General features: G+C 36.1%; 1 protein-coding gene across 4 annotated transcripts; it reads left to right on the top strand.

Moving 5' to 3' along the window:
- Nucleotides 1–22,964: 22,964 nt before the first annotated feature.
- On the top strand, nucleotides 22,965–58,000 carry HSF2 (heat shock transcription factor 2). 4 transcript variants are annotated; one of them, XM_047732366.1, is made up of 13 exons: nucleotides 22,965–23,176; nucleotides 36,619–36,727; nucleotides 36,862–36,989; nucleotides 37,849–37,973; nucleotides 39,940–40,015; nucleotides 43,463–43,524; nucleotides 44,434–44,521; nucleotides 46,080–46,228; nucleotides 46,619–46,858; nucleotides 47,440–47,545; nucleotides 51,766–51,819; nucleotides 54,581–54,665; nucleotides 57,531–58,000. In XM_047732366.1, the coding sequence occupies exons 1-13, from the start codon at nucleotides 23,084–23,086 to the stop codon at nucleotides 57,533–57,535; spliced, it is 1,320 nt and encodes a 439-aa protein (XP_047588322.1). In that variant the 5' UTR covers nucleotides 22,965–23,083; the 3' UTR covers nucleotides 57,536–58,000. The 4 variants fall into 4 exon arrangements, with proteins under 4 accessions (XP_047588322.1, XP_047588319.1, XP_047588323.1 ...); XM_047732363.1 differs by lacking the exon at nucleotides 57,531–58,000 and adding an exon at nucleotides 55,134–56,142; XM_047732367.1 differs by lacking the exon at nucleotides 51,766–51,819.
- Nucleotides 58,001–60,873: the final 2,873 nt, after the last annotated feature.

Raw genomic sequence — 60,873 nt, forward strand, 5'->3', positions numbered from 1 at the left:
AAACACAGCCAGAGATTGGCATGAAGCAGCACCAAGGAACTCCAGGAGACACCAGAATCTGGAGGCAAGGAAGGGTTCTCTCAGAGAGCCCCTTGCTCACTTACTAAATCTTTTAGTAAACTGCAGAAAATAAAAAAGGGCAATTTGTAGAATGGACATGTGGTTATATCTTAATGGTGTAAAATATATAAATACTTATGGATTAAAATATCCATATGTCCACCCCTAACTGCCTCTAGAGAATGTGTTAGAGCTGGAGACAGAGGGGGAATTTTGTTTTTTACACTATACATTTCTTAATTTTTTACTTTCTTTTATATTGGTATGCATTTCTTTTTATAATTTAAAATTGATTCAGAAGATAATGAAGAGGAAGTAACAGAAGGGGAAAAGAAAGTGAAATGAATTTCTTCCTCTGAGTCTTTGTTCATCCCATTTTTCAAGGCCCATGTTAAAACCTTTCTTCTTACATGAGGTCTCAACAGAACTCTGAACTCCAGAGGTATTTTACATATCGTCTACCCTACATATTTGGGATTTAGAAAAGTGTTGCTTGAAATAGTAGAACCTGAAATCACAGGGTCCTCAAGAAATGTTTATCATTCTATTAAGAATATCTTATATTTGCTAAAAATGCACTGCATTATCTACCATGATGAAGAGAAGAAAAAAGATAATATTTTGAGAAACATGGACTTTAATTAAATACCATAGTCTTAAAGTTCTGAGTTGATTAGTGATTTAGAAGAAAAAAATACAACCTTAAATAATTACTCAGTTTTAATAAAGGAAGACTTCAGGTTTTTTGAACATGTATATTTATTTTTAAAAAGCAATCTAAGTTTTAAAGACCATTAAAACTCATATGAATGTCTAATACATGATACTGTCCAACTGTACCAATCCAGTGTTCCTCAATCCATTGTCGTTACCATTTCCTACAAAAAGCCTGCCCTGCCCTCTTGTGGTGAAGTCTGTCCTATGCAACATGCATAGGGGAAAGCTAATCCAAAATGTATATGCCGCTGCAATCAGACCTCCTATTCCTTTCATAGATGTTACGGAAGAAACGGGAATTGTTTGATGTATATAAAGGCATGGCAGCAATACCTCCAAGAGCTAATCTTAAATACTTGGATGTAGACCTTTGTTTCTTTTTGCATTGCTAGTTGTATAGTTGATGATGGTTTTGATAGTTGGATATTTATCCTTCACTTGAAATAACTGAAAGAAATAAATATGATATGTCAAAGTTTTCATAATTAAGAACTAAAAAATAATTTTATTCCAATACCAAGAAAAAAATCACACCTGAGTTTATTATACTTCAAACAATATTATATACATGCCAGTATCTCAAAAATATGAAACAATATCATCTCAATTATTAGACTATAATGCACAGATAAAAGAGATTTGGTTTTATTCCAATGCAGAATTAAATATAGAAAGGCTTTATGTATTGTCTATTGATTTTTCAACATAACTGTGCCTTGTACACCACCCAGAGGAAATTTGTAAAATTTATCCTGAACCACTTGTACTGATTGAACACTCTCACCATGAATTATAAAATGAAAACTATTTTCACCTGCCTGACATGATTTTCAGTAGTCAATGATTTTCAATGATGAAGTCAGATGTCAGTTGGAATCTAACATGGATATTTACAGTTGAAATTACTTAAAATTTTTTTCATGAATATAATATAAACTCCAATTTCTCTTAGTAAATTAGAGAGCCTAAAGCTAGATCTTCTTTAACATTAAACCAACTCTATTTTTTTAAGTTAAATGTAACACTGTGTTACCAACAGATAGTTTAAACAAGTAAAAGCCTCTCTCCTTAGTTCTCCATAAAAAAGCAAAATCTGTATGACTGACCGGAAAACTGAAAGGTAGGTTATAAAAACTTTCAAACCTAAATGTTTTATTACCAAAAGAGAAGGGAAAAGAATTGAACTTCATTACCAAAAATGTTTGGCAAATATCCTTTTGGGTCTCATAGCATCATTGTGGTTAAGTGAGCTAAATTAATAGTTACCCTACCTCCTATGAGTAAATATTTTTAATATGTAACTCTGTCTTTATAGAAGACACTTATTTTCCACTTATATTCCACTTATTTTCTAATAATAATTATTACTATGACTTACAAACACATATTTTTAAATAGGAAGAAGCTTCTTACTCTTACTATCCTATATTGAAAGCACTTAATCAGAACTAAAATTCTATGCCTTCATTTCTTCTCACATTACAATCTTTCTTCCTAATTAGTCTCATTCTATAATAAAGTCTTAGATAAATGCCATCGACTTCAAGTTAATACCCGTAATAAAGCTCTCATATCTATATATTCAAAAGCCAACTTAGGGAAGGATGCTTGGGTGGCTCAGTTGGTTAAGTGTCTGCCTTCAGCCCAGGTCATAATCCAGGCGTCCTGGTATTGAGTCCCACATCAGGCTCTTTGCTCAGCAGTGAGCCTGCTTCTCCCTCTGCTTATCACTTCCCCTGCTTGTGTTTTCTCTCTCTCTCTGACAAATAAATAAATAAAATCTTTTATTTATTTTTTTTTTTTAAGCCAACTCAGAATGTCTACTTGCACCTCTCAGGGGCATTTCAACTCAACATTGTTCAGAACCATCATTAATCTTTGCCCCAAAACTTGCTTCTTCTGCAGTTCTCCTTGGTTTGGACTATGGTGCCATGAAACTTGAAAGTTATCCTTGAAAACAGCCTCTCTGTCTCATTGCAAATCTAATCCATTGTCCAGATCACTGATTTAGCTTCTAAATAACTTTTAAGTCTGTTTACTCCTGTCCACCTCCACTCCTGAAGTTCTACTTCAAACAGCCAACACTTCTGGCCAGGACAATTATCATACTTTCCAAACTCATCTCCCTTCATCACTACTGCCTATACTCAATTCAACACCTAACAGCTAGACTGTTGTTTTTGTTTTGTTTTGTTTTCACATTGTTCCCACCCCCACAAACCCTCTTAAAACCTTCAGCGGCTTCCCAGGGCTCCTGGGGATGGAGGTTTCAGCTCTGAAGCTACCTAAGAAAGCCCCGTTTCCCCAGCCTCATCTGGCCAGTACCTGTTTACCCCTCTCATGTCACCCAACTCTCCCATGCTGTAACCACACGAATTCTCTCAGTTCTAGGCACCATTCTCTTGGAATTTTGTAAAACAGATGCTTTTTGCCAAGAACATTCTTCCTCCCACTCTATTGTAATCTACCTCATTCTCAGTTATCCCTTGTTTCTCAATTCAAACTCACTTTCTCAGGAAACTGCCTCCTGAAATTAGGCCAGATGCCCTCTCTTACCTGCCCCCTTTGGTATCCCCAAGAGCATAGAAACACTCTGTGGTCTTGCTTTTCATTCTATTTTCAATACATGGCATAGAATTAATAAGTACTTAATAAATATTTATTGGGGGCGCCTGGGTGGCTCAGTGGGTTAAAGCCTTTGCCTTCAGCTCAGGTCATGATCCCGGGGTCCTGGGATCAAGCCCCGCATCGGGCTCTCTGCTCAGCAGGGAGCCTGCTTCCTCCTCTCTCTCTGCCTGCCTCTCTGCCTACTTGTGATCTCTATCTGTCAAATAAATAAATAAAATCTTTTAAATAAATAAATAAATATTTATTGTATGAGCAAATGAAGTCATGAATGTCAATGGACCTTTCTATCATTACAAGAAAAAAAAATCAGATGAAAGACAATGTAACTGTTTATCTCTTCTCTTTCTCAAGACTCAGTGGAAATAATAGTAGAGGTATATACAAAAGTGGTATAAACAGCAATGAAAAAGAGAATGAAAGCAGGACAGCCCGCAAATGATTTCAACAAATTTGGGGAAGACTGAAAGGAGATAATGAACCAATGACTGATAAAGTAAAGGAAATTGCTATAAGGTATATACACAGAAAGGGCTATATAGGAAGTTAATCTGCCCAGTGGAATCCAGAGGACTGAGAACTTTGAAGTGCCACCTACAGTGGAGAGCAGAAGTGAGGCACAGGCTAAAAATGTCGAGATTCACTGAAAGAGTTCAGACAAAAGGTGTTTTCTCCGTCCACACCCACCTCTGTCACCGAATATCTTTCTCAAAAGGTCTGTCACCTAGCATTTTCCCTCATCACAGCTCTTAGTGAAAGAAAGGAAAAGAGAAAGAAATAATGGGGGGGGGGGGGTAGATGGAAGAAGGGAGGAAGGGAGGGGTAAAAGCAGTCATTATCTTCTCTGTAACAATTAAAAACACTGCTTGGAGGAAGTAGGGCAGCTTGTGTGGGAGTTGGAACTCTGACATTTTAGAGTCCCAATGATAATGTTCAGTTCCCCACCCACACACCTTAAAACAAAGCTTGCCAGCACATTCACTGCCTTGGGCAGTCATTCACTCAGCTTTTCTGTTACCTCTGAAAAATAAATGGACAGGCAAGGACCATCGAAAATCTGAGGGGAAGAAACCTATAATATGAATGAAAAAGATCAAAATAAACAAAAATGACTCCAGGAAAAACAGATAACTCATCAATAGAGGGATCTTTAAAAAATACTTCTTATTATATCTTCAGAGATATTCAAGAAGATATTCAGAGATATTCAAGAAGACACCATATAATAAAAGGGGTCACCTGGGTGGCTCAGTGGGTTGAGCGACCCAGCTCCTGATTTTGGTGCAGGGTCATGACCTCAGGGTCGTAGGATGGAACCCTGCATCATCTAGCTCCTCACTCGGCAGGGAGTCTGCTTGAGCTTCTTTCCCTCTGCTGCTCCTCTGAACCAATCCCCCCACCGCTCTCTCTCTAAAATAAATAAATAAATCTTTTAAAAAACCAACATTATAAAAAAAGTTGTTTGTTTGTTTTTTTAAATGAGTGCTGTGAAGTGTGTAAACCTGGTGATTCACAGACCTGTATCCCTGGGGCTAATAATACATAATATGTTTATAAAAAAAATTTTTTTTATTAAAAAAAAAAGATTTAGATGTGGATCATGATGCGGTTCAGTTATTAACCTGTAAAGGATTGGTAGTTTTAGCACATTTCCTCTTCCGAGAATATTGCTCATTTCCTCTGGTCACAAGGGTAGAATTTAAACTGGGCTGGACCTGTTCTATGAAATCTGCCTTAGGTATAAATTTGTGTCAGGAATTTAGGAAATCCCAGGTCGAATAGAGATTTCCCAAATTTTCTAATAGACTTAGCAAAAAATAGTTTTTCTTCCCTCATCTATAAAATATGAAAAATAATACACCTCTTCATAACATTCTTTTGAGTAGGAATGGATGTTAAACAAGTTAAAAATGTCTTGGCATAAAGTAAATTTTCAGTAAATATAGCTGAATACCAGCTATTATTACTGTTACTACCATTGGTATCACCTTTATCCAGGATTGCAAAAATGGTAGGTTATGCATATTTGGCTTCAGAGACCATCTTGCTCATCACATAAGGAATGTCTGAACAAAAACGTAAAGCCAAGGAAAATAAATTCTTATGGATGAAGAAAGAGATAGTGGCCAAAGCTTACTGACTAAGTCCATAGATCCAACCATGCCTGAATGCCAGGATATTCTATTGGAATTCTGAAATAAATAAGCCAATAAATTTCCTTAAAAAAAAAAAAAACCAAGAACAAGAACAGGATGGCATTAAAAATTAAAAACCAGAAATCAAATGTGTTAAAATATGTTTCAAATTAAAATACGAAAGTTAAAAATTTTATAGAATAACAGAATAAGATAAGAAGTAGAAAATACCAGAGAAAATGAGACGTAGATGATTCCTCTAAGATGTCTGACATTAGAGGGAACAGAGATTACAGAAAGGAGGGGATAATAGTAATAAATAATAATCGCCATCGTAGAAGAAATCTCCTACAGCTGAAGTACTTCAGTGAAAGTCAGGTTGAAAGAACCCACAAAGTGTCTGGCTCAATAAATAAAACAAAGACATACACAGAGCCATATCATTGTAAAACCTGAAAACAACACATAAAAACAATATAGTTAAATTTTCCATTGTGGAAATTAAAAAAAAAATTCCTTAAAAGGGAATAAAACACAGACTATCATCAGAATTATCACAGTACTAGATGATAGAAAACAATGGAAGAATGCTTTCAAAATTCTAAGGGAAAATGATTTTCCCTTATATATTGTATAATTGGTTTTCCCTTATATATTATAAATATCTGTATAGTAAAACCATTCATCAAATGTGAGAGCAGAAAAAAAATATTTTCAGACATGTAAGCCATCAGAAAGTTTAGCTACCATGGAGGTATCTGAGGAAATTCCTTTAGGATATACTCCAACAAAAAGGAAGAAAATGCCAAGAAAGAAAAAAATGCTAGGACACAGTGAATCCTACTCAGAGGAGCAATGAAGGCGAGTTCCAGGATGACCAGAACAGCAAGTAATACGAGAAGAAGGAGAGCTCCAAGCAAAAGAATTCGGTGGTAAAGAGGTCCACAGTATCATAGACCATATGACAAGAAGTTTGAACAAAATTTAATTGTAATAATGACAAATAATGCAAGGAAAAAAAGACACCAATTAGAAATTCCACAAGAAACAACTTAAAAGAAATAAATAAATGTAGTGCTCAATTTGACTTTCAGAGATCACTATTTACACAATCACAATAACATTTTCAGTGTCTACTGAATTTTATATTGTAGAATCAACTTATGGACAATATATTAAAGTATCATGGTTACAGAGTAGAATGTAAGGGGTGTGCACTTCAATAAAAGCGAAAGTACAGTACAGAAGGGGACAGGTGGAAAGGAAAATAGGAGAATTGAAAGAATGAAGAGGGCCTGTGTTTTATAGAATAGAGACAAAAGCTACTCTCGTAGTTTGAGAAACAAGCAATAAAGGTAGTAAAAAAATTATACTACCTCAACTAAACTAAAGCTATAGCGTAGAAGATCAAATTTTTGATAGAAATATATTTGGAGATGGAGAAATTTTCAAATTTGGTAAAAATAAGCTAACTCCTCAACTATCATTGCAAGAAGTCAATAAATATTACTGTATACTGATTGTATACTGTAAATGTATACTGATATATTTAGGAATAAAGCACACTTTGGAGATATCTTAGAGATTTACTAGCTGTGTGAGAGCTGAGTTACTTAACCCCACAATGCCCATTTCCTCATCTGTAAAATGAGAATAATAATAGTATTTCATGGTGTTTATCATGAGGATTATGTGAGCTAATATATGTAAATCCCTTATAATACCTTGTGAGTGCCACATACAAATGGACAGATATGTATTTGATGCTTTTAATGACTAGTACTGGTGGAGATGAGGAAGGGAACTACGGGGCTCTTAATTTTCACTATTTATCCTTTATTTTACTTTTTTTGACAAGGATACTGCTTTGATAACAAAAGTCACTTGTCCAAATAACTTTAAAAAATCATGTTTTACCATTAAATAAGGTTACTTCCAAAGCTCAGAGATGCCAAATTTAAACGTACACAATGAATTTTTAAGCTTTGCTATAAACTAGTAAAAACCTAGGTAAGGTCAAATTGAATTAAAGGATTAATTTGAGTGCTACTACCAAATTCTCATTCTTCTGTGATTTTTTGGGCAAGAGTGTTTGGGTGCTCTACTCCTCTTTGCTAGGGTAGGTGATTGTTCTTTTCTTTTTCTTCTTCCCTTTCTTTCATTCCCACCCCTCCCCCACCTCTTTTTCTCTTTTATTGTCTTCTCTCCCTTTGTTCTAGTTGCCCTGCCTCTCAGCTTTAGAATGCTAGTGGCCTTACAGTGCTTGCTTATCCCCATTGGAGGTATTTAATTTTCAGTGGCTTGGTGACCATGAAAATAGATATTTCAGAAATTAAAATTTGTTGATTTCTGTAACATAGTCATTATCGTAATACATGTCCTAAATGCAATTTACTCAATATTATAAGTATAATGCTGAAATGACTTCCTAAGATCTCAGAAATGATCATACATTTTAAATTTAAGAAAATAATTTTTAAAAACTTTTAAATAAATGTGAACCATACTATAAGAGTATTCCAAAATTCTATTGTCCTAATGAATCATTGAAATAACTCAGAGAGGGGCGCCTGGGTGGCTCAGTGGGTTAAGCCACTGCCTTTGGCTCAGGTCATGATCCCAGGTCCTGGGTTCGAGCCCCACATCGGGCTTTCTGCTCAGCAGGGAGCCTGCTTCCTCCTCTCTCTCTGCCTGCCTCTCTGCCTACTTGTGATTTCTCTCTGTCAAATAAATAAATAAAATCTTTAAAAAAAAAAAAAAGAAAAAAAAGAAATAACTCAGAGAAATCATGTCTTTAACATCATCTAGACATTTTTTGAAAAAAAATCATACCTGCCAATAAAATCATTTCTTATCATTAATTTAAAGAAAACTGATATAATGTTAACTACACTTCATTTTTATAAAAAAAAAAAAAGGAAAGGAAAGAAAAAAGAAAAGGATAAAAAAAAAGAAAAGAAAGGAAAACTTATGTTAACCGAGGAGGAAAAAAAAATCTGATCCTCAGGAATACAACTCTGAAGTATACTCTGTGATGAAGTTTTGTTAAGAATAAGCAATTCTAGCGCTGGGAGAGTGGAAATTAGGAAATTAATCATATTAAACACCATTTGGGGGCTTCTTAAGATGAGATTCAAATTTCTTTGGTAGGTTTTTGGGGTTTTTTGTTTGTTTGGTTGGTTGGTTTTTGTTTTGTATTGTTTTGTTTATTTTCAGCGTAACAGTATACATTATTTTTGCACCACACCCAGTGCTCCATGCAATCCGTGCCCTCTCTAATACCTGGTTCCCCCAACCTCCCACCCCCCGCCGCTTCAAACCCCTCAGATTGTTTTTCAGAGTCCATATAGTCTCTCAGAGTTCACCTCCCCTTCCAATTTTTTAAGTGAGGTCTCTTTTTGTGGTTTTGTTTTTAGCTCAGCATAGTGCACACATCTGCAGGTCGCAGCAGTAACGCAGCGCGAACAGCAGAGGGAGCCGAAGGGGCAGGCCAGAAGGTTAACGTCAGAAAGCATTTCGCCGCAGCCTAACCCTGCTTGAACTTTTCTGGAGCGTGCATATGCAAAACTCGGCACCATGAGAATGTGCAAAGCATATACACGGAAATAACTGGGAGGTTTCTTTATTCTTAGAAGTGGTATTTAAAAAAAAGGCCAACTGTCCTTAATGGTCCCCACTATTGCCAAATATTATTTCTGAGACAAATACAATGTGGGAAACGTCTTATTGTCAATTTATTTTTTGAATACTCTGGAAGCATCATTTCAAATATTTCAGCACCTCTATAAGGATCCAAGGCTCCTTACCTGAAGATTTTCCACATGGGATTGGGAGGTAAACCAAAACAAATCCCTTGACTTCTCCAAAGAAGAGCTTTTAGGGTGGCCCTGTTACAGACTTACTCCCACAAATGAAGCATGTTTAAATTCCTTTTCACTATCTCTTTTCTATTGTCTCATGTTTCTCTCACTTATTTTCTTCATATATTTCTTTTCCTTTGAATTTTACTTACTCGTTTTTCTTTCATTTCCACAACTCCTTCTCTTCAAATGTCTCCCAATTATTCTTGCCTAGTTTTACTTTATTTCTTGTTCCAATCACATATTGTTTATTTATCTCTTGTTCTATCACATTTTATACTTCTGTTTTTGTTGCTCTTTCATTTCTAATATTTTTTCTCCTTCATCTGGTCTTTTTTCCATCAATAAAATTCCCTTTGTCTATAATCTTAGCCATCGTCTCAAGAAAATATCTCTTTTTTCACATTTATTACAAAGCTATCTCTTTTCCACTTCTCTGTCACGGGGATAACAATATCTGCGACTTTATTCACTCAATTAGTTATTTTATAAATGCCTGATAGATGCTTACACTGTATAAGACACTTAGTAGGCACCAGGGCTGGGGGCGGGGGGTAGCAAGAAGGAATGAATAAGGAAGACAAAAATGAACAAAACAGAATTCCTATCTTCTGTTGTCCATAACATAGTAACAGACACAAATAAACATAAAAGCAGTATAATCAGTACCATCAGAAAAATATATTTTTCTCTGGGGATATAGGATAACATGAAAACTCTTTATAAAGAGGCAATCTCTATGAGGAGTCTTGGGGAATGGAAGAGTATCAATGAGTATAGCGAACAATAATATGAGGTGAAAGGAATGATTGTGGAAGAAGAGCTGGGAATTTTGTTCGTTATTTGTCAGACAATAAAGGTGATCCTTCTGCAATATTCATAACAGGCTCTGCCTTTTGGTAAACGTCTACCACCTTTCTGTAATCTCAATGGGAAGGACTGAATATTGCAATTACCAATTCTCATTCTTTTTCATCTTTTTTTTCTATTGTAAAATGTGTAAAAAGAGTACTTAAATTCATCAGGGTTTGGCGGCAATTGAATGAGTTAATATATGTAAAGTACTTTCAACTGTTCCTGGAACATATTAAGCACTGTAAAAGTGTTTCTTCTTGTTGGTATTTTTGTTATATTAAGGGTTAACTGAGGACAACTCAAATGCTGTATGCTCCTTCCATGAAGCTTTTTCTAATCTCTCCAAACCTCTCTGATCTTTTATTTCATTGTTGTCCTTGTTCGTGTTACCTAGTTAATATTTAATTACTCTATAATTACTTTGTGTATTTTCATTTTGTGTGATCATAAGTTCCTTTGGCAGGTACCACAAAGCATTGTATACTTGTTTGATTTGTGGAACTAATATGATTGAGGACACCTAATAAGACTCAAAGAAACATTAGCTAAACTAATCAATGCATTCCATATCTTACAAGTTAATAAGTAACTAGTATGAAATATAAGACTGCTCATTTGTTAGTGAAAATTGAAAATTATAAATATGTTTGGGCAATATCTTAAAACTGCTCAAAAAAAACCCACAAAACAAACAGTATTTTACTCTTTGGGGGTTATTTGACAGTATCAGGGGACAATTCTTAGACATTTACTATTACATAGCAATTTATCCACAATGAATTCATTAGTTAACTAAATTCTCACAACATTCTTATGAGATCTTGCAAATGAGGCTCAAAGAAATCCATGGTCACACTGTCAATAATAACGACAGAGCTAGGGTCCAAATCTGTGTCTAAAAACTCCAAGTATTGTTGACCCTTACTTAACACGGATTTGAACTACACAGCCCCACTTGCAAGCAAAGTTTTTTCAATACAGTATAGTGCTGTACATATATTTTCTCTCCCTTTGATTTTCTTTCTTTTTTTTTTAAGATTTTATTTATTTATTTGACAGACAGAGATCACAAGTAGGCAGAGAGGCAGGCAGAGAGAGAGGAGGAAGCAGCCTCCCTGCTGAGCAGAGAGCCCAATGCGGGGCTCAATCCCAGGACCCTGGGATCAGGGCCTGAGCTGAAGGCAGAGGCTTTTACCCACTGAGCCACCCAGGCGCCCCTCTCCCTTTGATTTTCTTAATAATGTTTTCTTTTCTCTAGCTTACTTTATTGCAAGAATACAGTATATAATACATATAACATACAAAATATGTATTAATCAACTGTTTCCATTATTGGTAAGGTTTTCAGTCAACAGTAGCCTAGTAGTAGTTAAGCTTCTATGGAGTCAAAGGTTATACATAGATTTTTGACTGCACGGGGGGGTGGGGGGTGGGAGGCTCAGTGCCCCAACCCCCACATTGTTCAAGAGTGAACTATATGTGCTCTACTAAGATAACTGGAGGAAAAAAAAGGTTATTTTTCAGCAAAACAGGTATATTATAGGCAAAAAATTATGGAGATATAAATGAGAATAAAAAATCAAAATGCATATTTCTAGAGTTATCCAAGAAAAGCTAACAAGTACTATCACATATTGAAATTTAATTGATTTTTTTAAAATATTTTTAAATATTTTATTTATTTATTTGACAGAGAGAGAGAGAGAGAGTACAGCAGGGGAGCAGCAACCAGAGGGAGAGGAAGAACAGGCTCACCAAGCAGGGAGCCCGATGCAGGACTCAATCCCAGGATCCCGGGATGCTGACCTGAGCTGAAGGCAGACACTTAACTGACTGAACCACCCAGGCGCCCCGAAATTTAATTGATTTAAAAGGTTTGAATCATACAAGTTTATTGCAAAATCTCAAAACATTAATATTGAAATTCTTCAATGATGAGACAAATACTTTCATCTTACAGACAGTATGGAAAATGTTGGGCACTTACTTATCAAGGGAGCAAAATTCATAATAACAATAAGGTACTCTAATTTTTATTTCATGTTTTTAAGGATCAGCTTATATTTTTTCTTGACCCCATGAGTAAGCCATTTCTTTAATAACTTGGAGTAGAATTATGCATTATTAAATAGAGTTTGCCTTCGGGTCAAGTCCTTTAGCCAGCTCTGGTTATTAACTTAGTTGATAGAGTGTTACGGAAAATTTGCTCTTCTCATGCATTCATTTATTCATTTTTCAAAAAATATTTATTGAGTATCTATATTGTGCCAGGCAATTCCTCTAGGATCTTGAGATACATCAGTGAGAAAGCAAAGATGCTTACCCTTGCAAGTAAGAAAGATAGGAAAAAAAGATCATTGCCCTAATAAAAGGGATTAGGGATGCATGAAAGGGTGGTGGAAAGAAATCGTTGCAATTTTTAAAAGGCTGGTCAGGATGGTCTTCATAGAAAAGATGGCAGTTGAGCAAACACTTGAGAGCAGGGAGTTAGCTCTGAGATACTGAGGAAAATGCATTCCAGGCAAAGAAGCTGTTTGTACAAAGACCCTAAAGCAATGTGTTCGTGATGTGTTTGAAGAGTTAAGGAGTCCAGTACATCTGGGAAGAAATGAGGGTAGGAAGAGATGAACTTGTTGGCTTTTTTTTTTTTTTAATATTTGTTTATTCATTTGAGAGAAAGAGAGAGAGATCAAGGGGAAGGGTAGAGGGAGAGGGAGATAAGCAGACTCCCTGCTGGATCCCAGGTCCCTAAGTTCATGACCTAAACCAAAATCAAGTGTCAGATGCTTAAACAATTAAGCCATCCAGGTGCCCTGAACTTGTTGGCTTTTTCTTAAAGGGAAATAGAAAGACTTTGCAGAATTTTGAGCAGAGTAGTGACATGTTTTGATGTATAGTTGCAGTTAAAAATAAATAGCATAAAGCCATATAAAAACTTAAAGTAGGCTAGCAAAGGGGAAAAATGATTTGACTACTTTTAAAATACCGATTAATTTTTTTCTTCTTAGATATTAAAAATTGTATATTCCTTAAACCTTTTCTAGTTCATGATAAATATCATGGACTAAACCATAATTCTAACAGAGAGAAATAATTATCTTTTCACCTAGGCTTAGAATAATGCCTTCTTATATCATCATAAAATTTTGATATTAAAATAAAACATTAATAGCCTTTAAAATATATTTATCATTGTATCCAGTCATAAATCAACTAGGTTAGTAAATGTTTGGATTAGTGTTGCTTTAATAAGCAGAATGGTTGGATTTTTTGAATGACCTGAGTTTTCGGTGCACCTGAAGGTCACGAACCTCAGGCAGAGAGCACATTAGCAGTCTCAGTTGCAGGACTTCCAACAATGCCAGTGTGCAAGGGAGGAGGAGGGAGTAGGTAAAATCAGAGTAGGAGAGGGAACCTGGCTGCGGCCCAGATGGGAGGGGCTGGCCAGCAGATCCTATCACAGTATTCAATGGGTGTGGTGAATTGCTTCCCTACTTAGGCCTGCACGGATGCCCAGAAAAGGGAAGCCAAGGAATAGTTGGGCTGCTGCAATGCTCACCTAGGTATTAGTTTGCCAAGGCTGCCATAAGAAGATGTCACATCTTAAGAAGAAGATGTTGTATCTTAAACAACAGAAATTTATTTTCTCATTGTTCTGGAGGCTAGAAGTATAAGAGCGAGGTTTTGGGGTTTGGTTTCTTCTGAGACCTCTCTCCTTGAGTTGCACCTGGCCACCTTCTCACTCACTGTGTCCTCAAATGCTTGCTCCTCTGTCTGTGTGTTGTCTGTGTCCTAATCCCTTGTTATAAGGACACCTGTCATACTGGATTAGGGACCATCCGTGTGACTTCATAAATTACCTCTTCCAGGGCCCAATCTCCAAACGGTGCCATTCTGAAGTACTGGGAGTTAAGATTTCAACATATAAATTGTGTGGCCTGAGGTGGGAGAGGGAGGGAGGACACAATCCGAACCATAACACCTAGCATCAAGATCTAAAGGAGCTATCTGGTGGAAGCAAGACCCGGGACCAGAGCACCCAATGATGTAACTAAGCACTAGGCAAAGCAGGAGAACCAAACATGTTTTTGTTTGTGCTTGTTTTGTTTATTGCAGATATTTATGTTTTTAAAAAGTAGCAAAGCAGTCATCATGAGAAATGCAGAACTTGATTGCACTTTCTTTACTTAGTATCATAGAGTCTTACTATGAGGACTAAGAAAGCAACAGCCCAGCCTAGAGGGTGGGCATTCCAGGCAGGGCCCTTGATCTAGCATTGGAATTGGGGTGCAAATCAGGAAACTATGACTGAATCCCAGTCATAGGGTCCAGAAGAGTACAGAGACTCAGAAGGGAAGACTGTCATTATTGACAGGGAAAGCCAAGCACTCACTCCAGGCACACCAGCTAGGAGACTTGGGGTACTACATTTGGTTGGAATTCCTTTAGGGTCCTCGAAGGGTAAATCCTAAGTAAAATTGAGGGAGGACATAGCTTTAAAGTAAACAAAGTTCCAGATCAAACAGCTGAATATGTATCATACCTATTGTGAATGTATGAAAATGTGATCAAACCTCTCTAGGTCTCCGTTTCAGTAAATATCTTCATAACACTAGTTCCTTTCCTTTACCCTTTCCGCATAGCTGACAAAGACTACCGTAGATCATTGCTGACAATGATGAGTTTAATCCATTGCAAAGTAAACTAGAACTAAACTGGCCCAGAAGCAGCATATCTTCAGCCACCAGTGCCTGCAAAGTCATGTGTAATAAAATGTATACTTTTCTGGCTTTGCATCAATTTATTGTGAAAACAGCAAAGAATAAAGGTACTCCTTTAATTTCCACCTAATAGTCAAAACTCCCAGTAGCACCAAATATTAGATCCTTCTCTATCAAGCTTAAATGTTTTCTATTGCCATAGAAGCATGATGTTGATATTTCTCGTTGCTAGGAAGCGTCATACTGCTGGATCCATACACAATAGCATTCTGTTAGTTCAAACACGGGGCTTTTTAATCAGCAGGACGTTCTTTTTATATACCAGTACAATAATAGAAAGTGTAGATTTACCATGCAAATTCTACAAGAAAATCTGATTTCACTAATCTGGAAAATAAAAGCATGAGTATTTAAAGACACGTCTAAGGATTTTTTTTTTTTTTTTTGGCAGCATCTTTCAGAGTGAAATAAATAAATAAATGAAGGCCTTGAAATAAATAAATAAATGAAGGCCTTGAAACAAAGAGGATGCCCATCAGTAAGTAGCAAAATGGCTGAATATATTGTGCTTCACACACACCATGGAATACCATGGAGTCATTAAAAGAAGTAAATTATAGCTATGTCAGTTGACTTGAAAGAATTTCCAGCATGCCTTGTCAAGCAAGAAAAGCAAAATGCATAAAATTATGTATGTGCTGCAATGTTCACTGGAGTGTTACTCACAATAGCCAAAAGGTGGAACCATTTAAAATTTAAAATGTATTAATTTTAATTTATATTTAATTTTAAATGTTATTAAATAATTCTTAATAATTTATAACTTAAACATATTGATGTAACTTTAATTTTTCATTTTTTGCAACTTATTTTAAATAATATTTTATGAAATATATTCAAATTTGGATTTTAATATAATTGTTCACTGAAGATGATTATATTTTTAATACTTTGATCATTACTGTCAATAGAACACTAATCATGTGAAAGTCTTGATAGCAACCTAACTAATGATTTTGCTGAAATAAAGGCAAGAAAACACAATTTTATAGAATAAGTATAGGATAATTTATGAATTACATACGTATTTATTTTATTGGTCATCTAAGACACCACTTCCCAACCAACAGAATGCCAGACAATGATAATTAAATTTGGTCTTTTTGGATATTTACCAACTTAGTGTGTTATAAAACTATAGCTTTTTACATATCTTTCAAATTTATTATTATGAAGACATTTATCAAGGTAGAAAGAAAGAACATATTTTATTCAACAGTTTTGTTAACTTGATATGTGATCTTTAAGTGTTCTAATATATGTGTGTGTGGGCCTCCATTTTTACCTTGACCCAGTCTACCCAAGTCTCTGGGACTGACCGGGAAAGCCTTCTGAATACGGGACAGGACCTATGAGAATCAAAGATTAGGGTACCTACAGAAGGGCATAGGCTCTGGCTCAAGATATCCTGAAGCCTAGGTTAGTCAACAGTAGAGAAAGCCTAGCCAATACACATATCCTGAATTCAGATCACCAAGGAAAAATCATGTCCACATCCGTTAGCCGAATTAACAAAATGTGTGGTGTTGATGAGAAAAATAAAATAAAATTAAGACAAAGCCTTCAGGGAGTAGGACTTTGTTTGGAATTTCAAGTGCTAACTAACCACCCTTGGAGTATGCATTCCTAATTAGCATATTTCGAATGTTAACTAACTACCCCAGGGTTAGATTACAATGAATTATCACATTATAGATCAGTATTTTAAAGTAAATTATAGCAAATGTGGTAATCCTCATAAGATCTTTATAAATAAGAACCCTGCCATTAATTAACAGTTCTTTCGTGTGTTCTTCCAGTCCTTGATTCAAACAAGGCCAGATTTTTCTCTGGAAGGTCAGAAGTCATTCAGTTCTATCTATTCTAACCACACTTTGAGCACAAAACACTAGAAAGGACTTCTTCCTTTCCAGCTGGTCCCTGGATGCTGCTCATAGTACTGGGCTAGACTTTAAAGAGGTTAGATATGTTCCAGTCATTGCCACCTCCCCCTACACACCTCTCAGATCATGACACACATACATGACAGTGGTTACCTCCTAACTAAAGCCAATTTCTCCAATTTAATCTTGTTTTCAAGGAATGAGATTTCTGTACTCAAGCCATGTAACCCAGCTCACTTAATTGTTGAAGGGGCTCAGATCTCCACCATCAAATGATTTTAATGCAATGATCATTGAAACCCTGTTGTCTAGAAAGATGAAGTCCAAACACCTATCTTAGCCACTACTTCTACTTGGAACAAGACTAGTCCCAGGGGAATGGAAACTAGAGCCCTAGCATGATGCTATTCTTAGAAATAATGGAAGGCTTCTTCTATCACAGACCATGTTGCTGATCTACTACATTTTTCTATTGCTTCTAGTCTTTTTAAGTTTTCTGGCCTTAAGTTTTCTTTCATGTCAATGTCCCTCTTCATGGGTCTGGGCCTCCTTTGGGATATTGATTTGCAGAATATATGGAGTTCTTCTATTCATCACCTAGCTGTTGGGATACCTGTGAAAGAGTACCTCCACCCTGCTTCCAGAAAGGCCAAGTAAGAACTGCATTTAAATTTTAGATCTCTCATCCGCACTGGCTGCTATATGAGTTATTTGGCTTAGCTTGATGAGTCACTGCTTCCTGTCCAACGTCAATAACTGGAAGCAGCTAGAGTTAGTGTGACCAAACATCCTGGTTTCCCTGGGGCTGAGGGAGTACCTGAGGTATAGGACTTTCAGTGCTAAAGTGGAAAGTCCTGTGCAAACCTGGACTTAACACCTTTGTTGGGTGATGGGTCAGATTTTAGCAAATATGGCAATACAGTGGAAGTTTCATGTAGAGCAGTCCTACCCCCAGTCCAGAACAAGTGGCACTAACGCATGTTCTACTTAAAAGGCTTATTCAGCCAGGGTCTCTACACTCAAGTTGTGGCCTTTAAAAAAAGAAGTTTCTTCTCTGATCTAATTAAAAACCTTAAGAAATTAACTTTCACAATATTCTTTTCATTCACCACTTTTTAAAAAGGTTACTATATGGTCTTTAAGCATTTTGCCACTGTTACCAAAGTGTTGGTGGTTTCAAAGACAAATGACCTCAAGCCTGGGACTCTAACATTTTATTAATGACTGGCATTTTCAGGATTCTGATATTTGCTCCGCTAATAGCTCCTCAATTGCATGTCTCTCAGTTGAGCTATCCTTAGGTTTTCCTTCTCTTCATTTTCTTCTCTTACAACTAAAAAATTATACAGGCTGAGACCTAATAAGTTACAAGGAGTTTCCTTACTATTAAGTAGAGTACATTCTATTCAAAGGGTTTCAAAAACCAGAATTATTCACTCAACGAATATTTATTGAGCAGTTCTTATGTTATTAGCACTATGTTTGCTGCTTAGGATACAACAGTGAACATTTGTAAGCACAGTTTTCCAGACCAAACCAGGCTGCTCAGAAGCAAATGAGCTGCTCAGAAGTAAAACAGCTGTGGGGTATAACCTTGAGGGTGAAGTTCCATGTACTATGGAAGCATAGGAGAGGGGCAACTAATCTCAAATTAGGGAACTACTGAAGACTAAATGGTCTTAATAGTCATCTGTCCAGGTATTCATTGATTAATTCAACAAATATTTATTGAGAGTTGAACATTTACAAGACACTGTGATAGCCATTGCAGATGAAAATAAATATAAATGGGACATAGTCTGTGAAAAATACATGTAAATATATAAGTACTATACTAAAGATCTCCAGGGAAGTTTCATGAAAAGAGATGACTTCTGTATGGAATTGTACTTGACCTTGAAGGTTAAGGAGAAATGTGAAGTATAATGGGTAGAAGAAGGGTCACTGAGACAACAGCTTGCAGAGATATGTAGAAGTGTGAAAGAACATGACCAATAGGGTATCAAGCAGTTAGGTGTGGCTAAGTGTAGGAGTAAGGTGAAGAGTGTAGCCAATGATAGGTGGCATCAGAGCACAAAATGTCCTTTATGCCATCTTAAGGGTGTGAATTTAGTTTGAAATTTATGGGAAGCTACTGACTGGTCTTAAGTCAGGAAGTGACCTTTTCAGATTTGTGCTTCAGAAAAACATCTCAAGATTATGAGGTGGGCTGAAGGAAGAAGTAATTTATCTGATTCTCAAAACCACTCTGTGTATAACAGGTATCTTCACTCACATTTTATGTATAAGCATCTAGGACTTGGAGGTGTCCAGTGATTTTCTAAGGACCCTGGGTCATTCCAAAATTGAAGAAACTCAACACTTTGTCCAGATAGGATATAGATGAAAACCTCTATGCAGTTCGCTTTTGGTTTCAATCAGGCTATTCTTGACAATAATCTTTAAAAGCTTGTGTTCTGCTTGTACTGCTGATTCCAACTAGTTTTGCATAATTGATCAGATAGAATTTGTACAGTCTGAATCAGAGGCTTTGAAGCGTCAAAGTGTTCCACAATATTGCTTTTCCGTTTCCTAAGTAAAAGCCTAGGTCACTCATATTTTCTTTTTTTTAATCTTTTTTTTTTATTGTGTTATGTCTTCTAAATCTTACACCCAGGCTGGAAATGAACCATGGAAATATTTTAACCTTTAAAATTTTGAGTCAATAGGAGGCAATTCACTTTAAGAAAGTGACATTATTATCCTCTAATATTGTAAAAATTTCAAAATTGTGGACACTGGGTCAAATCTGTTTTTCCTATATTAGTGGGATTTGTAAGCAGCAAATAATTGTGAATTAGCTTGATTTGGTTTTCCTCCCTTGCCAATTTTATAACTGAGCACAATACAAGTACAAATGGATCAATAATAATTTTCTCTTACCCTCAAAATGTCTCTAGTTAGTACTTTAAGTTTTAATTACAATAAATATTAAGGATTAAGTTCATGAAAAAGAAAACACAGTAGTTTAAATTATTTCTGGAACATCTGGATTTTGTTAAAAGGTGAAGGGTGAATAACAAATCTGTACATGTTTGTAAAGGAAGGTCAGTTTACTAATTTTTCTTTCTAGAATAGTGGTTCTCAAGGTCAGCAATATCTGTATCACCTGGGTAGTTGTGAGAAATACATATTCTTAGCCTGAACCCCAGACCTACTGAGTGGAGTGGGAGGAAAAGCAGCAATCTGTTTTTCCAGACGCCCTCCAGGCAACTCTGACATAGGCTAAAGTTTGAGGCACACTGGTATAAAGGAAAAAAAAACCCGATATGTTCCAGAGTATGGAAGAACATACTTTCAGTTCTGAGCTGCTGGGTGGCTCAGTCAGTTAAGCATCTGCCTTTAGCTTGGGTCATAATCCCAAGGTCCTGGGATCAAGTACTGCATCAGGCTCCCTGCTCAGTGGGGAGTCTGCTTCTTCCTCTCCTCCTCTCTTCTGCTTGTGCGTGCTCTCTCTCAAATAAATGAACAAAATCTTAAAAACAACAACAACAACAACATGTTTTCAATTCAAAAGCCATGTGTTTTTAGATACACCATCTATTTCCTGGTCACATCACCAGGTTTCCTGGTTAATAACTTATCCTGTTAGCTGGCCTCATGAGTGGATAAATATTATCTATATGATACTTGTTATTTGTTGTAAATAAAGTATCCTCCCTCCAAGTGACTTGGCTGCATATTTAAGTTTGAGAACCACTGGTCTGTAAGATGCAATATATTAAAAGCAGAGCAGCTACAGAAGTTGTAATGCTCAATGCAGAATTAAAATGCAGGGTGCCTTGTTAAAGAATGAAGAATTTCAGGACAGTGACAGAAGAGCATTAAACCAAACATTTGAAGTGCAGGGCCCTACAAACCCACAAGCCTACAAGCCTACAACTACACAGGTCCAATGCCCAAAAAGCAGTTTCTGTTTGTATCTATACACATTTTTTTTCAGATGCAAATAGTACAATGCCATGAAAGTAGGCCATATTTTCTCCTCAGATACTATCAATCTTACCTTCTGAACTGTCACTCTCCATAGACAGATCATGCTCATTAGCCTCCCATTTTTGCTCATTGTTGTCTTCCTTTCAGCTATCCCAATGCAACTGTACTTCAAGACCCAACTTAAGGTCACTATCCTCTATGATGTCTTCCCTTACTACCTTAATTTACTTAACCCTTTCTAAACTTTCCTAGTATTTTTAATGTCGTCAATTTAGCTTTTTCTAAAAAAAAAATGATAATTGCTGATCATTGTGTTTATCTTGTTTCTCAAGTTAGAATATGAACATCTTAAGCACTGAGGTGGTGCCATCATCATGCAATGGAAAGAGCACAGAGTTTTCTTTTTTATATATTTTTTAAGATTTTATTTATTTGACAGAGATCACAAGAGGGTGGAAAGACAGGCAGAGAGAGAGCAGGAAGCAAGCTCCCCGATGAGCAGAGAGCCTGATGCAGGGCTCAATCCCGGGACCCTGAGATCATGACCTGACCCAAAGGCAGAGGCCTCAACCCACTGAGCCACCCAGGCGCCCCAGAGCACAGGGTTTTGAGCTTAATAAACCCTGGGGGTAAATTCCCTCTCTGATTTACTAGCTGCAGTACAGGTAAATTAATTCACTTTTGGGCTTCAGAATCTTCACTGTAAAAATGGAATGACAAGATCAGCTTTATTGGGTTGTTGTGAGAAATAGGAGAGATAATAAAGCCCTGGGCATATATAAGTGCTCACAAATATTAGTTCTTTAATCCAGATATATTGGATATATCCTGCCATACACCTGATTTTGCTTCAGCAAGCAGATGAGGGCTGAACACGAAGTCACTATTGAATAAACATTTGCTCACTGGAAATTGCCTGTATTTAATTTTTTTAATGTATTATTTTATATGCACCCAGGAAATAAACCAATCCTGTGGTGAATTAGTATAAAATGTTATCTCTAACTTCTTTGTAAATTCTTGTATTCACATGCTGACTTTTGCAAAAAATAAAGTTTAATTTTGTACGATATTTCACATTGCCACACCCATTAATATTATCTTACATGGGTAAAAAGAGGGATAGTCGTATTTCCAATGAGGAGATAGCTAAGTCTGGCACTGACAGAATAAGGGATTACTCTAAATTACACAGAACCAGTGTAATTTAATATTCACTTACCTGTCCTTGAAGTGGGTTTAAATTCAGATATACTGACTCCTTGTCCACCCACCCCCCTCACTATATCAGACAATCTCTGGGAAACAAGAATATACTGGTTAAGTATGTACAGGAATAATTATTTTAATTGATTACAAGAGTGCAAGTGAAACTTTTTCTTTTTATGCCAGGCTTATAGTTGTTATTCAGTGTCTATTGAATTAAAAACAGCGTGTTAGTGCCTATTAACGTTCCTGGTTCACTGTAGTACATACTTATTAAGAGTAAGTTAATATTTAAATTCCTCTTTTTGATAAACGTATTTTAATGTAACCATTTTCTCCTAGTGAAAATTTAAGGGCAAGGTTTACTATTTTTAAGAGTTTCAAATTGAGGCCTAGCACGTCACGTTTGAAAGCTGCTTCCCTCCCCTCCCCCTAAGCCCCATGTGAATTATTATACTTCCTCCTGACTGGTGCAATCCACACTTGCCCGCCAAACTGATGTCTGAAATACCCCTGAGGACTTTCTGTAGCCTCCCAGCCACAGCTCGGAAACCCAAAGCCGTTTACACGTGAAGCAACCAAACACAGTCCACTAAGCCTAAGGTCCGCTACAGTGACGGCTCCTGTATAAAAGGCGAATGAGAAGGCAGCGCCCCCTTTGTTCCCACCCCCTCTTGTCGGCAGCATCCTATCGCTTTTCTTTGTTGTGCGATCCGCATCTGGGATTGGTCGGAAACGGGACCAGCGCGAGACCAGTGCGCACAGGCCAAACGCCGAGACTTGTCCGTCATGTGCGGCCGCCGGTCCACCCCGCCTCGCTGCGCGCCTGGCGAGGCTTGGGGGGCGGGGCCCGAGAGCTGCTGCGCCTGCGTTGTGGGCGTTCTCCCGGAGCAGCAGCTGCCGCCGCCGCCGTCGCCACTACCGCTGCCGCTTCTGCTGCCGCCGTGTTCGGGTGTAGAATTCGGAATCCCTGCGTCTCGTTAACAATGAAGCAGAGTTCGAACGTGCCTGCTTTCCTCAGCAAGCTGTGGACGCTTGTGGAGGAAACCCACACCAACGAGTTCATCACCTGGAGCCAGGTACGGGTGAGGGCACGGCGGCCTCCGAACCCCCTGACTAACCGCCTCCTCTCTCCCTCCTGTGGGGTTGTCTGTCGCGGCCTGCGACTCGATGCCTTCTGCGAGGCGCGGGGTGGCGGGGTAGCGCGGGCCCCGGCGTTCAGTCTCGCTAGGGACCCTTGTATTGTTCGCGCGGGGAGCCGCGGGGGTCCGGGCCAGCGCTGCTGGCTCAGGCCGCGGTGGGGGAGGGGCAGCCCGCGCCGGGCGCAGCGGCCCGGGAGGCCCCGTAACGGTCCGGCCCCGTCCGCGTTCGGAACCGGCCCGGCAGCACGAAGGCGGCCAACGAGCCGAGGGCGCGAGAGCCACGTTATTGCACACTCATTCTCCGTCCTCCTTCCCGGCTCGCGGGCTACGAATCGCTGAGGACGCGGAGAGCCCTGGGCGCAGGGGTTTGAGAAATCTTTACCTCAGCGACCTGGTTCTCACTAAAAAATACATTTCGCTTTGCACCTGAATCTTTTTTGAGAGCAGTCAGGGATATAGGAAAATGTTCAAACGCAGTAAACGCAGGCTACTCGTTGTCAGTAGGTTTCGAGATTTTATGTAGAAAATGGTACATCATTCTTTGCGAATTTTGAGCCGTTTGTAGAAACGTATTTTTATGATTTTAATAAAAGTGCTCTTATACATAGGTGTTCAGTAATTTAGAAGCTAAAATGAATCACTAAATTTCACTGAACAGTTGCTGGGAGAGTGGTATATGATGCCTTGATTGTTGGTTTGATCGCAACTCTGCCACTGAACAGGGATGACCTTAGTCAAGCTCCTTATCTTGTCTGGCCTAAGTTTCATCGTCCTTACGATGAATGGGTTGCCTGGGTGATCCAAGACTCTACAAGTTCCAAATACCAAGATTCTAAGCAGAATGATTATTACATAAACAATGCATTTGCGTTCAAATGCACTCTCAGACTTTTGAAATAATTTTGTAAAGTGGGGTGGATTTTTCTTATTTTAGGTGATCACCTGTTTGGGATATTTTCTTGTTTAGAGGGCTGGAGAACAGTAAGTGAAAACTACCCTCAGAGTGCCTGGCACCTGTTAAGTGCTGAGTAAATGTTGCCTTCTGTTTTTCTCCCTTTTCCATTCTCTTCCTATTGTAGAAGCTCTCAGTTTTACTTACTTTTATCTTAGGAGGGAGCACTGTATTGAGTACATGAAGTTTTTGATCTCTGTAACACTGTATTCTTTCTCATATCACTGTCATTTGTTCATTTTTTTATACCCCTTCTAGGACTTAATTTTCTTGAAGGTCAGTATCATCAGCTGGATGGTGTGTATTAAGCATTCGGTGAATCCTGTACAGTCATACAAAGAGAGGTGAAAATAATAAAGGCAGCCACCAGCATACACTTAAAAATAAACAGATGTGTCATGCTTTTCATCGGTCAGAAGGATTAAAAGTTGACAGGGATGGATCAGCACAGTCTGCTGTTACTCAGCCTTGTATTCATATTAGAGACTGGACTGAGAGTCTCTCTTCCACCCAAGCTGATTTTATCATACCTTTTTGGCTTGTATGGCCATTTAAAAATAACTCTTATTTATCCCATTATTAAGTCTAAACTTATGTTTTACTCATTTTCTAATATATAATGGGACAGTTGGAGTATAAATTCAGTGAGGGCAGAGACTGTGTTTGTGCCGAGGACACAATAAGTATTTAATACATGTTTGATGTATCAGTGAAATCCTTAGACTGTGTAATGGAAATGGTGAGAATGATAAAGATAGAATTATGCCTGAAAAGACTCTTAGGGGTAATCTACTTTAGCCTCATCATTGTATAGATGAGGATTTGAGGCTTAGATTAGATTTCTTATCCATAATTACAAAGCTAGCCGTTATTGGAGGTGGAACCTAACATAGATTTCTGACCTCCCAGATTAGTCTTCCATCAATAGCACTTCACTTAATGCAGGTTGGTATAATATTTAGTGTTATATCAAAATGTTATCCTTTTGCAAGTCAGTGAACAGTTCTGGATTAAGGTTGTCTAGGGCTTAGCTTGGTTGCTTAGGAAGTCTGTCTCTCTTACTTTCCCACAGATTTTTCCAAAAGCAGTGTTAACAATGAAATGAAAGGTAAAAATAAACAATGATGTTAAATGGAAAAAACAAAATAAGTTATGCTCATCTTTTAGAAGTTGCTATTTATGGTTGTTTCTGGTTTCCTTCAAACATATTTTGCTGAATTTCTGTTGAGGTAATTTAGCATTTATACTATCTGAGTGAAAATCATATTAAGACCTTTTAGAAGCAGCAGATGTTTTGGAAAACAGGCAATCTTTTTTTTTTTTTTTTTTAAAGATTTTATTTATTTATGACAGAGAGAGAGATCACAAGTAGGCAGAGAGGCAGGCAGAGAGAGAGGAGGAAGCAGACTCCCTGCTGAGCAGAGAGCCCGATGTGGGGCTCGATCCCAGGACCCTGAGATCATGACCCGAGCTGAAGGCAGCGGCTTAATCCACTGAGCCACCCAGGCGCCCCAAGAAACCAGGCAATCTTAAATGCAATTTTTTTTTCTTCACTTGTGAAAAATAATTTACTCCTCTAGCTGGAGTGTAGGGTGAGGGGGGAGAAAAACCAACTGCAGTTTGAAAAGTTTGGCTTAGTATTCCTGAAGACTTACTGATATGACTAGTTTTCCTTGAAACTTGTAGTATGACAAAAATGAAAAGTGAAACACCCCCATTCTCATGATGAATTATAAAAATGTAATATTCCAGGCAATCAAAATTATACTAAATATGTTATTGATTCAAACAACGGAAATGCCTTTAGATCCAGAGTTTCTTTAAAACATTTGTACATATTTTAATTTTTTCCATATTTTCCCCTAAAAAGTTTCTTTTTTCTTTCTTTTTTGTTTTTACAAAAAGTTAGGAAATTTATAGGAAGTTAGTTATTTATAGGAAATAACTTCAAACTTCTGTATAGCTATTTTGGCTCTGGTAGGCTGTCTGTTGCCAGAATCAGGGACAGAGATAGTGCTGTTGGACAACCTAAAGCTGTTTTAAGTGTAACCAAGTCCTAAACAGAAGGCACCAGTTTAACTTGGAAGCAACTGCAGAAACTTGATATTCAGGGACAAGAGGTTGTGGAAGTTGGAAGCTCTTGCCATTGATAGTGAGGAACAGCCTTTACTGTTACTGAAATTTGATCGTGTATTTTGAAGTGAAGTAGTTACAAAGGCAGGAAGGAACTGGAAGTCATTGTTTTTTAGTGTTACTACCTTTGTTTCTGTTCTTCAGATTGTTTGAGAAGACCAAGAAATAATTTCCACTAAAGCCCTCATATACCCTTGGTGCCTGGGTGGCTCACTTGGTTAAGTATCCAACTCTTGATCTCAGTTCAGGTCTTCATCTTAAGGTTGTGAGTTCAAGTTGCACATTGGGCTCCATGATGGGCCTGGAGCCTACTTAAAAAAAAAAAAAAAAAAAAGACTCATACCTATCTGGTCCACCTTTTTATGCCCTCTGACATGTGTTATTTCTCCATCCCTCTCAAATCAGCAAGACAAGTCAGGAACTAGGAAGGAAGTGGAGCAAAACCAGTATTGGACTAGTGCTTTCTAGCTATTTTGGATGAATTTGAGCATCCAGAACTTAATATTTGGGTATGATTTGGAACTTCCCAGCAGCCATTTAATTATTGCACTATTCTCAAGTAAAAACAAAACCATGATGTGGCAGAATGGGAGTAAAATCCACCTTAAATGAGTCTACAGAAAAGTTGAAAGACTGATTGATGAGTATTTTTTATTTGTATACATAAGAGAGAATGAGAGACTCAGAAGGAATGGTTGGTGAACATTTATAAGTTATGCATTGTTTTAAAAAAGTTAAAAATTAATATTCTGAAGAATTTTAAAGTAATGGGACTGAAAGATGATTAGTAAGAATATTTTGGATGTTTTTAACTGACTACCAGTTCAAGCAGTAACAATTATTTGGAAGCTTGCCAACCTTTATGGGTAAAACCTAAAAAGAAGCTACCCATCTCTCCTGCCTCACTCAGTAATGGCTTTCTGCCCCTTGTGGAATGTGTTGGGAGAGTTCTGTATTGTATTGTTTGAGCCTCACAGGTTTAAATGGTGGTAAAGTGGAATTTTTGTACTCAGAGGTTATCTTCTAATTTTAGAGTAGAGACTGAAGGAATACCATAAGCAGACACAGAATATGGGTGAATAAGGGTTGTATGAGAAGGAGAGCACATGCAGATACAAGCAAGGTGCAGTCATCATTTCATTTGATATAATCCAAGAGTTGAACTTCTAAAAAGATATTTTGGTCCACTGTCACCAAAAATTCATTTATTTGATCACTTAAAATATTTATCATGAATATGTTGTGACCAGAGAGTGTCCTAGATACTAGGGATTCATTCAGTAGTGAACAAAGTGGCTTCATAGTGCTTATATTCTAATGGAGGACACTGATATTAAAATGTAAGCAAACAAAAAAAACCATAAACACAGATAATGTAATTCAGTTAGTGGGTAAATACCATAAAGGAAATAAAGCACGGTAAAAAGAGAGATCCGGGTGCAATTAGGAGACCAATGTCATGTAGTATAAAAGAAGAAAACTGTTTTTAAATATAAAGAGGGAAAGTTTAGTAGAATTATGGTATCGGGGGATTGGAGTAAAAACTCTAAAGAATATAGGATTGGCAGTTATAAAAAGAGTATGACCACACCTCACTTAATGAATGGCAAAGAAGGCACTGGTGGAACTTACTGGAAGTTCATCCTTCAAGATATACCTTTTTTTTTTTTAATTCTTTTAAGATTTTATTTATTAGAGAGAGAGAGAGATCACAAGTAGGCAGAGAGGCAGGCAGAGACAGAGAGAGGGGGAAGCAGGCTCCCCGCTGACAGAGAGCCTGATGCGGGGCTCAGTCATGATCCTGGGACCCTGGGATCATGACCTGAGCTGAAGGCAGAGGCTTCAACCCACTGAGCCACCCAGGTGCCCCCAAGATATACCTTCTAAGGCAGGGGTTGGCAAACCATGGTCCATGGGCCAGTCATCTGTTTTTTAAATAAAGTTTAATTGGAACATAACCATGCACAATCTATTTACATATTGTTTATAACTGCTTTCCTGCTACAATGGCAGTATTGTGACGTTATGATCTACAAACCCAAAATATTTACTATCTAATGCCTTAAGAAAAGATATGTATCAGCCCTTGTTCTAAAGCACCCTTAACAGCTGTTCATGGGGACCTGTCTTTCCAGATATACTCTGATTTGAAACCTCCAGAGAGAGAGAGAGAATGTTGGCCTTGTGGTGCTGACCTTCTGTCCTGCAGGAGCTAGGTGCTGGAGAACCTGCTTGTACTGTAGGAACCTGCCATTGTTAAAGAACCAGGAAATAGGAAGGAGAACCCCCTTCTTTTGTAGTATCTCTCTAGTGTCTTCTGTTGACAAAGCTTATCACCATGCCATCTAGAAAAAGATATTTAAGGAGCCCACCTCTATATTTGCAAAGCAGACAATGAGGAATGAATTTGGAGCAATAAATTGATAAACTAGCACATAACATAAATGGGGTTTGTGGGTATTTTAGGTAGACTGATTAGGAAAGCTTCTCTGAGGAGATGTTTGAGCAGAGATCTGAACACTTTGAAAAGATGGGCCAGGCAAAGGACAATGGCAAATGTTAAGTCTTGAACGTGGCATGTTCATGTAATTGGAGAAGGCCCATGTGGTTAGAGTATCTGGAAAATGCAAGATTGAAGTCAGAGTAGGCAGGAGCAGGTGGTATAGGGGCTTAGGGCTATGGTAAGGACACTGGAAATCTAGGGAACTAGTTTGTAGATTATCACAGCTTTCCACTATGTTAGTGAAAATAGTGTGGCTGAGACTAGCATATTTGCAGTGGAGATGAGAAGTTGTTGGATTGATATTTACTTCAAAGGTAAAGCAGAACTTACTAATAAATTGTCTGGAGTTGCAGGAAAGACAGAGAAGAATTAAGAATGACTCAGATTTGGCCTGAACAACAAGATAAATGATGACCCCATTTGCTCAGATGGGGGAGAATTCAGAGAAATGGAAGTGGATATCGTTTGGCCATATATCTTTGAGATTACAGTGGACACTAGTGTTACTTGAAAATTGTTTCGTTTAGCTTAGATTTCATCGACCACACTTGGTGAAATGACCATGCCTAATTTCAGAGGAGGTGAGGAAGTTCGGTGATAGGAAGGAGAACAGGAATATTTTTGAACAGCCTGAATGACTTCTACACTCCCAAGACATCCAAGTGGAAATGTTGAACAGGATGTTTGGATATGAGACACTGGCATTCAGGGTGGAGTTTGGAGCTTATGAGTGGTAAAGCCATGGGACTGGATGAGATCATCTAGGGAGACAAATGAAGATAGAAGAAGCTGAAAGACATGTCATTCTGATTTTTAGAGGGCAAATGAGAATAAGAAAACCTAGGGAGAGTGAGAAGAAACAGTGCAACAGGAGAAAAAATGGGAGTGAGGTCGTAGAAGTTAATGGAAAAAAATGGTTCAAAAACTAGAAGGTGATCAACTGTGTCAACTGCTGTTATGTATATTCTTATATACTTCTCCTGGTGTATACAAGCAGGAATTTAAGATGTATATACTTAAATTAAGATTGGAATTGCTGGAAAATAGGGTATGAACTGTTCAGCCTGATGATAGTTCAAATTATTTTCCAAAGAGATTGAATAATGTTATACTCCTGTTAGCCAAGCATGAGATTTTCCACAAATCCACATCTTCAAAACTTGATATTACCATTCTTCTTAATTCTTTACCAATCCAGTAGATGTAAAGTATTACCTCAATGAGGTGTTAATTTATATTTCCAATTAATAATGTGTTCAAATACCTTTTCATATTTATTGGCCATATGTGTTTCCTATTCTGTGAAGTATTTCACCATTTTTCTATTGGGTGGCTTGTCTTTTAATATTTGTAGGAATTCCTTGTGTATTCCGTATGTTCATTCTTTGGGTCTGTGTATTGCGTATGTCTTCTCCCAGTTTGAGGTTTATCTTTTCCTTTTGATGAGTACAGGTTTTTAATTTTAGTAGAATATATTCATCTTTTTTGTTCATGCTTTTTGTTTCTGCAGGATGTTTTCTCTTACCTCTTCTCCAGGGAGAGAAAAATACTTTTCTATTTCTCTTCTTTTTTTTTTTTTTCTGGAAGTTTAATAGTTTGCATTTTATGTGTAAGCATTTAATTCATCTGGAATTGATTTTTGTGTGTGGTGCGAGGAATCCATTTTCATTGTTTTCCATATACATTTTCAGTTGTCCTAGCTCCTTCATTGAATGTTTCCTCCTTTCCATGGTGATGGGTATTGCTCCCTCTGACTTACAGCAAAATTACAGGTAGATACTGTGATTTTTTTGCTTCTAGGTTCTCTATTCCATCTCACTGAACAGGTTTTTGTTTTTTGGGGTTTTTTTTGTTTTTTGGTTTTTTTTTTTGCTCTTATCACGTGTCTTAATTACTGTAGCTTTATAGTGTGTTACTTTTGGGAGGTCAGCTTATCCTTCAGGAATACCTTGACTTTATTGGTCTTTGCTCTTCTGTATGTTTTAAAATCAAGTTCCATTCAAAAAACTTACTGGGATTTCAATTGGGATTGCATTGAAACTATAAATCAGATTAGGGAAAATGGATGTCTTTATGATATTGAATATGCCCACAAACAAGGCATATTTTTAAGTTAATTTTATTTAATAAGGTTTTATATTTTTTGGTAATTAGGTCTTGAACATGTTTGATTTTCTTCCTAGATATCCCAAGATGTTGTAAGTGGTGTTCATTAGTTAAAATTACATTTCTAGGTGTTGCTCATAGTTAAAAATACGAATAACATTTGTATGTTGATAATAAATTGGTGAGCCAATCATTTTACTGATTTGGGGTCTTAAAGTGTACATCCATACATTTGTGAATGATAGTTTTGTTCTTTCAGAACTTTATACCCTAAAAAAAAGTTTTGGGTTTTTGTTTGTTTGTTTGTTTATTTGTTTGCAGTGGCTAAGACCTCAGAAGTAGTGATCATGAGATCCCTTTTTCTTATTTTTAAAGGGAACGTTTTTCATATTTCCCCCTTAAGTTATTAGCCATTAAAATTAAGAATTTTTTTTTAAAGATTTTATTTATTTGACAGGCAGAGATCACAAGTAGGCAGAGAGGCAGGCAGAGAGAGAGGAAGGGAAGCAGGCTCTCTGCTGAGCCCAGAGCCCGATGCAGGGCTTGATCCCAGGACCCTGGGATCATGACCCGAGCCAAAGGCCCAGGCTTTAACCCACTGAGCCACCCAGGTGCCCCCAAATTAAGAATTTAATTTATCTTTTTCCTGTTGATATCATAGAGGGGAGGGGGCATGCCAGGAGGGAGGTTACAGAAAAAAAGTTGACTTGGTGAGTAGGAAGATGGATTTGAAATAGATAATAGGTTGAGAACATAGTGAATTAAAGAACATTATGTAAAAATGTTAACAGATCAAAAATTTGAGTGTGAAATTTGAGATGGTCGGGGCAGAGATAATAGATGTGATTATAGTTAATAAATCATCATACTTAATAAAGTCAAGTAGTTAGATACACTGGAGTGGATGAGATTGCCTAAGGAGAGAGTGTATAAGGTATCATGATCAAGGATAGAAATCTGAAAAACACTACCTCTTGATAGGTGAATACAACTGAAAGAAAATATGAGATAGGAGACCCAATAGTATATAGTTTCAGAGCCAAAAGAGTATTTAAGGAGGGGATTGTCAGTAGTGCCAAATGAAACGCCACAGAGAGGTGTGGGAAAATCAGGACTGAAAGGAAGGCATTGAATTTGAGATTTTAGAGAAAAACGGTCTGAGTAGAGTAAGGGAGAACAAAACCAATTTTTAGCAAGAATATGTAGATGGTACTACATTAGGGAAGGGGGCTTTGAAATATTGTTTGTTAAATTTTGCAGTGAAGGAAAAGACAAATGGGGCAGGTAGATTGAGAGGGAAGTAAGGTAAAAGGAAGTTTTTTAGGATAGGAAAAAACATGCATTTTAAAGAGTTATTGCCTAATAACCAACTCTGATTATCATCAAACTTTTTAAATTTTGCCAATCTAATAAGTGAAAATCATTATTGTATTTATTTATTTATTTTTTCTGTACATTCAGTTATAATGAGATTGGGCCTCTTCTAAATTTTACATTGGGTTTTTCATCTTACTGGTTTGTCAGAAATTTTTAATTATGCAGTTACCTGTCATAAATATTTAAAACATGTTTATGTTAATTGACTTAATTGAATTTTCATAATAACTCTATTATGACTTAGTTTTAGTTTCAGACACAAATAATAGAATTCCAAACAACAGGGGGACCCAGGTGGATCAGTTCGTTAATCACCTGCCTTCCTCTTAGGTTATGATCAGGGGACTCTGGGATCAAGCCACACATGGCATTGGGGCTCCCTGCTTTGCAGGGAGTCTGCTTCTCCCTCTGCCTGCCACCTCCCCTGCTTATTCTCTCTTTTCTCTGTCAAATAAATAAATAAAATCTTAAAAAAAAAAAAGTCCAAACAGTGGTTTAAACAGAATAGAGATGTATTTTCTTTTTAAGTCTGAAGATACCTTCTGGTCTTTTCAGCCATACTTAGTTTCTCCACCTCAGTGGTTGTTGAAGCTTTAGTCATTATCTTCAAGTTCCAAGCAGGGATATGGGATATAGGGGTTTGACACTTTGGATCTTTCCCCTTTTAGAAGTTTTTCTGGAAGCCCTACTCAGTCCATTCTATTTATATCTTAATTGCCAGGTATGCATTCAGCTGCCTCTGTTTGTTAGGGGGACTGAGAAATGTAGTTGCAGCATCAAACAGAATTGTGGTTCTATTAGTAAGAAAGTTTTTGCAAATGAATTTCTTTGTTTTTAAAGCTAAATGATGTTCCATTTTGTGTCTCTGTGTGTGTGTGTGTGTATCACAGTTTCTTTAGCCTTTCTTCCATTGAGGGACACTTAGGTTGTTTTCATATCTTGGCTATTGTGAATAATGCTGCAATGAACATGGGAGCACAGATAACTCTGTGAGATACTGATTTCATTTCCTTCGAGTGTATACCCAAGAAAGGAGTGGCTGGATCATGTGGTAGTTCTATTTTTTGGTTTTTTGAGGAAACTTCATGCTGTTTTCCATAATGGCTATACTGATTTACGCTACCACAAACAGTATATGAAAGTTCCCTTTTCCCCACATCCCCACCAACACTTGTTATTTTTAATTTTTTTAATAATTGCCATCCTAACAGATATGAAGTGGTAGTACCTCATTGTGGCTTTGATTTGCATTTCCCTGATGATTAGTGATATTGAATGCCTTTTCATACACTTCTTGGCCATTTCTTTATCTTTAGAAAAATGTCTCTTTGTTTTCTTTTTTAATCGGTGTCTTTTTTTTAGCTTTTGAGTTGTATGTGTTCCTTACATATTTGGATTATTAACCCCTTATCAGATATATTGCTTGCAAATACTCTTATTCTGTTAGGTTTTCTTTTTCTTTTTATTTTGTTGTTTTCTTGACTCTGCAGAGGCTTGATGGAGAAGGTACGTTAATTAGTTTGACTGTAGTTCTTTATGTATGTAAATATATTAAATCATGTTGTACAGCTTAAAAATATACAATTTTAGTTTTAAAATAACAAAAATAAAGTAGAAGAATTTGGAAATAGGGTAGGCAGCTAGCAGTTTCCATGAATAAAATATAAATTCTTACATTATGACTTCTAGGTTTGCATCATAACTTCCAAGAGCACGGTTATAAAGAGTGATTGAGCAGTGAGTTAGCATTGAGCTTTTTGCTTTTTGGTTTCCAAATAGAGAGTTCATGAATGAATTTTTTTCTCCTGATTTTTCCCAATTTGAATGTTACTGGTACTTATTACCTGTTAAATTCTCAAGTAGATTTGTTGCTGCTTCTGTTCTCTCTAATCTCTCCATTTATTTATTTTTTACTATCTATTCTTTAGTGCCAAACTCTTAGAAACACTAAAATTCTGTCACTTTTATAGGATAGGATTAACACCCCTCTTTTCATTGCTTTTTGTGTTTTCTTGCCTATTGTTACATAATTATTTTACAAGTGAACTCTAGTACCTAATATTTGGTTGTGTTAGCATCTCCTCACATCCTCTCAAAAAATATTTTTGAGAATTTATTGCAAATGTATTGGTTAATTAGAATTGACAGCTCTATAGTACTGTATAGAGAAAACTATAGTTTAATATTCTCTTAAATGTTCTGTATATTTATCTTTAGCTATGTAAAATTTTTCTATTATTGGAATCTTTTATTCTACTTTAGTTTTAAATTGTTACTGTAAAATACACCTAACATAAAATTAACTATTTTACCCAGTTTTAGCTATATGGTTCAGTGGCATTGGGTAGATATACATTATTAAGCAGCCATCGCTACCATCTCCAGAATGGTTTTCAACTTTACATACTGAAACCTCATACTTATTAGATAATAGTTTCCAAGTCTTCCTTTTTCCTAGCCCCTAATAACCATTCTGTTTCTGTCTCTATGAATTAGACTATTCCAGATATCTCGTATAAGTAGAATAATACAGCATTTGTCCTTTTGTAGCTAGTTTACAGAATTTCCTTCTTTTTTAAGGCTGAGTACTCATGTGTGTATATTCCAAATTTTGTTTATCCGTTCATCTGTCAGTGGACATTTGGGTTGCTTCCGTTTTTTGACTGTTGCAATAATGCTATTATGAATGCGGGTATACAGATACCTTTCTGAGTACCTGCCCAGTTCTCTGTGAATATACACAGATGTAGAATTGCAGGATTATATAGTAATTCTATGTTTAGTTTTTGGAGGAACTACCATACTGTTTTCCATAGCAGCTGCACTATTTTACATTTCCACCAACAGTGAGAAGAGTTCTAATTTCTCCGTCTCCTCCAACACTTATTTTCAGTTTATTTGGTGTTTTTAAAAATAATTGCCATCCTAATGGGTATGAAGTGGTGATTGTGGTTTTGGTTTTCATGTCCCTGATTAGTGATGTTAGGCATCTTTGCTTACATTTTGTTAGCCATTTGTATATGTTCTTTGGAAAAATATTTGCTCACATCCTTTGCCCTATCTCTTACTGGGTTGTTTCTTTTTTGTTGTTGGAATTGTAGAAGTTCTTTATTATGGATATTAACCCCTTATCAGATAAACAATTTGCATATATTTTATTTGATTCTGTGGGTTTCCTTTTCATTCTATTGGTAGTGTTCTTTGCATAAAAGTTTTTACATTTGAGGTGGCTTCATTTAGTCTGCTTTTGCTTTTGTTGCATGGGCTTTTGATGTTAACCAAAAAATCATGTTAACCAAGAAATCATTACCAAATCCAGGGTCATGAAGCTTTCCCCCTTAAGTTTTCTTTTCTTTTGTTTTTTTCAAAGATTTTATTTATTTGAGAGGGAGAGAGAACATAAGCTGGTGGGGGGGAGCGGGGGGGCGGGGCAGAGGGAGAGGAAAAAGCAGACTCCCCACTGAGCAGGGAGCCTGATCTGGACTGGGTCCCAGGACCCTGAGATCATGACCTGATCCGAAGGCAGACTTAACCAACTGAACCACCCAGGTGCCCCCTCTTCTACTATTTTTATAGTTCTAGCATTTACGTTTAGGTCTTTGATCCATTTTGAGTTAATTTTTGTATATGGTGTAAGATAAATTTTGTTCTTTTGCACATCAGTATCCAGCTTTCCCAGCACTGTTTGTTGAAAATTCTTTTTTCTCCTTAGAATGGTATTGGTACTCTGGTCAAAATCTTTGGACCTTATCAGTAAGGGTGTATTTGGTGATTCTTTTTCTGTTCCACTGATCTGTCTCTCTGTGTTTATGCCAGTAACGTGCTGTTTTGATAATGTATTATAGTAAGTTTCAAATTATTTTTTTTGTATGGAAGAAGACAAGTGACCTTAAATATTATTAATCTGATAGTTTACTGAATTTTTAAAATAGTTTTTCAGTTGATTGTGCAAAGATAGGTCTGTTAATGATAAAATACAACTTCCTCTTATAATTTTGTCTGTTTTTGTCTAATTGCATTGGCTTTAAAACAGTGTTAAATAGTTATGTTGCATACTTACAGTATTTCTTTTCTTCTGATTTAATGGAAATTCTAATATTTCACCTTAGTGCATGATGCAGCTTTGGTTTTAGACATACTCCTAAACTTTTGAGGTTGACATCAAAAAGCTTCATTATAGTTTGGCAGTTAATTACAGGTTGTTTCTTGTTGCTGTTAATAGTATCATGAAAGGACTGCCCAGTTTTGGGGTTCATATTGGATCACCTAGGAGGACTTCAGCAAATTAACTTTTTCTTTCTTTTTCAGAATGGCCAGAGTTTTCTGGTTTTGGATGAACAAAGATTTGCAAAAGAAATTCTTCCCAAATATTTCAAACACAATAATATGGCAAGCTTTGTGAGGCAACTGAATATGTGTGAGTATGGGCAGTAGTTTATTTGGAGTACGTCATCAACCACTGATTAAACCACTTTTTTCCCATTCTGTTGATAAAGGAAAGGGAAATTTTTTACTTCTAGTGTAGTCATCTAAATTTTTAATCTTTTTCAGATGGTTTCCGTAAGGTTGTGCATATTGACTCTGGAATTGTAAAGCAGGAACGAGATGGTCCTGTTGAATTTCAGCATCCTTACTTCAAACAAGGCCAGGATGACTTGTTGGAGAACATTAAAAGGAAGGTGAGCTATTTTTAATGTGATTTATTTGAGGCATTACCATATAGCATACTTGGCCAGCACAGTGTTTCACCTGTTGAAATTAAGACTGTACAGAAATACACAGGTATTCCTTGTTGGGATGACTTAGACTAATAAAGCTTTAATTATTTCCTTCTGTTTTATATTTTTTCTCTGTGGTTAGCTGTTCTGAAAGCTCTGTCTTCAATTATATTCTAGAGGGAAGGAAAATGTTTACATTCTGACTGAGGGTGAGGAATCATCTGTATTGGGATGGCTCACTCCTAATTTAGCTTAAAAAATATAAGCTGTTAGAATGTCGACTCCCTGGAGGGCTTTTTCTGTAGTTCACTGCTGAATATCCAATGCTGAGAACAAGTCCCTTGCATATAGTAAGCACTTAATAATACATTTTTAAATGAATGGTGTCTTTTGCTGAAATAAAATATTTTTACTAAATCCACAAAAGAGGGGAATAAAAGAGTAATGGACCATGAAAGAAAATGACCTAGTGTGCAGCTGTTACTGCATGAATTTATTAAACGTGGAATGTGATAATAAAGAGGCTTGGGGAAATTACAGTGACTTTGGTGAAAGGGAATGAAAAAAAGTGCCTAAATTTTTCCTGCTCGTGGAAACTTCTCCACATTAAAAAAAAAAAAAAAAAAAAAAAAAAGATTAATTATTTCTCACCCTCTGTCTTTGAGCTATGAAGTTTATTCCTTTTATAGAATCCTGTTTTGGGCTTTTTGGAACTAAATCTAAGTTCTTAAATGGGCTACAAAACACACTTACAATAGGGAAACTTTGAATTACAAACATGATGTTTAATATTTTATTTCCCTAAATTTGCTTTAAAAAGGTTTCTTCTTCAAAACCAGAAGAAAATAAGATTCGTCAGGAAGATTTAACAAAAATTATAAGTAGTGCTCAGAAGGTTCAAATAAAACAAGAAACTATTGAGTCCAGGCTTTCTGAATTAAAAAGGTAAAATATTATTTCCAAATATAATCTTAATATAGAGGTTGGTATGTGTGTGTTGGGGATTGGAATTTAGTGCTTTAAGTACTTAGTTCACATTGTTGAAGCCAGGATAAAAGGTCATTTTTCTGTAAGTATTGTTTCCCTTTAGTTTTGATTTGTAGCCCTTGATCCTCAATATTGTATTTTCTTGACGGTGGTCAAAAGAATTTATAAATCTGGGCAATTAAAACAATTTGATGCACGAGCCTCACTGATGAAACAGTAGACCTTTAAATCAATGTAGGAGAGAAATACAATTCTACTTAGGTTAGCTTTCATATGATGTTCACACACATGAGGGCACAGAAGCTGTAAAAAACACTGCATATGTGACTTACATCTTCTTTATGGTGGTTTCATAAAACTTTTCTATGTTGGCCTCTTAGGAAAAAATAGGACACAAAAAATAGGGGAAAAGGATGCAAGAAACTTGCCCTACTTGGTATTTATCTTACCTAGACATGGTGAAATATTATTCAAAACTTTTATCTACAGAAACATGCTTTTTTGTTTTATTGCAATTCTTGGCACCATTACTTCCCACAGTAACAACTTGTATATAGAGTAGATGTGTACTTCATCTTAGTAAGTAGTTGGCATTTTCTCTTATCCTAATAGGGGCCGAGGTCTTGAGAATATTTTATGTATTCTGTCTCCCATTTCAAATGTGGGAGAGCTGTCTTAAAAGCTTAGCTGTCTTTAGTTTAGCTGTCTTAAGTGTATTTATTAAAAGAGTAACCTTGAACTTCATTCCCTTTTTGAATAAGGCTTAATTTTTAAGCTGTCCAATTTTGAATATTTTATTCAATCTCTTATGCCAGTTTATTGTACGTATCTTGTGTCTCCTGAGATGCCCTTTGACCCAATTCCTTGAATCTCAGGTTTGGCCCTTAAGGAATGTGATCCCAGATTCATCCTCTAAGTTTTAGAGGTAACCATTCAACTTATGTTTAGTAGGCAGATGATAGTATCTTTAAATATCTGAGTCAGAGGAAATACGCTAGTTATTCAGTAAGTGTATTAAAGTTTTATTTTTCATATCTTCTGCATGTAAGATACAGAAGTTCCTTTTATAAGAGTTTAGCTTGAGGAAGATGGATATTATGGAAATTGATAAGAGCAAAAATTAAAGTATTTAATAGGTGGATTATCTTTCATGCCTTCTCAGTGTTATTGCTGCTAACATTTAGTAATTGCAATTTCAACAAAAGTTAGTGAAGGAAAAGAAACTGTTACTACCAGGCAAGTTACTGGTTTGTCTTATATTTAGACATGCTTTGAAAAATTTTTTTTTGGTGTTTTATATGTTTGAAACGGATCTTAAGATAGACAGTTTTAGGGCCTGATTGACTTTGAGATTGACCTCAACACTTAACTACGAATAATTTCTGTGATCTTAGGCAAGTCCTCGTAATTCTTGGGTCTCATTGTCCTCCTCTATAAAATGAAGTTAATAATTCCTTTCTTGGCTGACTTAATAGAAGTTTAAACAAGAAGTACATATAAAATGCTTAGCATAATCCCTAGAGCGTAAGTAGTGCTGGGTAAATGTCACTTCCTTTAAGATTCTTTTCTAAGCACAAGTTCTCAATTCAGTTGGTAGCCATAATTGAAAGGTTAGTTTATTTTAAACAAGAAGTAATGAACCACATTGTAAGGGAAGTAAATTCCCTGCTACTATGTGGATATAGGCATGAGTCTTAAATTTTTGTGTTTATATTGCCATGAATAGAGAGTACTGTAGTTATGAAGGGATGATTCTGGAGTTGTAGCAAGATAGTTGCCATTTTATGTAATTAAACCAAAGTTTTTCCAGTTTCATGAAGATATATAGCAAAGTTCACTGGTTTGTTTTTTTTTTTAATTAAAGATACTGAGCTCTGGCTTTCTGACTAAATTTTGTTTTATTTTTTAATAAATGATAACATAGTGAGAATGAGTCCCTTTGGAAGGAGGTGTCAGAATTACGAGCAAAACATGCACAACAGCAACAAGTTATTCGAAAGGTAAGCTATTCTCCTCCATGGCCATAACCAGCCTTTGTTTAATTATAGTACTATTTGTGACCCCAAAAAAGTCTCTATTGAATAGTTAGTGATTGGTCTTAGTTCTTTTTTTCTTTTTTTAAAAGATTTTATTTATTTGACAGAGATCACAAGTAGGCAGAGAGGCAGAAGGGGAGGAAGAAGGAGCCTCCCAGGCACCCTTGGTCTTAGTTCTTATATATTGGGTTCACGTACAGTAGTGAAACTATGAAATCAAACAAATTAGGTCAACTGTTATATTTTCTTTTTAATAAGAAACATTTCTCATTAGCTAAATATGGTTAGTCCATACTCTCAGATTAAGTCTCACTAGTTTTTAGTAAGTGACCTTTGGCCTGTCAAACAACTTAAAAGATACTTCATTTTTTAGGAACATAATATACTACCGGTTTCTTTACATTTTTTAGTATGAATGGCAGCCTTACTGTGTGGGTTTGTTCTTATTGTTTTTACTGTTATTTTACTTGAAAGGGGATAGATATGGTCTTTGAAGGCAGATGAATAAAATTTTCAAATCAGTTGACCAAATTATGAGTTCTAAAAAATTAGTCATCATTGTATGCCATTATTAGTCTCTGTGGAAAAGCAGTTAAAGTAATCTGTTGTAAAATAAATTCTGGATTTTAGTATCTGAGCTGAAAATAACTGGGGGAATTGACAATCTCTCAGTTGCATCGTGTCCTTGTGATTTAGTCTTTTCATATCAGCTTTCATATGTTAATAAGACTTGAAACATAAAAGTAATTAAGGCAGCTATTTTTTGCTCATGAGTAAACTAGACTCTTAAATTTAAGCAACAGGTTTTTGTGGGGGGAGGAAGGGTGGGAGTACTTCAGCTGGTTTGTGCTGAGATGCCTTTAGCTAAAAATAGGGTTATGACTGACAGGAAAGATCTGGGTCTAGTGGAGCAAGCTTAGAACAGAGATGAATGGTTGCAGCCTTGGGCCTGTAGTTAGAATACTGGGGTTTTTTTCATTTGTTGTTGTTTTTTTCCAAATCAGTATGCAGGTAAAGGTTAAATATAGAATTCACTTCTAAGTGTTTAGTCCAAGTGCATATATTTTCAGAACTTCCAGAGCTGATTCCAGCCTGCAGCCCTGTTAAGAATACCTCATTTAAAACAATAGGTGTACAGTATTAAACCTGTACTTTACTTTTAAAAAATCTTTTAATCTTTTCCAGAAAACAATGTTTTATAGTTAAATACTGGCTTATAATGCTGTATTTTTTTTTTCCTAAGAGCAGAGAAAGTTGGCAAAATACTTACATAACATTTCAGTTTTTCATGAAATCTAACATTCTGTCTGTCAAATTTGAACTTGAATATATGTGGTTTTGTGGAGCTAGGGAGTTCTTATAATGCATAGTGATAGCTGATAATCTTCTCTCTGTTCCTGGAATTGCTTAATACATCTGCTATATACTCCTTGGCCTTGGATTAGATGGAATAGAGTTACCTGGTACAGGTACTTGTTACAGGGTAGTATAATAGTACCTGTTAAAGAACTTGTCAGGTCCAGAAGTCAGATGCTATAAATGTTAGATGCCTTTTCTTCTCCTTCAGGGAGCAAGCTTTGTAAAGCATGATGCAGAATTGTCATAAGAGAACTAATATGTAAAACAAATGTCAGGAGAAATTTATCCAATGCTTCATATTCTTATAAATTCAACCACTGATGTTTTTAGAATTTTTCTATAATACTTAGAAATTAACAAAAGTAATTGAAGCCAAATTATTTCAGAGATACTTTTAGGCTTAAATTTTCTTTTTCATCAGCCATCAGTCAACATTTTTTTTTTTTGTTTTTTTTTTTTAAAGATTTTATTTATTCATTTGACAGAGAGAGATCACAAGCAGGCAGAGAGGCAGGTAGAGAGAGAGGAGGAAGCAGGCTCCCCGCCGAGCAGAGAGCCCGATGCGGGGCTCGATCCCAGGACCCCGAGATCATGACCTGAGCCGAAGGCAGCGGCTTAACCCACTGAGCCACCCAGGCGCCCCAACATTTTGTTTTGAATAAACTATTTAGTGGCTAATTTCCTTTTCAAGACTGTAATGCTGTTTAACTTTTATGCAAAGAGTCTAAATAGTCCTTCAGACACTTTTGGCCTTTATTTATAACCTCTCAGTGATACACTGCTTTTCATAGTTCACCATATGATCCTCACCTTTTTCTTTAGGAAGATGACAATAAATTTAATACCTTAAGCCATTGATTCTCACATTCACATCAGTATCACCTGGAGTACTTGCTAAACATACATTGCTGGACCCTGTCCTCAGAATTTCAGGTTCAGCAGTTTCTGGAGTGGGGTTGAGAATGTGTGTGTCTAATAGGTTCTTGGGCTAATACTGCAGGTCCATGGTCCACACTGCCATAATATGAAAGATTGTTTGCATGTCTTGATCTGCTTAGTAGTTTTTTCCTTTTAAATTTAATCTAGCTCTGAAGATTAAACTAGCTTTTCCCGATTGGTAGTATGGGTATCTTGGATGTTTAAGAGCAAAACCATCCAAACCAAAATCTGCTCATTGTTTATTTGAAAAAACTATATGTATTCCAACTTCAATATTGTGAATTTATTTTTGGATAACCTCTAGTTAACTGTATTTTGGGGTTTATCTCTATTTGTATATAATTAAATACTTCATGACACTATAAATTTTTTAAACATTTTATTTATTTGTCAGAGAGAGAGGGTTAGAGAACACAAGCAGGGGAATTGGCAGGTAGAGGGAAAAGCAGGCTCCCCGCTGAGCAAGGAGCTTGATGTGGGACTCCACCCCAGGACCCTGGGGTCCAGACCTGAGCTGAAGGCAGATGCTTAACCAACTGAGCCACCCAGGCACATCCCATGACAATATTTTTTATTAAGCCATAATTGTTTAGAATAAGCCAATAAGCTTTTTCTACCTTGAAAATTTTATGCTCTCTTCTGAAAGCCAGCAGTCTCTTTTGCCTCAAATTGTATTACCTTGTTTAAGAAAAATGTTGCTTGTCACTTTTTTTCCCCCCAGCATAATCTTCTTGAAAAAATTTTAAGTAAAACCTTAGGATCTGTATCCAGGCATGCATGGTTCTTAGCATCAAAACAAATAACTAGGCTGAGTATTAGGTAGATAAATGGATGGGTGGGTGGATGGATGGATGGATGGATAGATGAATGTCTTAGACATCTTGGTATCCTAGGTATCTGCAACTTTTATTTTATAACAGGTTATTCTTCTGTCTGGAAACTGGTATTTCTTTAGATATCAATTGTAGGATGCACCTGAGATTTCAAATATGTTAAAATGTGAGAAATTATGTGACTAAGAATAGCAAATACGTAGTATTTAATTTTCTAAGACTTATGTACTTAGGAATTGAGTCTATGATGGAAAATTTTTTGTTTATATTTTCCTTTTAGATTGTCCAGTTTATTGTTACGTTGGTTCAGAATAACCAGCTTGTGAGTTTAAAACGTAAAAGGTAAGTTTTTGCTGTAAAACCCTTCATTTGACCTATTCATGAAAAACTAAACATTTTAATGTTTAACCATGAATGGCCTACATTTCCTGAGTATATGTCTGTTGTCCCAGATGAACAGTCCTTGCTAAATTATACTCTCAGCATTTCATGAGTAGTGTTACTTCTTTCTGCGGTCAGCCTGCTAATGTTTTTCAGAGACAAGGACAGCCTAAATGGTCACTTTACAGACACATACATAGTTAATAAGAAATCCATTTTTATTCACATTAGCAGTTTAATGTATCATTGGTAGGCTTCAGTGAGGGAAACTCTTAAAAGGTCGTCTATTGAAAAAAATGAAAAATTTTTTACTTGATCTCATTGGTAAGGAATTTGAAAACCTGTATATTGACTGGCTTGTGATACCGAAAAATTTAGTAACTGCCATGTCATAACTAAAGCTTAAGAAGGATAGTGGACAAAAGAATAGTTGGAAGGAGAAAAAAACTTACCTTGTAAGACTAAAATTTTAGCAAAGATTGGTTATGGTTACATTTTATGCTATGGCCTTAACTCTGCTTCCACAAACTAATTCTTATGATATCATCTGCTTACTTTGTACTATGTAACTGTAGTTCATAAAGAGTGATATGGTTTGGTCAGCAATGAAATATATTCAGAGAGAGTAATTTATTTATTGTATTTAACAAAAATAGTACAAAAGAATGGCGAAATCAAAGTCCTAGACATAGTCATCCCCTAGTTTCTCTTCCTAAGATGTGACCATTTTTAAGAGCTTATTTTGTGTCACCACCTGAAATCTTTTATTATTAAAGTGTTTATGTTCATGTGAGGGTAAAATATTAGAAGTAGTTTAAATTTCTTCTATGTTTGCTTCACTGAATTTAATGTATATATGCTGATTTTCAGGCCTCTACTTCTCAACACTAATGGAGCCCAAAAGAAGAATCTGTTTCAGCATATAGTCAAAGAACCAGCTGATAATCACCATCATAAAGTAATTTTTTATTTAAATTCTGTTTTATATTTGTTATCTCAAACCAGATTTTATTACAACAGTATTTCATGCACTCACATTTGCAAAGGTCAGTGAATAATAATCTAAGTGCTCATCCTCCAGCTTTATCAAATCATGACATTTTTTATTATTTGGTTTAGATTATTTTAAGAAATAAAGCATTATAAATACCATTTATTATATGATGATATGGGAACAAACCTGTTCCCTGATTTGTTTTTTGCCTCCTCTTCAGTCTCTCCTAGATAAATCTTGAATTAGTATTTATCATCCCCATGGTCCTTTTATATGCGTGAATTCATGAACAATATTTGGTATTACTTTGTATGTATTTAAACCTCATATAAATGATATTATTTTGCACATATCATTTTACATTGTGACTTTTTTTCACTTTGTTTGGCTTTTGAGATTTATTAAACAGATTTAGTTCATCTCAACTACTACCTGATAGCAGTTGAATATTATGATAATATAATTATGCATTTATCTATTGTTACTTTAGGTTGTTTCCAACTTTTATTATAAATTACGTAGACTAGATTTTTTAGCAATTGCAGAACATTTTTGTTTACCTTTATTTTTGTCATGGGCTGTCTGGATAATTTGTCAAACTTAAACCCACTGGCAAATCAGTTCAGTCCAGAGTATAGACTTCTTTTAATAGATGATTGTCATGGTTACATTCACATCTTAGAATTCTAAATACTGCTTCAGATTTGTTACTAAAGTACCAAGATTTTTTTTCTTGAGCAAATCAGAGTTAGCATGAGGTCTTACCACTGTTTCAAAGTAAGCATACCTAACTATTGTGTTTTTAGGATTGAAGACTCAGTGTAAATGGATGAAGATTTCTTAATTTAACTGGATTTATTTATTTTTAAGTCTTTCACATCTTTTGCCTCAGATTTATCTACTGTTGAGATTTATAGATTTATTCATTATAATAATGAGTTTAATTTGCTTTAGATAATTGAATTTTTTTTTTTTTAGGTACCTATGATCTGAATAGATCTGTAGCTGAATAAAAAAAAATTTTGCTAAAAATTCAGGCTGACATTTAACTGTGGAATAGTTGAGAGTTTTTTTTTCCTATTAAAGCATTTTAATAAGAAAGAATAAGGCATATGTCAAATAGAGTAGCTTAAGATAAAATAATCCTCATCAGCACAGTGGCCATCTAGTTATGCTTGAAATTCCTGGTGAAGTTTTAAGACTTTTTTTTAAAACCGTTTGGATATAAAAAATACTTTAAAATGTGAAGATCTTTCCATAGACTTATTCTGGGGCATGCCACCTTCATAATTCCTTACAGTAAAAGAAATAGTTAAATAGAATGAAGTAACATTACCTCCTACCTTTGCAAATGGGTACAAATACCAATTAGTGTGTAAGTCCCATTAGGGCAGAGAACATAGCTAAATTGTTTCCTTAATATTTAGTAAATAATGGGTGCCCAGTTAGCACTTTTTAAATGGTGTATTGTTCGGTAGTCAATATAATTACAGTTTTGTTATTTTCTCCCTGATTTTTTTAGGTTCCACACAGTAGGACTGAAGGTTTGAAGGCAAGGGAGCGGATTTCAGATGACATCATTATTTATGATGTAACTGATGATAATGCAGATGAAGAAAATATCCCAGTTATTCCAGAAACTAATGAGGACGTTATAGCTGATCCTTCCAAGTAAGGAAATTACAAAGTAAAATTTGTGAAAATATTGGTTACTTTTGTTGTCAAAGAGCTTAATTCAAAACAACTTTACTCTGATAAACTACTGTCAAACTCATATTTGTATTATTAAGCTGAAAATGCCAAGTTATTTAACCAGATGTTCTCCTCTCAGCAAAAAGACTTCCAACAAAAAGTAATGAGAATTCAGATTTTTTTTAAATTTTGGAGTTAAACATCTTTAATTGATCCTTTGTCGTCTTGCATCATATGATGAATCAATATTTGTGATTAAGCTTCTCCCCAACTTTGGGGAGAAAGTTTCCATGGAGAATGAATGGACAGAATGAATTTATTGAATGCATTTGAAAATGTAATTGGTTCTTTCTCCTATTGCTGATCTAGCTGTAGCCAATACCCTGATATTGTCATTGTTGAGGATGACAATGAAGATGAGTATGCACCTGTCATTCAGAGTGGAGATCAGAATGAACCAGCCAGAGAATCACTAAGTTCAGGCAGTGATGGCACCAGTCCTCTTATGTCTAGTGCTGTCCAGCTAAATGGCTCATCTAGTCTGACCACAGAAGATCCTGTGACCATGATGGATTCCATTTTAAATGATAACATCAATCTTCTGGGAAAGTGAGTGTTCATATAGATGTTATCTGAATTTATTTGCTTTCTTTGTTTACTTCACATGTTCTATTCTCTTCGAATGATCTTCCTTTCAGATTATGAATCCATGTAATCTTTCTTTGTTTTTTGAGTTTTGCATATGTTTTTTTGAGAAGGATTTAATCATGCCGAGAGAGTCTTGAGATTTTCTTGGCAATTCCTTAGATTTCTTTAATGAGATACTTGTTTTGAATGTTCGTAAATTGTGTGTGTATGCATATTTATGTTTTTATTAGGATTATGGAATAACACAATTTCTATTAAGGTACTTTATAGCATAAGAAACCAGAAATTAGCATTAATAAGTAATAAACATTTTATAATTTATAGTGTAGAGGAAAAAAGATAAATTCAGACTATTGTTGCAGAATCTTTTCTGTAAATAGTAAAGTTTTGTGTAAAGGCTGTGAGTTCTCAGTTAACCACATTTTCAGGAATCTCAAGTACTGAATAGGATCTCTTAAGATTAAGAATTTTATAATGTGGTTTTAAATGTAAAAACAAGGAAACCTAATATTTGATATTTTTTAAAAATCTTTTTTCCTTAGGGTTGAGCTGTTGGATTATCTTGACAGCATTGATTGCAGCTTAGAGGACTTCCAAGCCATGCTGTCAGGAAGACAGTTTAGCATAGATCCAGATCTCCTGGTTGATGTAGGTACTTTGAATAATCTTTGCTGTACTGGCAGTTTGTGTGTTCACATATATTGTTTATAAATCAGTATACCTTTTTTTGTATTCTCACTGTTTTTGCATTTTCTTTTTTTTAAATGAATGATTTTGTTTATCAGAAACAACGAGCAGATGGGTTTAAGACAGTGAAGGAGGGGGATCACTACCTGTTTCTGAATAGCAGCTCAGTTAATCCTCCTGTAACAGCATATCAATTCTGTTCAACAGTACTTCTTCTTCTCTGGACTTGTTGCCATATTTGTTCTGCTCTAGAATAGATTGTCGCTGAATAGAAATGGGTGGAAATTTAGTAAGAGAGTTACTTAGGCAGGAAACTGCATGGAGACACTTTTTAATACTTCGGGTATTAATGTTTGCCACTCACATGAATTATATTTTAATATATTTGCTATATTTTTAAAATGTTTATGTCCTGAGTCCTAAGGTTATCTTGTTCCAGTCCCCACCACCACCTACATGAGTATCACTTCAATGTTGTCTGAACTGTGAATCCTTATCTACCATTTCTGGCACTAACTACCTTTCTTGCTGTCTTCCCTCTTGCTCCTACCACTCCTCTCTTCCTTATGGCTTGGTCCCATCCAGATGAATGGTCCCATCTAGATGAATATTGTTCTCTCCCTGATTTCCATTTTCTGTTGTAAATATGTTTCTCTATCCTGAAAAGGTTTGTTGCGCCTTTTTTTTTTTTTTTTTTTTGTATTTCTGCCTTAAAATGCAGTCTGTCACATCAAAATATTCTGTAGTCTTGTCCTTTTAAGAACTTCTCAGTGAGGCTAGAGGGAATTAGTCCTTTCTTACTCTTCAGTCTTATTAATTTGCCACCTTACCAATCTGCTTCTTAGTCTTTGTCAATATCCATGATTTGATTGTTCTTTCCAAATCATCATTATGTCACAGGATGAGTTTCACTTTCTTTCAAGATTTCCTTTCTGACCTATGTTATCATCTTAAGGGAATTCGGCATCCATATTAATGACCTACTTTGTTAATAGTAATTTGTCAGCCCTTCTTGATTCTGTCAGTCTTTGTCCCCATCTTGAATACAGGGACCTTTAAGAATATCTGTTTCTTAGGTCATAAGAAGGAAACAAAATTCCATAATTCTGACCTTCTACAAAGCCTTGCAGTCTTCTAGGTTATTTTAATTTAACCTTGGAATGTTTATCATACTTGTCTGTCTTCAAGACCTCATCTCGCTAACTCGTCCCTGTTCTCACAGAGGATAATCACAATGCTCTGGTTCTCTCATAAGTTGGGAAATCTCATTTTTTTTTTCTTAGAGGAAGTGCTTACTTTCTCTTTAAAGCTTATTTGTACACCTGCCCTGTGCCTCTCTGTTTCTCTATCTCTGTCCTTGATCTTTCCCATCTTGCTTCAGTGGGTACAGATCTCCGTCTTAAACATTTTGATGTGTGGCTCTGCTCATTTACCATTTTGCCTCTCTAATTCTTTAACTACAAAACTTTAGAAACGAGTGGCTTTATTTGTTACTTCTTTTTTACTCTATATTTCTTTTGAAACCCTGCATTATCTTGCTTATTCACTTGAAGCCTGTGCTGCCTTGGTTTATCCATACTGAGTAGGCTCCAGGTTTGTTTGTTTGTTTTAAAATCAGGCCATTGGGCTAGTAGGTGTGTTTTGAATCAGACAGATTTGGGTTTCATTTGGCTCATGTCACTTACTGGCTAGCTATTTAACCTTGGAAAAAGTTCACCTCTCTTGCCCAGTTTCCCCATTTGTTAATTGTGGCTGATGCCTAACTTGAAGGGCTCTTTTGGGTATTATAAATAATTAGTGCTATTATGATTAATACTGGTTATTTTTGACACTGAGACTTCTGTTGATTTTAGAGTCACTGGACTTCTTTGTTTTTTTATCTGTCTTCCTAACTATTCTTTGTTTACTCTACTATGTTTACTCTTTCTTATTGTTCTCTACCTGTGCGTAATCCCCAAGGTACCCATTATTTTATCTTTTTATTTGTTCTAAGTCTCTTCTTTTTCTATCCTTCCTTTGTGAAGGTATTTTGGCTTATCTCAAATTTATATCTCTAGCTCCTAATAGTTTTTTGAAGTAAACTTTGCTTGAATTTTGATGCCATCATCAGTTAAGGTCTTGCCTTAGATTTTTTGTGTTTAATGCTAAACTTTTCTTTGTTCTCTAAATGAGCTATGCTTCTCAGCTTTCTTATTTTCTGTAGTGATATCAGACTTCTCTTTACTCACCCAGAATAGTAATCACTGAGTCATTTTGGTTTCCTTATCTTTATCTCGTTGTTCAGGTCCTTTGTATTTTCAAAAATAGCACTCACAGATAATCCCTACTTTCTGATGCCTCTCTCATCTAAGATCCTTCATTATTTCATCCTTGAATTATGCTGACTGTAAAAATCACCCATTGGTTGCCTTGTTCTCTGAGATGGCAAAGATGGTAAGGACATGAATAGGTGTGCTGAGTTCATGGGTTCTTTGCAGAGTTCTGTTCTTAGTGACTGTGTAGAGTCAGCAGGAGAGGCTTGGCTGTAGGATTCAACCATCTGTGTCAGCTCCTCATGTACGATCTGCTTTTTTCTGCTTCACACTCTGCATCTGCTGGGAATCCACGAAAGTGTACCTGATTTAGTGGGTGGCATTGAGTGGGGCAAAGAAAGAGTGAGGAGCTTATACTCTACAGATGCCGCTCTCAGTAGGGACAAAATCTGGTCAGGTCTCAGAGGCAGTGACAAGCTGAACTTGGCAGAGATTGGTGGTCATGTAAGCGATCTACTCTTAAGGATCTGATTCTCTTCCTTTACATGGATCAGTAGGTAGTATGAAAGGAAGGAAAGTTAACCAAAGAAAAGGAAGAACTAGGGATATTTTTAAGGCTATCATGAAGGTGGAACTTTTTTTTTTTTTTTAAATGGAAATTTAAGGAAGAAGAATCAATGTCTAGAGACTGTGGAGGAGGGATCTATCTGCATTTTGTTCTGTCCTGTGAACCATTTGGTGTGTTCATTCTCTTAAAATGCTTTAATCACTATATTTCCTTGCTCAGGCCTTTTCCAAGGCTCTTACTGCTGACAGAATGTGGCCTTATGCTGTGACGGGCCTTGCTTTACTTCTTGAACTTTACACATACAACCTACTGTTGAACTCAGAAATTTTATGTTATTTGGACTGGTCATCTTATCTACTGCTAGAATTTACCCACCCACCCCCAACCATTCCTTCTTTATTATTGTTAATGTTATGATTTATTCTTCTCTCCACTCTCTACAAGTCCTAACCATTCTTCAGGGCCTGATATGTGTTGGATAGCTTCATCAAGACTTTGTTTCATCTTGTGCACGCCTGTGTGCGTGTGTGTGTATGTACACACACACAGACATGCATGATTTTCTCCTTTCTCTCAGTACTTTAAATCTCTACCATCCATTAGTATTATAATATTTAATTGTATCTGATTGTATGTTGCTATTTGATTTTGTTCTTGTGTTTTAGATTGTAAGCTCCTAGAGAGCAGGAATAGTGTCTTCATCTTGTATTCTTCATGATGTCAGTTGATGTCAGTTATTTTTTAGATGCTCAGTAAATCCCTGTGGAATGAACAACTGAAGTTTATGACTTAAAAGTTATGTCTGTAAACTGGCTGGACTGAGAGGCATATGCAGTAAGCAGTGGTCTCAGCCTTCACTCTCCTGTTGCTAGGCGAGGTGAAAAGAACCAGCAGGGAGGTATGCCATTTGGTCAGAGGGCTTCGTTTGAGGCGTAATTTAGGAGCCACCATCACAGAGCAGGTTCTATAAATTTCTTACATAATTAGCAGGTAGTCAGTGAAGGCTTACTGTCAGGGCAAGGAACTCAGCCCTGGATGCCACTTAAAACCAACGGCATTTAGAGAGAAAATAATAAGGAAATGAGAAGTTGGGCAAACCACTATTTGTCTTAAGTGATTTGCCCCACTGTTTTATGGAGAAATTCTTAAAACATCTGATGCATGGGCTAGCTTGCTCTGCTTTTGTATGTTTTTCTCCCTGCTTTCCTGCTTTTCTCTTTCAAACTGTTTTACTGTATGAAAACTTCCTAGTGCAGGAGCTACATCTCTTTACCCAACATGGCTGTATAAAAATTTGAACACGCAGTTAATTCTTTTTTAATATTTTTTAAACTTATCATCTTTCTTGTTTGGTCTTTCAGCTTTTCACTAGTTCTGTGCAGATGAATCCCACAGATTACATCAATAATACAAAAGTAAGTTTTAATTCATGTTGCTCAGGACCCATAGCTGTAAGAATCTGAAAAAAAGCCCTAGTAAGTAGAGAGCAGTATCACTCCCAATTACAAAAACATTTTGTATTCTTACCTTATATGTGTGATCAAGACAGTAAAATTCTAGCTGGAAAAAAAGCTTTTGGTTATGGGGTGAGTCATTGCCCAATTCTGTAGGTACCTGTGTGATTAACAGTACGAAATGAGCCCTCAAAGTGCTGGGAAATCAACTGACTTAAACTTGGCATGTTCAGGTGTATCACTGAAACAAATTATTAAAATATTTTTTCATGTTTTATGTGCTTTAGCTTACATTCTTATTCTTTCTATAAACAATGTCTCAGCATTTTTTATTGAAAATCCACTGGTACCCATATTCTTAAATAGTTCCTTCATTTTATTAGCATGCAGTAAAAGCTCAGGGATTTGAAGTAATTTTTTACTAACTGTAGGTACAGCAGGTTGAAACAATGAAGTATGGATTTTGGACAGTTTTTTTCTCTTTTTTTTTGAAGTAATGGTTTTGTTATTTTGCTAGTCCACTTGGTATTAGCAAATGTTGAAATTCTTTAGAACTGGTTTTTAATGAGTAATAAGGACAATTTGCAGTTGTTAAGAGCAAATGATTAGAGTCATTCTGTTACTTTGTATATTGCTTATATAATAGGCAGATTTTTAAATGTTTTTAAAATAGATTAGGTGTATACTCCGTTTGTCTTAACATTTATACCATACTGTTCAGTCCCATTTTTTTATCGAATGCAAAGTTGTAAATCAAGTCCTCTGATATTTGTACAGGTTCTAGATTAGTGAACTTAAAGTTTTACTTATTTTTTTTGTTCTTTGTTGTCTAAAAATGATACTTAGATATGAGTAATTAGAGTGAGAGGATAGAATTTTTCTAATGTTATGACCAGTTCTTGTACATACTCAAAGTTACAGGCTGTGTAACTTAGAGTTGAAAGAATTTGTGAATTTTTGAACTAAAAAGTTGATTATACATTGAATATTTGAATAATTTTTATCAGGGATTAGCATACTTTTTATAAAAAGGCCAGTTGGTAGATACTTCATTTTGTAGGCCATATGTTCTCTGTCACAACTACGTAACACTACTAATTGTAGTGTGACAGCAGCCATAGACAATACATGAAAGAATGAGTGTGGCTGTGCTTCCATAAAACTTTATTTACAAAAACAGGCAGCATGCTTAATTTGGCGTGTGGACCACAGTTTGCCTGGGTTTATATTTTAAATTTCTGCGGATTACCTCAGTACCCTGGGTTTCAGTAAATATGGTATTTTTAAATGTTAGGTCTTAAGGTGAATGAACCCATATCATGCATTCATTTAGTCAATGTGCTGAACTGTTTATTCATATAGACGCTATACATTGAGTCATTCTTTATTCTTGGATTATCCTCTTTATCGCAAAACCAGTAGCTTAATTACAGTTCTCAGGAATAGCAGTTAAACAGCAAATTGCATATTGTTCTAAAGTGCTATAGAGAAATTAGAGAATGACTTTTCATTATAGTTCTAAAATCTAGATTGTTTTCAAATAATTGCCACATCAGCTGTCATTCCCTTGCTCATGACGAGTATTGTATTAACATAGATCACAACACTCTTTTTCTAATATATCAGGATACTTATACGCCTCAGTAGAGCCATCTAAGTGGCCATTACTAACAAATAAGAATTTGCATGGGAGATGAATTCCCTTTGTCATCCTGGTTCTCATATGTTTTAAAATAACTGGCATCCTTGAAAACTACCTATTTTAAAAAGTAAAAAAATAATGATGGTATTCTTGCCTTAATGTTTGTTTATTGCGATTGCTAAATCTGAAACATTTTTATGTACATTTTTGGGAAGTTTTAATTTATTATATCTTGAGGTCATTATTTCTGAATCTGGAAACTTGTACTGCATCATTTTATGATGATTATTGGCAATTTTAGGAATTAGTATGTTTTCTACACCCTATATACTTAGTGAGCATGCAGGTGTCTGGGACACAGCTATTTAGGGAAAATTGTGAACGTCAGCCCCTCAGTTTGAACATCGTTGAAGAGAGCACTGAAGAACTAAACAACATTAAAGGTTTAATCCCCTTTACAATCAGATGTGAGGAGAGAAGACAGTGGTTGAAAGAAGCAATTTAAGTGACAGAAAAGAACTGAAGGAATCTCAGAAGGAGAATGAAGAAACTTCACCTCAACTCTGAGGCTTCCAAATAGAGAAATAATAGTTTTAAGGATATCACCATGTCATCCTGAGCTACTCTAAATATCTTCACTTATGCTAAATATTCTGTTTGTAAGTGAAATGAGTAATACACATTTTTAATCAAAACTGTTTGAGTTTAATTTTCCTAAAGAATTATCTCTTAGTTTGAAACCAGCCATCTTTGATTCGTTCCCATCTTTTACCTCTGACAGATTCTGTCTGTTCTTTTGAAATGCCCCCTCTTTTCCTACTTAACTGTCATCCTAGTTCAGATTCTTTGTTTCATCCACTTGATGACAGCAATAATTTTCTTAACTGGTCTTAACCAGTCTTACCTATTCAGATCTCTTTCTCTCTCTAGTTCTTCTTTCCTGGTGTTCCCTTTTCCCCTGTATTTCAGATAATACACCAATATTCACATACCGTACCAGCTTTTTAAAATTTTTTTGCTATTTTTAGGAACGTATAAAATGTGAAACAAGTATTTTTTATATTATTTTTTCTCTTTTAGTCTGAGAATAAAGGATTAGAAACTACCAAGAACAATGTAGTTCAGCCAGTTTCAGAAGAGGGAAGAAAATCTAAACCCAAAACAGGTAGGTATAAATGTAGTATTAGTTATTACAGCTTTTTAAAATTAAGAGTCATACATAGAAACTAATGTGAGCCAAGGAAAGTCTTTGCCATACTTAGCAGTTGAACACAGAATGTACTGTTCTCAGTTCTGTGCATAATGTATCAAGGTTTCAGCTTAAAGAAAAAATTAAATTGGTGAGGTACTAATTCTTTAAGTCATTTTTTTAATTATTTTTAAATTTATTTATTTTTTTTATTATTTTTAAATTTAACTGTAGGAGAACTGAAAGAACTCTCTTAATTGTTGAATGAAAGACTTTTCTGACTAGTACATTTTAAAATTTACTGACACGAAGTATCATATTTCTTGTTTGGGTGTATAAGGGTAGTGATTGCATATATGCACAGCTGTTTCCATTTTTTCCACCTTCAGCTTGAACTCTGTATAAGCTGGTGATAAAAGAGCATTTTTCTAATCTTTATTATAGATAAGCAGCTTATCCAGTACACTGCCTTTCCACTTCTTGCATTCCTCGATGGGAACCCTGCTTCTACTGTTGAACAGGGGAGTACAGCATCATCAGAAGTTATGTCCTCAGTAGATAAACCCATAGAAGTTGATGAGCTTCTGGATAGCAGCCTAGATCCAGAGCCAACCCAGAGTAAGCTTGTTCGCCTGGAGCCATTGACTGAAGCCGAAGCTAGTGAAGCCACACTGTTTTATTTATGTGAACTTGCTCCTGCACCTCTGGATAGTGATATGCCACTTTTAGATAGCTAAATCCCCAGGAAGTGGACTCTACATGTATATATTCATCAAAATGATGAACTATTTATTTTAAAGTATCATTTGGTACTTTTTTTTGTAAATTGCTTTGTTTTGTTTAATCAGATACTGTGGAATCAAAAGCACCTTTTGCTTTTCTCACTTACACACTCTGGCAAAGCTTTCAGATGTTATTCAGCTACATAGGTACACAAGATTTAATGCACATTGTTGGCATATCTTTAAGTTGGATTCAAATGGCCATTTTTCCCCAGTTGTAGTAACTTGGATTTCTTTTTTTACATATATGCCCATTAACCCCAGTTAAACTTTTGTTTGTTTTACTTGTTTGATGCTGTCTGTTTGCATTGAGTGTAAGTCACTAGAACTAATGGTAGAACTCTTAAACCTTTGTCTGTTCCAGTTACTTTTATTAAATATTTTTCACTTGGCTTATTTTTAAACTGGGAACATAAAGTGCCTGTATCTTGTAAAACTTCATTTGTCTCTCTTGTTCAGAGAAGTTCATTCATGTTCAAAGGAAAGGCAAAGTAAACATGAGTGCTTGCTGGCAGAATGGCTCCAGCTCCATATATATAAAAAGAAGGGGGATGGGATGGCATCAACCCCATCCATCTCGTTGGACTAGTTTTAAAGTAAAAGTTTTCTGATTTGTTTGTGTTTTTTTGAACCATACTATTTAGTAAAATAAATATAATGAATGTTGCGTACTAATGTCTGTTACGTGTCTTCTTTAGAGGTGACACCCACATGTACAATTTTTTCCTTTTTATAGGAAGTAGATTTAAATTGTAAACTGTCTGTTGTCCATTATTGATTCACACCAAGATCTTTGTGCCTCATCTCAAGAGTTAGACTGTGTATTACAACAAGGAAGGAATATAAGGTCTCTAAACTTAATGTGTTTTAAAGTTCTTCTGTGTTAAAAATTATACTGGCTTGCTTCCTATATTTCTAATAAAGAACTAAGAGAAGTATGCCTCTTATTGTCCCAGATGAGGTAAGAACATTATCACTGGATGCCACCCAAAGGCCTGTAATTTTTGTTCCTAGAGATGGAACAGTAACACTTTATCCCTTTGGAACAGGCTTATAGAGCTTAATACAAGGCGGGCACCACTTTTATCAAGTTGAATTCTACCTTCAGGCAGAGCCTGGAAGCAGAGCAGTTTATATCTGAATATTTTATAGGGCTGTTTAATGAAGAATTACAAATATGGCCCTCCTCATGGCCATATTCTGTCAATATCCTGGAATTTCTATTATTATGATGTAAAAATTCAAAATAAAGCCTAGCACAGAGAGATAGGAAACCCTTCCTTAGCAGATATTTAAACATTTGGCTCTGATAGTGGCATCCTGGTGAACTAATTCAAGTCCCCAGAAGTTAGTTTCTACGTAAGTTGTAGAGGTCACTGTCTCAGAGGTTGTTAAAGTGAGAACAAGAATTTAGAGCCTGAGAGAACTTAAGAAACTTTTCTTTTTTCCTTCTCTTCTTCAGTGTGGAATATGATTAAGTTTCTTCTCTTGGGGACATTTTGGAGCTTTAGAAATATTCTAAAAATCTTGAAAAATATGTTCCAGTACTTTTTTGAGTTGAAATTAAAATTTTTCACCTTTAGTTGGAAGGAATTTAGGGTATTGATAATACTACCACTTAAAAATATAACTTACAGTTTAAAAAGTTGCGTGCTTTTTAAAATGTATCTAAAGGAATCTAAATACCGTACTGATTTGATAACCATCATCATCCATTCCACTTCTCGCAAAGAATTTTATCCTACTTTTATTATGTGTGAAAGTCACATTAAAGATAGTGTCATACTTCTCTGAAACTAAATTTGAAATTGTTTCCTATAGCCTTAAGATTCTACGCATTATAAAGAAATGTGTCCAGTTATACACAATTCATCAACAGTATAATTATCCAAACCATTTTCTCTATCATGGAGTTAGATTATTTCTACTTCATAAATAGGGTGGCTGTGTAACTGAATTCTGATAAATAAATCATAAGTGATGTACAGAAGAACTTCCAGGTCTGGTTTGTGAAAACCTCCCCTCTGCAATCCTCCTTGCTCTTTTACCCCTCCACTAGCCTGATGCAGAGGAGTATATGGCTTCTGATTATACATTCAAGAAGGAAGAAATTTGGCTTCCTGAATCACTGCTTAGAAGAGAGCCACCCATCAATCTTGGACACCTATTGTAGACTTCAGGTGAGTGGAGAACAAACTATTATGTTCTGCCTTTGGATTTTTTTTTGGTGGGGGGGGGTTGATCTCGGTGTTCACTAATACTCAAATTTTGGCAAACATTAAACAGTAAAATTGTATGAGAAATAACATTTTTAGTGGCGTGAACAGGTCTTGATTGGGGGGAAGGAGTACTTCCCCAATTTTTTTGTATCTGAAGCTGAAGATTATCAGTGTAAGAGCATCAGTTTCATTCCTTTTTGTATTTGTAAGTGTACAACTCTTAAAAACTTTGTAATACAAAATATATGATGGAAGGAATTTGGTATAGCACTATCAGTCCTTTTAACTCCTTCATAACTATATACTAGAACTATTGTATTTTTTTTTTTAAGATTTTATTTATTTATTTGACAGAGATCACAAGTAGACGGAGAGGCAGGCAGAGAGAGAGAGGGAAGCAGGCTTCCTGCTGAGCAGAGAGCCCGATGCGGGACTCGATCCCAGGACCCTGAGATCATGACCTGAGCCGAAGGCAGCGGCCCAACCCACTGAGCCACCCAGGCGCCCCAGAACTATTGTATTTTTTAATGAGTTACCCACTGGTGACTTAATTAGATCATCTTTCAATTTCATCGACAGCAAAAAAAAAACCCCAGAAACTACCTGAATTGCAAAAGGATTCTGCCCCCACTGTCATTCTTTCTCATCAGTATTTAAAATTTTATCTTTATTGGGTGTTTGAGATTTTATCCAGTGCCTTAGTAATGCCTTAGGATTCAGAATGCCTAAGAGATACATCTTCATTAAATTTGGAAAGTGATTGTTAAAGAGGGATGATGCCCTGATGTTCTTAAGGCATCTTTTCAGGCAGATCCAAGTTCAGGAAGGAGTAATAAGGAAACTGAAGATCTGGACACTGATCTCTAATACCTCTTGCTTACCAGAGGAAGTCTCTGTACTGTCTGGAAAACAAGTACCACAGTATGAAGACCATTAATTTCAAGAGTGCCCCCCATCTTCATCCTCTTTATAACTTTCTTTCATTTAAGGGGGGGGTGGTTGTAATTATCGGCATCAGAAATCATGTAGGACAGAGCTGAATGTTCTTTCAGAGTGTGTCACCTTGTTTTTCATAGGGATGGTATACTCAAGTGATGAGGCTTAAATTGACAATAGTCTGCAGACTGGGAAGACGATGAAATGATATTTGTTGTGATGAACATATATAGAATGTTACATTTAAGAATTAGAGCCTAAATGTTCATTTCAAGCACACATGAAATATTGAGAATTGGTTGCATATTAGGCCATAAAGCAAATCAGAAATTTTCATGGAATTGGTATCAAACAGACGAACTACCATACAAATAAATCAGACCTTTACAGTTACAAGGAGTATTGGCATGGTATTTTGTGGAGTGACCTTCATTTGGGTTTACTGTTTTTCCCATGATTATAGGAGTTAATGGGTTTGGGGTAGAAAGACCACAGGGGTGAAGTGCCGTTTTCACCATTTATCAAAGTATCTTACTATTTTTTTCTCTGGAGAACCCTGATAAACTTACAAAAAAAGGAACAAAAAGCTCTCTTTATCTTACATCTTAGAACATAGAAAATCACGGGTGTAAGAATGGAGAATCTGCCAGTAAATGGGGATGCTTTCAGAGCTGTTACACGGCAGTACTAAAAGTGTGTTGGGCTGGCCAAGTAGTGACAAGTTGAAAAACATGTTAGGTCTTTTAAAAATTGATAGGGGCGCCTGGGTGGCTCAGTGGGTTAAAGCCTCTGCCTTCGGCTCGGGTCGTGATCCCAGGGTTCTGGGATCGAGCTCCACATCGGGCTCTCTGCTCAGTGGGGAGCCTGCTTCCTCCTCTCTCTCTGCCTGCCTCACTGCCTACTTGTGATCTCTATCTGTCAAATAAATAAAATCTTATAAAAAAAATTTGGTAAGTTGAAGCTAATCAAAACTAAGCACTTTTGCTCTGCAAAAGACCCTGTTCAGATGGAAGAACAAAGATACAGACTAGGAGAAAATATTTGTAAGCTACTACCTGATACAGGATGTTTATCTAGAATATATTAACTCAAAACTCAACAAATTATAACAATAAACCATCCAATTACAAAATTGCCAAAAGGCATGAATAGACATTTTACTGAGGACCTATAGATCGCAAATAAGCATATGAAGAGGTACTCAACATCATTAGCAATTTGGGAAAGGCAAATTAAGACTATAATGAGATAACACAATATTTCTATCAGAATGGCTAAAATTAGTGATACCAAATGCGGGCAAGGATGCAAAGAAACTGAACGGTTCATGTATCAATGGTGTGAACACTTCAGAAGATGGCAGTTTCTTGTAGAACTAATCATTTAACCTGCCCTCAAGGATTCTTCTAATTACTGGTTCCAAAGAACCACTGATCTTTATTTTCATCATTGAAGGAGTATTATAGGGGCGCCTGGGTGGCTCAGTGGGTTAAAGCCTCTGCTTTCGGCTCAGGTCATGATCCCAGCGTCCTGGGATCGAGCCCCGCATCAGGCTCTCTGCTCAGCGGGGGAGTCTGCTTCCCTCCCTCTCTCTGCCTGCCTCTCTGCCTACTTGTGATCTGTCAAATAAATAAAATCTTTAAAAAAAAAAAAAGAATATTACAAATGAAATGATACTCTATGTAATCTTTTGGGATTGGCTTTTTAATATAGTAGCATACTTCCTTGGAGATCCAGTCAAGTTGTTTTGTGTACCAAGAGTTCATTCCTCTTTTATTGTTTAGTAGGTTCATGGTATAGATGTATGACTGTGTGTTTAAACATTTCATTTAAACACAGTTGAAGCACTTTTGGTTTGTTTCTGGTTTGGGCTACTGCAAATAAAGCAATGAACATTCTTGTATAGATTTTGTGTGAACATTAAGATTTTTCTGAATAAAATGCCCAAGACTTTATAGACACTATCCTGCCTATAATATTGGAGAAATCCTGCCATTTTAAATGAATTACTGAATAAAATATACCAAGGCTTAGTAACATATATGGAATAGAGTACTTCATTTCTATTTGTTGTTGTTAAGGAACTTTTTTATATCCTCTTGTGTCAGAAAGCATCCATTTGCAACTTAGGAAAAAATGCCTATGGGACACAGGTTAAAAATATTCTCCAAACTAAACTGGCCCATCTACTAAAGGTTCTTTAGGAGAACATGACTTCAATTACCTGAGATCCAATTTCATGGGTTA

This window comes from Lutra lutra, chromosome 6, assembly GCF_902655055.1.
Source record: "Lutra lutra chromosome 6, mLutLut1.2, whole genome shotgun sequence".
Taxonomy (NCBI): Eukaryota; Metazoa; Chordata; class Mammalia; order Carnivora; family Mustelidae; genus Lutra; species Lutra lutra.

Bases quoted from the DNA above. Each gene is read 5' to 3' on its own strand.
- HSF2 (XM_047732363.1), top strand. From the start codon at position 23,084: ATGAAGCAGAGTTCGAACGTGCCTGCTTTCCTCAGCAAGCTGTGGACG. The intron at 46,859-47,439 runs GTGAGTGTTCAT...TTTTTTCCTTAG, and splicing joins AACATCAATCTTCTGGGAAA to GGTTGAGCTGTTGGATTATC. The intron at 54,666-55,133 runs GTAGGTATAAAT...TCTTTATTATAG, and splicing joins AAAATCTAAACCCAAAACAG to ATAAGCAGCTTATCCAGTAC.